This window comes from Lepidochelys olivacea (assembly GCF_965140295.1).
Source record: "Lepidochelys olivacea isolate rLepOli2 genome assembly, chromosome: 3".
Taxonomy (NCBI): Eukaryota; Metazoa; Chordata; order Testudines; family Cheloniidae; genus Lepidochelys; species Lepidochelys olivacea.
The window spans coordinates 205,472,008-205,542,667 of NC_140413.1; the positions used below are offsets into that span (position 1 = coordinate 205,472,008).

General features: G+C 45.3%; 2 protein-coding genes across 3 annotated transcripts; both read left to right on the plus strand.

The window, feature by feature from the left end:
- Positions 1 to 27,464: 27,464 nt before the first annotated feature.
- PET117 (PET117 cytochrome c oxidase chaperone) lies at positions 27,465 to 38,169 on the plus strand (the record flags this gene model as incomplete). The annotated part of the gene is made up of 2 exons (XM_084622542.1): positions 27,465 to 27,682; positions 38,020 to 38,169. Exons 1-2 carry the CDS (start codon positions 27,527 to 27,529, stop codon positions 38,167 to 38,169), a joined length of 306 nt encoding a protein of 101 aa, XP_084478668.1. The 5' UTR covers positions 27,465 to 27,526.
- Positions 38,138 to 60,730, plus strand: KAT14 (lysine acetyltransferase 14). Of its 2 annotated transcripts, XM_084622540.1 has the most exons (11): positions 38,138 to 38,237; positions 38,488 to 38,749; positions 40,463 to 40,581; positions 43,088 to 43,209; positions 47,670 to 47,851; positions 48,409 to 48,828; positions 49,939 to 50,510; positions 51,534 to 51,670; positions 51,965 to 52,140; positions 57,021 to 57,211; positions 59,283 to 60,730. In XM_084622540.1, the coding sequence occupies exons 2-11, from the start codon at positions 38,494 to 38,496 to the stop codon at positions 59,454 to 59,456; spliced, it is 2,349 nt and encodes a 782-aa protein (XP_084478666.1). In that variant the 5' UTR covers positions 38,138 to 38,237; positions 38,488 to 38,493; the 3' UTR covers positions 59,457 to 60,730. The 2 variants fall into 2 exon arrangements, with proteins under 2 accessions (XP_084478666.1, XP_084478667.1); XM_084622541.1 differs by lacking the exon at positions 38,138 to 38,237 and having other exon boundaries at positions 38,492 to 38,749; positions 48,412 to 48,828.
- The last annotated feature ends 9,930 nt before the right edge of the window (positions 60,731 to 70,660 follow it).

The following is a 70,660-nucleotide window of genomic DNA, read 5'->3' on the forward strand; positions in this document are numbered from 1 at the left end:
TCTATGTGCGTATTGTTACTTATATGAGTAATCCTAGAGATTCCTCCAATGAGTAAAATTACACACAACTGTTCTTCATGACTGGGGCCTTTGGAGACAGATTGTAACGCCCTTTCGTTGGTGAACAATGAAGCCTGGTCTACACGTAAATATTAGATTGACCTGGCTATGTCGCTCAGGGTCTGAAAAATTTTGTGCCCTGTGTGACGTAGTTAGGGTCAACCTAACCTCCTGTGTGGACCAATCTAGGTCAACAGAAGACTTCTTCCATTGAACTAGCTAATACTTCTTGGAAAAGTGAATGAATAACAGCGACGGGAAACTCCCTTCCAGGTACGCAGAAAGCATCTACGCTACGGCACTACTGAGCCATAGCTGTGTCTTTGCCATAACCTGACTCCCACAAGCAATCCCATCACGGGGAGTAACTTGCTCACCAGGGTGAATAAGGATCTCACAGTCTGGCCCTTAACAAACTGAAATACAAACGACAGGATACAAGAACCGCTTTGTCCACCTGGAGATGCAGCCTTCTCTGAGGTGAACCACATCAGCTGTTTATCAGCACACAACACATGACCCAGCAATAGTCACTGAAGATATTTAACTTGCAATGATTCCAGAATCCAAAGGCTGGGCTTTCCAGCATGGGCCCAACTCCGCTGCCATTGATATTGAGGGTAAATTGACTTCAGTGGCAATAGAATTAAGCTGATGCTGAGCTCTTTTGAAAATCCCACCCAAATAGAATCAAAACATAAAAGGCTCTTTCTTGTATTGTACAAGCTTCTTGTGAGTGACGGTGAATCATATAGAAGTCCATTTTACCCTTAGCGCTTAGCTCCCACTAACAGCGCTGGGGATTACGGTATGTGCCTGCACTGGGGGAGAGGAGACCACAGATTGCCTTCAGGGATTCTTAACAATAATAAACTCATAACTTTAAAAAAATGAGCTGTAATTTCTCTGTTATGGCTGAGATTTCGCTTCAGGTCGAGAGGCATTTAACTGATTTTTGCAATGCTTTCAAGTCGAGGTTTCTTTTCTTTTAACCACTCCTTGTCGTTTAAGCCCAAAGGGTTAGCAAATTACGTTAATCATAAGCCTCACGAACCAATAACGTACTACTGATTATCACACATGGGTCTTTTAGATGTTCTTGTTTTTTTAAAATGTCTGATTGGAGGCTCCCATTTAGCAGCGTACTTAAGCCCTTTAAAGCTTAACTTTAAAAATTAGACGTGCTTAAATACTTACCTAAATCAGGGACTATATGATCTAAAACCTTCTCTTCTTCTATGTGTTTGTACATTCTGCAAAAGGTGTTTGGTAATGTCACTTCCTCATACTGTAAGGCAGGGGTGGGCAATAATTTTCGCTGGGGGCCCCTCCACGAATGTTGGTAAGTCGTCACGGGTCGCACATCTCTACTATATTAATGGAAGGGGTGTGGGTTCTGGGAGGGACTTTGGTGCAGGAGGGGGCTCGAGACTGGTGCAAGGGGTTGGAGTGCAGGAGGGGCAGGGTCTGTGAGGGAGTTTGGGTGCAGGAGGGGGTTCTGACCTGGCGCAGGGGTTCAGCTGCAGGACAGGATGCAAGGTGCAGGCTCTGGCCAGGAGGCGCTTACCACGGGCCGCTCCCGGCTGGCAGTGCAGCAGGGCTCAGGCAGGCTGCCTACATGCTGTGGCCCCACACCGCTCCTGGAAGTGGCTGCAGCTGGCTGCTGCTGGCATGTCTCTGTATGCTCCTTGGGGCGAGGGGGGCAGCGGGTCTTCGTGCCCCGCCCACGCCTGCAAGCACCACCCCTGCAGCTCCCATTGGCCATTTTTTGGCCAATGGGAGCTGTGAGGACAGTGCTGAGGGCATGGGCAGCACGCGGAGCCTCCTCCCCTCTCCCCCCACCAGGGGCACACAGAGACATGCCAGCAGCAGCTGGCCGCTTCCAGGAGCAGCATGGGTCCACGGTAGGCAGGCAGCCTGCCTGAGAGCCCTGCTGCGCCGCAGGACTTTTAGTGGCCCGGACTCGGAGATCACAAGGGGGCAGAGGAGGCTGGACAGAAATGGTAGTCATGGCAGGACAGAGAGAAACGTTCGGCCCACAGGTTGGATCTGGCCTTATTTTGCCCACCCCTGCTGTAAGGCGTTGATCCTGCAAACACTATCTTATCTTCACTAGGAAAAACGTGTTCTTAACATGAGCTAGCTGACATGGGGTACAATCCTAGTGAAGACAAGGCAGTTTTATTGTTTTCACACAAGTTAGCTGGTTGAATGAAAGACTATGCTGGGAGTAGGGAGTATTGTCTGCCCTAGGATTTTACCTTGAGTAAAGATCACATCTTTTTTCATAGGGTATGTCTACACAACAGTGAAGAGGCACAAAGGCAGCATGTGTAGTGTAGACATACCTGAACGAGCTGTGATCCAGCTAGCTCACTAAAAATAGCAGCGTAGCCATGGCAGCACAGACAGAGGCATGGGCTAGTGCAGGGGTGGGTAAACTACTGCCCGGGGGCCGCATCCGGCCCTCCAGACATTTTAATATGGCCCTTGAGCTACCAGTGGGGAGCAGGGTCCAGCGCTTGCCCCAGTGTGGTGCTCCAGCTGGGGAGTGGGGTCAGGGGCTTGGCCTACTCTGCACGGCTTTTGGAAGCAGTGACATGTCCCCCCTCTGGCTCCTATGCATAGGTGCAGCCAGGGGGTTCTGCACACTGCCCCAAGCGCTGCCCCCATAGCTCCCATTGGCCAAGAACTGGGGCCAATGGGAGCTGCGGGGCAGCACCTGTGGACAGGGGAGCGCGCAGAGCCGCCTGGCCATACCTCCGCATAGGTGCTAGAGGAGGGACATGCCGCTGCTTCTGGGAGCTGCTTGAGGTAAGTGCTGCCCGGAGCCTGCATCCCTGACCCCCTGCCCCAGCTCTGATCCCTCTCCCGCCCTCCAAACCCCTCAGTCCCAGCCTAGAGCACCCTCCTGCACTCCCAACTCCTCCTCCCCAGCCCCACCAGAGCCAGCACCCCCAGCCGGAGCCTTCATCCCCTTCTGCACCTCAACCCCCAATTTTGTGTGCATTCATGGCCCGCCATACAATTTCCATACCCAGATTTGGCCCTTGGGCCAAAAAGTTTCCCCACTCCTGGACTAGTGCCAAAGTACAATTCTGCCTTGGACGCTAGGTCAGGTATGCCTCCATGTGCTGTCCCGATTGCAATGTAGATACACCCAGAGTGAAGACCCAGCCCGTGGGCCCGTGCTTAACGTGATGCAAGAGTAAACCCAGTAAAGACAAGTGTATGGGTGTAAATGCATAGATATGATTACACTGGGAGAAAACCCTAATGTAGATCAATGAGAAGCACAGTTGGGAACGTAACTGAAATACTTCCTTGATGGATTGTATTGAACGGACAACCTACCTAAAATTCTCAATGACTGAGGGACAATCTGCACTCATTGATATATGAGCTTTCCACAACCAACTCTCTGTATAACCTTTCATGAGTGATGTAGCCAAATATTTGGATGCTAATATCTAAACTCTATTGTTAAATGTATTCACCTATATTCGGGTTATTAATAATGATGATAATGTACTATATGTATCTTATGATTTTTAAAACAAACTTTGTGTTTGTGGATAATTAAGCACGATGCTCAGATGTACAGACACTCTTTTCTTAACCTGTGTACTATATATATTTTTTAACATTAGCTTTAATAAAAATTTTAAACATGCTATGCTGTTGCAAAGTGGAGCTGATGACAATGCAACTTGATGTGGTAGTCATCACCTCTGCAAATTTTCTGAAGGCAGACCAGTCGTTACCTGGGTTCTCCCTTGCTGAAAGCACCCTAATGAATGTCACCAGGTAAGGAGAAAAAAATGTACTCCTTACCACACACACAAAAAGTCTTTTGAGGCCTCTGGCAAAGTGGATTATTTAAAAAGAGTCAATTTTTTTAAAAAAAGCAAGTTGACAGTATCTTTTTCGACCCATCTGTTGAATGTAAGTGGTTCATGGGGTATATACACTGTTAGACCCGTAAAGACTTAATAATTAACAATGCTATTGGGATAATAGCATGCAAAGCTTTTTATAGGATCTATTTTGAATTTCAGCCTTAGCTGGGTGGGGTAAAGTATCCACTGTGTTAAAGTAATGTTCTGGGTGTAACAAGTCAAATAAATGTACCATATGCCCTCCAGTATCTGAGCACAATGGGACACACCCATAAGTACTTTACTACTATAATGTATTTCATTATGTTCAGGCAGTGTAGGAGAGAGAGAGAGAGAGAGAGAGAGAGAGAGAGACTGGATCTAGTGCTGAGGGGAGAAAGACACATCACACTACAACTTGCTGACATTGCTTTGCAATGATATGACAATCCACAGGAATATGAGTAACCATGCAATACCAGGGATGGATTCTCTGCAGCAAAATGTCAGCATGCCCCCAGCAATTATTTTGTGGCTTTTGCAAATTCCATTCAATCAGTCCTTGATTCTCCAGCTCTTATAGTCAGGTTGAGTTTAGACGAACTGAAATAGACAATAGGCAGGGACTGGATGGTGCAGGGAACTGAGTAACAGTTGAGCATACCTTACATTGCCAGCTGTATTTGAATTGGGAGGAGTTGTGCAAATTAGGGCATGCACCCACCTGTGGTGCAGAATCTAAGATTTCATTTTTAAAAATGCACATCTTCTGGTTGTGAAGAAAACCTTCAGAATGCAAACCAAGAGTAATAGAGGTGTCTGCCTGAGTCTGCAAAGAGCCTGAAACCACAAATCTGAGGGGTTTGAGCTACCCCATATCATCTAAGTGAAGAGTTGACTCCAATACCAGCATCTTGTTATGGACTGGGATGTGGGTGGCCTGGCCTAGTAGTCAGAGCAGGTGTCATGTCTAGTGGGCAGAGCAGGCACCCAGATGGGAAATGAAGCCAAGGGTCAGCACCAGAGTCAACTGCCAGTTACCAAAGCTAGGGGTCAAGCCAGAGTCAGAACCAGGAATTGAGGCTGAGGGTCAGAGCCGAGGTCAGATACCAAATGCCAGAGCCATGGGTCAAGTCAGGGTCAGAAGTTGGAGGCCAGGGTCAGAGCCAGGACTGGTAACTGCTGATTGGAGGTGAGGTGTAAGGGCAGGAACTGGCAGGGAGGCAAAGATCAAGCTTCAAGCCTGGAGAAGGAGCATGGTGGAAACAATAGCGAAGGGAGGGGTGAGGCAGGAGCCAGGGCACAGCAGGAAACAGGAACAGGCAGGCAAACAGGAAAGCACCTTGTTGCTCTGACAAACTTCCAGTGCCTCCTTTTGGCTTAAATAGAGTGGTTGGACCAGTGGGTGGAGCCAGGCAATCCTCCAATCAGGGCTCCTGTGGGTGGTGCTTTGGCTGAGGCTGTAGTCCTACTGGCTCCTGGACCATCACTTCAGCCTACCAGCCTTCAGCAGACAATGGGTGGAGGCCAGGATGCAGCAGCTGTCTGGCAAAGCCCAGGCCTGCGTTCAAGACCTAGGACATCACACATCTGAGCTAACCCCTCGTTGAAATGTCAACCACAGCCCTTCGGAAGGGAGAGGAGTGATTGTGTTATGCACCATCTGCCATGAGTGATGTCTCACTTTGGCACCACAAGTGGGTGGCGCTTGGGGGAAGCCCAGTGGGGGGCACGTCTGAGAACACCAACGAGTAGCCAAACCGGAGCAACCCAGCTCTGAACCTGTGGGTGCATCTGAAACACACCATGCACATTCTTCTACACCATCCCCAGCTGGCTGCTGAAGCCTGGTTTGCCAGAGCAGTGCAAAGCAGCGAGAAGTGAGGGCAGGACCTGGCCCAGTCCCTTAACGCTGGTGAAGGAAATGTGGAAAAACAGACCTGGGTGACTGAGGCTTCAGGAAATACCGTTCTATGCATGGTGCTGTGTGTGGAAGGTAGCTCATCTGTACCTACCCACGCTGCCCAAACCAACATGCCACCTACCGTGCATTCCTGGGAGCAGTCTTATTTGATCCATGCCCCAAGCTTTGTATCCACATCATTTGCCCACTGGAATGCAATATGCATTTGGAGTGGTTCTTTCCCTTTGCACCCTTACTGTTTAGATTTTAACTCCCCCTCACCCTCCATCACGTACCTGCAAAGTTAGAGGATTCCCAGCAGTGTCTATATTTGGTGTATGCCCAATGGACACAGCTATATTGCAGCCTTCTTTAGGGAGAGCTATAATGCAATTCTGAACCTAGCCTGAATTTGTGCCATATGCCCAGCCACCTAGCTCCAGGGATACTCTTTTACTGGGCAAGTTGTTTGAAAGAACGTTCCATGATTATCACATTTAGCTCTCTGTTTGGCTGTCTCTCTTTCCTGGGGTGAGATTCGAAGTAGAGGAAAGGGGAAAGCTGATATTCTCCAGTATAATGATACTTTAAAGACCTGACAATGTTCGTACGAGCCTGAAATGCAGTGAGGGTCTGATCCAAAACCCACTAAAGTCCGTGGGTGTCTTTCCACTGACATTAATGGGCTTTGGATCAGACTCATAACACATGAGAGTATAACGTGCATGAGCCCCATGCAATGGAAAATACAGACCTTAGGCCAGATTCTGATCTCATTCGCCTGGGAGAAATCTGAAGTAACCTCAGGGAAGCCAATGGAGTGACTCTCGATTTTTACCACTGTAACTGAGATCAGAATCTCGGATCCACAGGACCCAGTGATCTGCTTTCTTTGTATGTGGAACAAGATGGGAACACAGGTGCTGGAACTAGGGATGCCGGGGGAGCTGTTGCATCCCTTGGCTTGAAGTTGTAATAACAACCCAAATACATGGTATCCGCCTTTAGCACCCGCACTATGAAAATTGTTCCAATACCATTGGATGGGAGATAAAAACAGCTCCATATACCGGGAAATGGCTCCCGTGATTATGGTAGAAACACTAAACTAAGCACGTCTCCTTTTGCACTTCCAAGGCACCCCAGAACCCTGAAGTACAGTATTTCTGCTTGCATTGCCTCCTCCATCACCCTGCATTCATCCAAGCCTCTAACGTCACCGTTCCCTTTGTCTCCTACACGTGGCTGCTCCAGACTTTGTGCCTTGTTTCTCAACCCTTCCCCGCACCCCATTACACATAGAACAGCCTCCTGATCAATGCACCTTCCCATTCTCCTCCTTCAATTTCTGCCAAACCACCCACCCGCTTTCACCAAAACCCCTGGGTTTCTAATGGACAGTCTGGTTGTGTCCCACCATGGCCTTCTTGTGGCCCCACATCCCAAACTCCCTGGTTTTCAGACCCCTCCCCCAAATTACCAGCCCCTGCACTCCACTGATAGCAAAGTCCTCCCATGCACCCTCGGAGACAGACAGAAAATACGCAGCGTACGAACCTTGCGCAGACGATCAAGTCAAGAAAAGGGGCAGACAAGTTGTCAGTGAACACGAATGATGTTGCTAGCTTGTGGCCCCTGCAGTTTCGTATGGGCGGTGCTTCTGAAGAACCTGGAAGGCTAAAAAAACTGAGAAATATCCCAAAGTTTCCCGACTCCTCACTCGGACACTGTACAGTCAGTAGCAGATTGTCTGTACAAAGTACTGGCTGCTTCATAGACTTTGTTAGGGGACCTAGATTGCTCAAGGGGGTAGATCTGTTCCAAGCCACCGGTTCAAATCTGTCTGTGGCTGAAGTTAGTATAAAAATGACGTTGGGGTGGTCTGTATGAGGGGAGTTGCTTGTTGGCGTTATATAAACGCCTATGTCCTGCTCTGAGCGCGGGGGACTGGACTAGACAACCTCTCAAGGTCCCTTTAAAAGGCAGCAGGTTTAAAACAAACAAAAGGAAGTATTTCTTCACACAACACCCAGTCAACCTATGGAACTCCTTGCCGGAGGATGTTGTGAAGGCCAAGACCATAACAGGGTTCAAAGAAGAACTAGATAAATTCATGGAAGATCGGTCCATCAATGGCTATTAGCCAGGATGGGCAGGAATGGTGTCCCTAGCTTCTGTTTGTCAGAAGCTGGGAATGGGCGACAGGGGATGGATCACTTGATGGTTACCTGTTCTGCTCATTCCCTCTGGGGCACCTGGCATTGGCCACTGTCGGAAGACAGGATACTGGGCTGGATGGACCTTTGGTCTGACCCAGTAGGGCCATTCTAATATTCTTATGTTCTTCCAGTCCTATGATTCCATGTTGCAACTGACATCTTCCTTGGTTGGCTCAGAAGAAAGGGCAGGCACAGAATCAGCAAGGAAAGTGACTGATCCCCTTACGCCAGGTTTGAAAAATGTTGGCAGGGAGGGTTCTGCTATTGCTGTGCTTCTTCTGTGGCGAAATAAAAACATCTGTCTCCAGTCGGGACACCTTCTATTCTAGTTTGTTCTACATAGGTTTTTAAACCACACGCATCACCATAGTATCTGTGCACCTTCCAGTAGTGCATTAAGCCACATGACTACACATCTGTCATGTGTTGTTTGTTCTCTCATCCTCTTCCCTGAGGGGGAAGCCTGTGCAGCAGAATGTCTTGTTTTGGTAGTGTGTGTCTCTCTTTTTAATATTCCCGTTGCTCAGTGTTTGTGTTAGAGAAGGTCTGATCAAAGAAATGCACCTTGTGCTTGAAGCAGAAGGTGGTGAAGTTTGTGATAGTCCTTAAGTTCCTGAGAGAGTTCTTCCCCAGTGTCAGACCCCCGTCCCCAGAAAAAGTTCTGTCTCCCATACAGACGAGTGCCACTCTTCTTGTTGGGAATTCCATGGTCCCAGAAGAACAGAATTATTGATTAAGGTCTTCATCCCGGAAGTTTAGACAATCTTTTACTGGCCCTGTGCTCAGGTTGTGCAGCCCTTTGAAGATAAGTACTGAGGCCTTGACCGTGATTCGATAGTCTGTGGGAAGCCAGTGTGCAGAGTGGAAGGCAAGTCTGATATATTCCTGGTAGCCTGTGCTGGTGAGGAGATGCACTGCAGAGTTCTGTACGAGCTGGAATTTAAGCACACTGAAGGCTTCAAGCCCAGATATACTACATTGCTGTAGTCTAGCCAAGAGGTGACGGAGCCATGAATAATAGAGGACTGGTCTTTGTCCACGAGGATGGGATGGAGTCTCCTAGCCAAGCAGAGATGGCAGAAAGCGCTACTCACAGATGCTGCTATGTATTATCTCAACATCAGTGAGGAACCCAAGAGTACTCATAGACTATAGACTGAATTGACCAGTTGTGGGTGTGCGTCTTCAACCAACGGAGACCTCTCCTTGGTTTAACCTCTTCAAAATCCTTCCCTTTGTCCACCAGCATCACCTCTGTCTTCATTGGGTTCATCCATAAGCTGATCTCATGTCAGCGCTGGGCCATCCTGGGTAAAACTGTGTATTTTCTGCACATTGCTGGCCCTTGAATCCATGGCGTCTGACCAGCTCACCTCATGGTGAGTGAGCAAGTAGATGCTGAGAAGGACCAGAGAATTGAACATTGTGGAATTCCACAAGTGGGGGCTCTAGTGGTAGAGGTGCTATTTCCCATCACTACTTGTTGAGCGTGTCCTTCCAGGAAGGACTCAAACCATTTTAGCGCATTGCCCTTGACCCCTGCCACCTCTCTCAGGTGAGACAGAAGAATCTCATAGTCAACAGTGTCAAATGCTGCAGAGAGGTCCAGCAGAATGAGAATGAGGTTTATCTTTAATCATTGACAGGAAGATATCGTCCATCAGTCCCCCAAAGTGGTTTCTATTCTGCGTCCTGGGCCTGGCCTGAATCCAGACTGTGCTGGGCCTAGCATGTTGGCTTCAGTTAGCTGAGCTTCTGGTTGGCCTCTGGCTAGCTTCTCTATGACCTTGCTCAGGAATGGGAGGTTTGACACTGGGCAGTAGTTGGCTAGGACTGAAGTGTCCAGGGTGGGTTTCTTTGAGTTGGCCGCACTATTGCGTGTTTGAAGGATGAAGGGAAGATTTGCTCTCTGAATGAGGTGTTGGCTATGTTGGCATGGGTTGTTCATGGCTCTCTTTCACAAGCCAGGAAGGGCATGAGATGGATTCACAAGTCTTGGGTCAAGACTCCTTTAGGGTGTCCAGAACTTCTTGAGGAGTGGATGTACTGAACTCTGGGAATGCAGGTGGGGTATTGAGGGTTGGGTGCAGATTGAGGGTTGGGTGAAGCAGATCCAGGCTCTTTGAGAAGGCTTCCCAAATCCATGTGATCTTTTCAGCAAAGTAGAGTGATAGTTCTTCGCAGCACTTCATGCTTGGCTTTGATGCAGGTTCTAGGCATTCGGGATTGAAGAAGCAGTTTACCACCGTGTATCGCAACTTGTGGTGGGATGTAGCAGTCTCAAAGCAAGCTGATAGGAAGGTTCTCTTGTCCTGTAATACAGCCTCAGCATAGGCGTTGAGGCATTAATTAAATTTCATCCTGTCTGAATCAGCCTTTGTTTTTCATCATCGAAAAGTTTCTGCCCCTCTCTTGTCATTTAGCACAGGATGGCAGAAAACTAAGAAGACCTCCATGGGAGATGGGGAGGACGGAGCTGTTTGGGAGCAAGCGTATCAAGGGTTGAGGCCAGTGTAAATAGTAATGATTCACCAGGTCCTCAACTCCTTGTCCTAAGGGTGGGATACTGCTGTGATTTAGCAGGCGATGGAATTGGTTGGAGTCCATGAATCTTCATGGCTGAAGAAGGATCATTGGTCTTTCTTGGTGCCTGGATAACAGAAGGTCTCTGACCACTGCTCTAAGGATGTGATGGCCTGTCCAAGAAAGTGGCTGGGTTGCGATGTCCTCTATTTTAATGTCTAGGCCAAAGATCAGGTACAGGGAGTGAACGGCTATGTTGGTTAGACCTTGCATAAACGACAAGGCCGGAGCCCATGGGAGTTGGGCACCTAAAAATAAAATGACGACAGGGCATAAAAACTGGCCTGTTCTGGTTAATTCATCAGCAAAGAGTAGAAAGATGATCATTGGAAACCTTCAGGCTGCAAAGACCCTCCTGCTGTTGAAGACCCTGTTGTGTGTTGTATTCTGTCTCTTAGGCCGCTTTGAAAATCCAGGTTCTATTCACTCCATTTTTAAAAGGAGCCTAGCTTCGCCTTTTTATCACTGTAGTTTAAGTTACATTTTCACATGAGCCATCCAGTATTAACGGAACAAACCAGCCAAGTGAAAAGAAAAGAAATCATGCTGCACCTGTTCTTTTTGTGTCTGTTTCATTTTAAATGCGGCATCAAAGCTCTCAATTGCAGTTTAGCTTGTCAAACAGTGTGAAATTGCTCCCGTTGAGTGGGTGTGAAGCAAGTTTGCCTTGCTGTATATTATCACATTTGGATAGCTTTCTCCGCCTGATGAATTATTGTGTATTCCAGCAGAGATTACAATTGCACATTGTTCTTCCACAATTCAGCTCCCCAGGCTATTGGAATACATTACTGGATCCTTTCTCTTTTTATTTAGCAGCAGGGAAAGAGGGGGGACGGGGCGGGGGGAAGGTTGTTTGCACCAACCAATGAAAAGTTTGGCCTTTTCTTTGAGATTAGCTGCGATTTAGCCATCAGTGGCCAGTAACCAGTGTAGCTGCACCAGGGCAAATGCCAAATGTAGACAAGGAGAGCCATGATTCGTATTGGCTAAGTTTACTCCAGTATTAGGAGGGGATAGATTCTCTCTCTCTAGGGTGACCATATTTCCCAAAGGGAAAATGGGACACTACGTAGGGCTAGCCTGAGCACCTCCCCACCCCTGTGTGGGGCTGGCCCGAGCCGCTCGCCTAAGCCCCCTGCCTGCACGGGGTCACCCGAGCCCTGCCCGTCCCCCCTTCCCCCGTGAGAGGCTGGGACTGGCACCGCTGCTCGCCGGAGCCCTGCCACCCCCCCCCCGCGCAAGGCTGGCATTGCCGCTTGCCCCCCTGCACATTCCCTGCACCCCACGTTTTCAACAAAGGTGGGCATTTGTCTCGTTTGCTCTGGCCAACCGATCAAGTTGGCCAGAGCAAATGGGACAAATACCCACTTTTGCGAAAAAAGTTGGGACAGCCAGGACATGGCTTAAAAAGGGGGTGTATGGTCACCTTCTCTCTCTCTCTCTCGGGGTGCCTTAATCCCCCTCCCCCGCAACCCCCAAAATGTAGGGATTGCATGAATAAATACAGGAAATTCTGAGCTTGGAACTCACCCCCAGACTCACCCATACATGTGTGTTCACACTCACTCACGCCCAGACTGTCTCATACACGTGTTCACACTCATTCATGCCCACTCTCTCACACACATCTCTGCTCACTCTTACCCACCCCCAGACTCACTCACACCCATGTGCTCACAGTCATGCACGCAGACTCACATAATCAAGTGCTCTCACACACACAAACACACACACACCACTGCCCCGTTCTGAAGTTCTGGCTCCAACCCTGGGAGATGGTGGCTAGGGCTCCATCTGGTCCAGAGTGGTGGGTGCTGGGGCCCTCATGGCACCAGGGTCCCTCCCTGCTGAGAGCTGGGGTGTGGGTTGGGGAGGGGTCCCTGCTTGCTGTGCTCCCTCCCACTGCTCCCAGCACTGCACAGGGAAGACTTGCTGCCTCCTGGGGGTTTTGGTTGCTCCTCAAGGAGGCCGTTGATGGAATCCTTCCTTCCATGTTTCATGGAGCCACAGGGGCTGCTGGAGGGAGGCCAAGTGCCCAGACAGACCCCTCTGATGAGCCCAAGGGGGCGGGACCTGCCAGTCCACCCATTATCAATATGGCTGCTCCTGGCCATAATCGCATTGGACAAATTGCTCACAAAAGGCAGCGTATCAACAGAGATACTGGACACTCTTTGAAGGGATGAGTATGCAACACACTTGTCTGCATCATAGCAACATAAACCCAGTGCCCTGGCTGACTTTACTCTGCATGGACACGTCTTCCTTAAAGCGGATTATAACCCTTTACTTTTAACCCCACACACCAAGTATTTCTGTACTGTTTGCATTTTGGTCTCCTAGCGATGCCTGTTACCGTGGGACATTCGATGCAATTTAAAGGCCACCAGTTTACAATGGACAAAAGAAAAGGCATTTTCACAAGGCACACAGCCTGTGGAACCCACGGCCGCAATAGATGATTGAAACCAATAACTTAGCGGGATTCAGAATGAGAGCAGATGTTTATATGGACAATGAGAACATCCAGCGTTATAACAGGAAGCATTTTAAAAAACAGAGCAAGAACATGGCGGGGATATAAATACGCATGCTTCAAGGCATAATTCAGCCTTTAACTAATAAGGGTCAGGAGGAAATTTTCCTTAGTGGCAGATTACTCCATAACTGCCTTTTACATCCCTTTCTGCAGATCTGATCCAGTGTAGCCGTTCCTAAAAATAATTAAAACACTTTCTATAGTTCAAACATCTCTATTAAGCTGTACAAAGGGGAGGGAGGGCTGTATTTTAGGATAGCTGCATTTTCAGCTCCCCTGCGAACAATATATCTGTGTTAGCAATCCCCTTTAAGCATAAACCTTGAGTTATAGAAACTTCCTGTACTAGGAGTACAAATGGCAACTATTACACTGTGCTGGGACTTCCTCATACATGTCATACAATCAGTTGTAATAAAATCAGTTGTACGCAAACACGAACATTGAATCTCCTTGTAGTTTAAAATGAACATTGTTCTCTTTACATCGGACTGTCTGCCAGGTTGTGCTTGGTGTATAGTCCCCACCCAGGACCTGCTGGTCATTTTCTCCAATAGCATTCGTATTGAGAGGCTCATGGGCATGGTCTACACTGGACTTTGTGTCCTGAAGTTTCCCGTCATTGCTGTCACTGGCCCGTTTCCCCAGGCGGTACCAGTGGTAGGGTGTTAGTGTAGACAGGACCGTGCTGGCAGCTTCTGGTGTTTTAAGCCCCCTGTCTCCCAGATCTGCCCTGAGCATTAGATGACAAAGTGGCTACAACCCTGGCACCTGGTTTATGCCAGCACTCCCATTGGTGGACCTGCACTGGTGGTGGTAGCAGCAAGGGGAAACATTAGGGGGGAAAGCTAAGGTGGATGCCCCAGGCTGCTTGGAAATGGCTCTGACTGATGATTCACCCGCCCTGTGACAGATCGTGATCCTTGGTTTGCTCACTATTTGGAAAAGACCTGGGTATAGGTCTGCTATGCAAATGCCTAAAGCAATGCAAGTGTCAAGTGCGGTACTTGGGACCTCTATTTGAAGCTCTTTGGCAGAAGCATCTGTGAAGCATAAGGCTTTTATTTGCTAATTGCCCATTCCTTCCAGTGGGCCTGATTCTTTTCTGTCTTGCTCCTTGCCTGTCATTTATTCCCATGTAAAGTGAGTGCCTTGTAAAATGCTGCTAAATCAGAATGAGAGCATTTTACACTTTGCATTCAGTCTGCACAGGGATAAACAGCTATGCAAGGGGCAAGTGTATAGGGCCAGATCCACAGGTGATGTGAATTGATATCACTCCCTTAAAGTCAATGGATGGAGCAATAGACAAGCATAGACAAGCGGAGGCTCTGGCCCTATGGTTTTGTACCACTGTGCCTAGTACAATGCCTCCATGCCCAACCAGTCCTGTGGTCTTTGAGCCCTGGCACAACATAATACATCAGGAATTCCCAGAGAGGGTAAAGCATATTAAGTGTTTTAACTGCTTCTGTTAGCAGGGAGGCGAGTATTTGGGCATTAATTCGCCATAGCTATTAATTGATATTAGAGCAGAGCATAATTGGAACAGGGCTATAAACTTTTAAACTTTGTAATGTTGTGAACAGTCCAGAGTAAAGGCATCAGACTTGATCCAGCAGCAGAACAGAACTGAACAACCACGGATCTTTCGCAGGCCATGGCTTTAGACTAGGATTTTATCGTGGGCTAGATTATGCATGTTGGTAAGCCCCATGCTCTATTGATTTTAATGAGACTACTTGCCAAGTAAGGTACTACTGGACATGAATAAAGCTATCAGATTTCAGCCTAATCTAGGTCCTTATACCACAACGGTCTATCATCACCTGTATCTGGTATGTGCAGCCCTGCCCCAAGGGGAATATAACAGGAAAATAGGAGAAATGAAACAGAAATGGAACCTGGATTTTGTTTGCATTGATTGGACAAATTTATTTTACCACAAAAAACAGGTGGAACAAGAAAGCACATAGTTTGTATTAGAGAAAGCATGCTTGTCATCTAACATCCTACCGCCCTTGCATTCAGTAATTCTGGGAAAGTCTCTCTCAGCCTGGGGGTGATATGCTGAGTGCCACTTGTACACTGATACTATTAAATCGTTTCAATAGTGATTGGAGGCCTGAACTGAGATCTGGATTTTGTGGCACTAGGAGTTGTACTCCCACATCAGACACGCCCTGCACCCAACAGCTTACAAGGGAGGAGAGGGGAAACAATCACACAGCTGCTCAGGGGCAGACCCAGGAATTGAACTCAGATCTCTTAGCACAGCAGTGGCTTTGCCAGCTGGACCATTGGTGCCGGTCATTAGACATGCCCTATTCTAGCTAACATACAGGTAGTCTGTATCCACAAAAACAACGAGAAGTCCGGTGGCACCAACAGATTTATTTGGGCATAAGCTTTCGTGGGTAAAAAACCCACTTCTTCAGATGCAGTCCATGAGTTTTTTACCCACGAAAGCTTATGCCCAAATAAATCTGTTAGTCTTTAAGGTGCCACTGGTCTCCTCGTTGTTCTTATTGGCTTCTTTGTGCTGGCCCAGCTCCTGTTTTCAGCCAGGTGAATACTCTCCCCTGATATGATCGGTTTCCCTTCTGTGCCCATATTGCTTAGTGCAGATGGTGTTGGGGAGAAATGTCCCCTGTATATTAAGGGTCATATATGCACCAATGTCCCCTATATATTAAGGATTGTATTAAGGCTCCAAGATGTGGAACTGAGTCGGGTGGGGCAGCAGTGCCCTGCAAGAGCAAGTGGTACCTAGGGGTACACAGCTTGCATAACAGAGAGCCAAGCATAACAGCCCAGACCCTCCAAGGTAGTTAGGTGCCTAAGTCCCAAAGAAATCACTAGGAGTTTGGTGCCTAAATGCTTCTGAGGATCTGCCCTGAGGGGAGTGCATTCACCAGCAGCCCCTCACCTGTACTGCTTCCCGCACAGCCCTTCTGCTACTGCCCAGAAGAGTGAGGCCATGGCTCTAATCATCCTCCCTGATATGTTCCCTCTGCTGCCAGCAGCACTAGTATCCCTCCGTCCTTGCCTGGCATTTTGTGGGAGGGGATTTCACTGCTCTCCCCCCTGCCCTCCCAGTGCACCTACACTGAGGGGCCATAAGTTGGTGCCCAGAATTCCATCCTGGGGAACTCTCAGCTCAGCATGCAAACCACACAGAGAATTCCCTTTGTCATGCAAGCTGCTGCCTAGTTCTTTCTGGATTACTTCACTACCATTTTGGCACAGGGGCCTTTATCACCGTTGTGTTTTACAATGTTTGCAGATACAACACGCCTCTAAATGTATTGCCCAGACTAAATTCCCAGCATTACAGCTGCTGTATTTGCCTCTCTCTTTCTACCTATGGAAAAGGTTGTGGGAAATAAAACGTCTATGTACAGTAATTATAAAGCTCTCTGTCTGTATACCCACCTCCTCCTATTGGACTACAAGACTTTGGCCCCTAACTGAGTTATAACCTCCTAGAATTCATTATAGCCGCAGAGGCTTTGGAAATGTGTTGGGTGATCCTCACAGGGGTCAGAGGTTTGGTTCAAGTCAGCAAACTGCCCCAAAATGTAGATTTCTGTCCATCATGTATATGAACCCCTTGTCTCTACAAAACGGGGTTGGGAAACTTTACAAGAACAGAGTTCCTTGCTGGCTTTCTAGTGTTTCCTGCTTCTGGCCTGAACCAGGAAGGGCAAAGGCAAATTAAAAGTAACTTTTTTACAAGGTGAATAAAATAGAAAATAAAAGTGTGGCATTGTGCTCTCAACCGAAAAACCTGGGTTCTGTTCTCAGCCCCGCTACCGGCCTGCTGGATGACCTTGGGTGAGTCATTTTGCCTGTGTAGGCCTCAGTTTCCCCATGTGTAAAATGGGAATAATGATACTGACCGCCTTTGCAAAATGTCTTGTGATCTACTGATGAAAAGTGCTGTATAACAGCCAGGTACTATGATTATTAGCTTCTGTCAGAAAAGTGTATTTCTCTGCTTTGTTTTAGCCTTAGAAATATCAGAAATGTCAAGTTTGCTTTTCCCTAGCTTTGCTGGAGAACTCATTGGGAGGCACAGGGATAGCAGAGTGCAGCCTGGAGCTCTTAAGTGAAAGAGTGAGTAATGAATCAGTAGTAAAGAATCTTCTCTTAAAGTGTTTCTTTGGTTAACAAGGTGCTAACAAAAATAACCCAAAACAAACACAAACAATTAAAGTCTGAATAAACCTGCCCTGCTCCAGTTAATCATGTTTTACTTGTATGATGTCTCTGCTGTCATAATCTGTTCTCCAGGTGTGCACAGTGTCTTCCAGGAAAAAGAAAAAAGATATGACCTCAAGTTTTTAAGATTCATAAAAGACATCTGGGGGAGAAAATGCAAGTTGAAGTATCAGTTACTCTGTCTGTAATTATAAAAATAAAGAATAATAAAGCTTTATGTAAGGCATTGCATTCCAAAGCACCTCACAGATTGAACACAGTGCACTGCTGGAACACGGCCGGGTGGAATGAAGAGTGGCAGACGCCAGCCCATAGCGTACAGCACAAGAGTTTGGGGAGGGAAAATGTTGGCTAAGGACTCCAGGGCAAATTCCCACTCCTAGAAGAAGTGCCCTCATTGGCTTTGTAGCCACACATTGCAGACAGGCCTTTGGTTTTGAAGGCCTCTTCTAGTAGACCCACCTTCGGTGAATTGCACAATACTTAATATATGTATATATGCACCTCCAAACAAGCAAATAGAGTTAGCAATTCATTATCAGCCTGCACATGGCACAAACATCAGGTAAGATCAAGGGCTCATGTTGTTCTGGGGCTCTCTGACCTCAGCAAGAACCTTTGAAAATCCCGTAAGAAGTGCTTGACTAAGCATCCTAATGATTTTTTTTTTTTCATTTGGCCAAAGACCCTTTTCTCTGAAGACCTGGTTAAAAAAAAGCTGTCCATTCAGCATCTGACCTCAGACATGCTACAGAGGACAACTGTACATGGGTCAGGCCTGTCTGCACTGGGGGAAAAGGGTCTGCTGTCCTATCCCATGTCAATAAGCACCTCCCAACACCTCTGTGAGGTAGGGTAGTGCTATTATCCCTTTTGTACACAGGGGGAATTGAGGCACATAAACACTAAGTGACATGGCAAAGGTCACAGGGGGATTCTGTAGCAGAGGAGAGAATTAAACCCATTTCTCCTGAATCACTCACAATCCACTGCCTTAACAACGCCGTCCTTTCTCCCGTACCCCACTCTGTTATATGAGAGATCTGGGCTGTCTACACTACAGCCACTGCAGCTGTGAAGCTGTAGGGCCATAGTGTAGCTGCTTCCTACATCAACAGAAGGGGGGTTTCCATCAGAGTAGTTAATTCACTTCTCCGAGAGGTGGTAGCTAGGACCTAGCTCTGTCTACATTGGGGGTGAGGTCAATCTAACTACATTTTACACAATGTGAAATTTTTGACAGCCCTGAGCAATATAGCTAGGTCAATCTAATTTTCAATGTAGACTGGGCCCCACTAATGTACTGTGATCTCCTGAAGTAGACAGCCTTCATCCTACCACTTGGATATCTGATTTTCTTCACTGCAGAACTTAGATCCCGTGCAACACCTCTGAGGCAGTCCTGGACCAATAAGATCCATGTTGGCTGTGCAATACCCTGCAAGACCTATTTGCTCATATGTTTCTGCATTCTCACTAAACCATCCTGATTTGGATTTTAGCCCTTTGCACTGCTAATATTAGAGCCTCCGCTGGTGTAAACCAATGGAGCTCCCCAGATGTCAATGGAGCAATGCTGATTGACACCAGCTGAGGATCTGGCCTGGCTCCCTCCCATGTAATATCATTTCCTGCTACCAGACAGATGATTATTAATACTTCTATAAATTAGTAAACATACCAAAGTGGACAAAACAGTTATGCCAAATTCAGATGTTATCGGCCAAGCCAATTTTGCACTCTGGTTTAATCATGTTTGCTCAATATACAGATATGAGAAGATTATAACTGAGAACAATGATTGGCTTTATACATTTCATGATGTTTGGTTTCCCATTCAGATCATGGCTGGGTTTCAGACACACTGCAGCATTCAATTGGTGGCAAAACAGTACAGCTGAAACTGCAAAACTGTTTGCAGTATAACCCTCCTCTTTCACAGGCTCACAACTTCCAAAACATAATCTTTTTAAAAAAATCTCCTTTTGAACTGATAGTTTCCTAGCTTGTGTTTGGGATCAACTACACCATTCAATCCAAAGAGATGTAAATAAAATCATACAGTATTTTGTTTATGCCAACACCACTTTGTTTTACAGGAAAGAAAGCGACATAAAGCAACAAAGATACATTAAAAAGTAAGATGCCCATTCCTCCTTCAGAATATTGGTACAAAATTGATTATATTATAGGCAGGGCCAGTAGTGCCACCAATTAAGGTTGCCTAACCCTTCCCACTGTAAGACCCTGTTTTCTGTTGCTTATAACTTTCCCAAACTTTAATAATTTGGGCTGATTTTTTCTGTGTTAGGTGTCTGCTTCAGGCTGATTGTTTTTGGAAAATTTCAGCCAAAATGGTTCAGTTGTTTCCAAAAACAAGGCCCAGGGGAAAAAAGTTGTTTTGCCCATGTTAAATGCCGGTGATCTTTTCTTTGAGAATCCACAGCACCTCAGTGTTTTCTTTGGAGCAGGGACTGGAAATTTGGCGGAAGAGTGACCTTTGTGTCAGTTTCAAAGGGTGACTGGCCCTTTTAAGGGGAGATGAGCTCACTCACACTTGTGCCATAATTAATTAGCTGCTTCCCAGCCAGAGGAGGTGGAGCTAAGGGAGTCAGGTGATAGCTTAAGGGATGCCTGGGCATTACAAAAAGGGCTTGTGAGGGCAAGAAAGAGATCAGTCTGTGAGGTGTGAAGCTATGGGGAGTAGGTATGCTGTTGTGGATAACTCTGGGCTAGGATAGGCAGAGTGCTGTGTACTTCAGGGCAAACAGTCTAGGAGCCCAGTGCTCTGTACTGGGGCAAGGGAGGGTGTAAGGGACAGAGTCCAGGAGGGGCTGAGAATGGTGCTCCAGATGAACCAGCCTGGGGTCTGAGTGCTGAACTCCAGAGCCAAGAGGGACTCTCAAAGATAGCCTACAAAGGAGTTGTGAAGGGAGTGGGGGCTAAAATGAAGCCCTTGACAGCCAGAAGAGCTCTTTTTTTCCACTGGAATTTCTTAGCTGGACTTTTGGTAGCCTGGATGGGATTACATTTGTTTACTGGGCTGGCCATGGCTCTAGTAGAGACTGGTGGGTGGAAAGCTGAGACCTATCCTGGGGGTAGGGGGAAATGAAACTGAGACAGAGTGCCACAATTGGCCAGCAGGAGGTGCTATTGGGCAGTCATGATCCCATGATAGTCAGGTATGCACCTTTTGCTGTCCCTGTGAAACTCTGGCTGAATCATAAGCTCTTGAAAAACTGCAGTCCACACATGCTCAGTCTGGATAGAGTTTTGCAGCTACATCCCCTATAACTCCATCCAGGAGCAGGATGTTCCCTGCAATTGCCACTCTGGGTTGGTGCGGGCCAGGAGCTGGTATGGAGAACAGGAAGTCTCTTTTCTTAGCACTCAGTGCCTCCCCTGCTGATGCCCAGGCAGTGAGGAAGAAGCTGACTGACCTGAATGCAGAGGAAAGAAGAGATGGACTGGGTAGGTACAGAAGGACTGGGAGGGCTTGTAGGTACTCCACCTCCCCAAGAGGAGGTAGCTACTTCAACAGGAGAATTGTCCCTAGCATGGTCTTCACTCGGGGTTAGGTCAGTTTAACTGCACCACAGGGATGTGGACTTTGCACACCACTAAGCAACATAGTTATACCAATCTGATTTCCCAGTGTGGAGCAGCCCTGAGCCCAGGAGCTAGGGGGTACTATGGATGCTAAGGGCTGGTCTACACCAAAAAGCGATATCGGCATAGCTACCTCTTTCAGGGGGGTGAAAAATTCATGCTCTGAGATGTGTAGTTAAGCTGACCTAACCTTCAGTACAGATGCTGTTAGGTCCATGGAAGAACTTGTCTGTTGATCTAGCTACCGCCTTCCAGGGAGGTGGATTGCCTACAGCAACAGGAGAACCCTTCCTGTCACTGTAGTGAGTATCAATGCTTGAGCTGTGCTGCTGTAGTGTTTTAGGTGTACACCTATCCTAAGATTGGACAAGGACCCTGGGAGCCAGTAAGGATGGAGAACTTTGGTGGAAGGTAGACTGGATGCTGCGGGGCAGACAGACAGGTTGAACAAGAAGCTGGGAAGTGGGGGAACTAGGAGTGGCTGGGCAAGTGGACTGGGAAATTGGACAGGGGGAAACCAGGACAGGCTGGGGTTGGGACAGAAGGGGTCAGGCTTTTAGGAAATGGGCAGAAGAGTCTGCCCACGAGGCAACACTCGTCTCTAGAGCCTAGAATGGAACCCAAGGTTCCTGTGGCTGAAGATTTCTCTGCTGTCAGCAAATATCTATGAAAGTGTCTTCCCCCTGCAGCACTGGTCCACACAGAGGATGACAACCTACTACTGTTATCGGTTACTCCATTAGTCCAAGAGGCAGAGATCTGTGCGGTGGATCTCAAGGTTTCAAACCTGCTGCTGACTCTTGTGGGAGTCTATGTATTGCCGCATGATGGAATGTCTGATTTTTCAGTTTGCTTTAAAAAAAACCCCAAAATCCTAGGAAATTGCATGCACATACACAAAAATGCATTAAAAGAACAGGAAGCTTGCCAAGCCCAGCACTCAAAAGTCAGGACACCCCAGAGATAAAGATGTCAGTGAGTTTCCTATATTTTTTAAATGCCAGACTTCTCAACCTGAACAATGCAGCTGTGTGTGTAATGTATTATTTGTAGTGCAGTAGCACCTGGAGACCCCCCCCATGGAGATCAGAACTTCCTTAGTCGTGGTGCTGTGACAGTCCCTGCTTTCAAGAGCTAATGGACAAGGCAGATGGGGAAGTGACTTGCCCAAGGTCACATCACACCACAGGCAGAGTGCAGGTCTCCTGTCTACTAACTAGCCCATGTGGCCTTGCCTCCCCGATCTATCATTTTACACCAGAGTCTTGTGTCCCACCTAAAACACGAGCTAGAGTGAACAGGAAGAAATCAGAGGGAAATATAACTTCATAACCTTCCATGGGAATGGCTCATAGGTTTTTTTTTTCCCTTTTCCATTTTTTTCTGTTTTTCTCTTCCCCTCCTCCACCTCTCCCACTTTCTTTTCTTCTCTCCCTTCTATTCTTTCTCTCCAGCAATTGTTTTCTTCACTGTATTTTATTGCTAAGGAGCAGCAGAAAGGTTGGAGTAAAGGGAGAGACTAAAATGTACTCTTTTGCCCTACTAGGGTGTGGTTATCTTTTGAGAGCTGCATTTAATGCTCTCTGTGCAAAAGTTATTTCCTCTACAGCCTGATTAGTGCTTTTCATTATGAAGGATCCCAAAGCACTTTATGATGTAAAGTCCATCAATGGCTATTAGCCAGGATGGACAGGGATGGAGCCCCTAGCCTGTTTACCAGAAGCTGGGAATAGGTGACAGGGGATGATTACCTGTTCTGTTCATTCCCTCTGGGGCACCTGGTATTGGCCACAGTCAGAAGAGAGGTTTCAGAGTAACAGCCGTGGTAGTCTGTCTTCGCAAAAAGAAAAGGAGTACTTGTGGCACCTTAGAGACTAACCAATTTATTTGAGCATGAGCTTTCGTGAGCTACAGCTAACTTCATCGGAGCTGTAGCTCACGAAAGCTCATGCTCAAATAAATAGGATAGTCTCTAAGGTGCCACAAGTCCTCCTTTGCTTTTTGGTCAGAAGACAGGACACTGGATTAGATAGACCTTTGGTCTGACCCAATATGGCCATTCTTATGTACTCAGTGGGGCAGGCCCTCAGCTGTGGCAAAGGGCATAGCACTATGGAAGTGAAAGGGTCTATATAACTGACTACAGCTGAGGATCTGCCCCTGCTTGTATATGCAATAGTGGGTGTGGGGAGGAGCTGTTCTGGTTTATGGCTTGATCTACCACAGTAAGTGCTGCATGCAGAAGTAGGTTTCACAAGATTGAACCATTAATGGTTACCACCTGATGTGCTGCCACATAGGAGGATGCCACATTGCTGATGGAGTACAAAATAACACCCCCAAAACTGGCAAGGACTTGGCAGCTTAGCCAATCTAGCTCCCCTGCATTCTCCAGCAGTTTGCACGGTGTGGACTCTGGTTGTTCTAGGCAAGAATACAAATACAGACCTGGGAGTTTTCCCATAATGAAGCAGTCTGCCTTGAATTCAGGAAGGTCTTTTTTTGTTTGTTTTGACAAGGTGGGTGAGGTAATATCTTTTATTGGACCAACTTTGTCACAACTAAATACCAGGTATAACAGATTATTTAGCATAAGTAGTTAACACATTTCAAGGGACCATTCAAAGTGAAGTGGACTGTTAACACTCCTCCAATCACAGGGGAAGAAGGGAAGTGTGTGTGGGAGGGTTGTTAGTGGGTTACAGATTGCTGTAATACAGTGGCTCCAACCTTTCAGGAGTCTGATTTCTCTTGCATACCCCCATGTTTCACCTCACTTAAAAACTTCTTGCTTACAAAATCAGAAATAAAAATACAAAGGTGTCACACCTACTATTACTGAAAAATTGCTGACTTTCTCATTTTTACCATATAATTATAAAATAGATCAACTGGAATATTTAATATTGTACTTACATTTCAGTGTATAGTATATAGAGTAGTATAAACAAGTCATTGTATGAAATTTTAGTTTGTACTGACTTCACTAGTATTTTTTATGTAGCCTGTTGTAAAACTATGCAAATATCTAGATGATGTATCCCCTGGAAGACCTTTGAGTATCCCCAGGGATGCGTGTACTCCTGGTTGAGAACCACTAGTATAATAAGCCATAAATCCAGTGTCTCTATTCAGTCCATGATTCTTAGTATCTAGTAAAGTTATGAATTTTAGCACCCAGGCTTGTCTTTTGAATGTGTTGTGCAGGGTTCCTTTCAGGATGAGGACTGAGAGATCAGCCTTGGAGTGATCGCTTTGTAAAAAGTGCTTGCTCACAAGTGATATGGTGTTTTATCTTTTATAATTTCTCTGTGTGAGTTCATTTGAGAGTGATTGTCTGCATTTCTCCCATATAGTTGTTGGGGCATTTAGTGCACTGGATGAGGTACACCACATGTTGTGATAGGCATGTGCAAGACCCATAGATCTTGAAAAGTGTCCTAACCACACAGCACTGGAGTTGTTGGCCAGCTTCTACTGACCTTCCTTCCTTGAACTACGGGCAACAAGTAAATCAAACTTCTTTTGTTGGTGATTTTAACAGTGGCAAATGGAGCTTTACTCAACAAATTGTGTCTGAGTTTCTGCTCTGATACAATCTGCAGAACACCAGAGGGAAACAGTTCGGCCATTAATATGATTTTTTGGGGGGGGAATTATCCACTTAAAATACCCAACTTGAGGTATTTCTTAGCATTTTTAAAGGGATGCCCTCTGGCAATCTAGTCAGTTTCAAAGGGATCTACAGTAGTCTTGTGGCTTCCCCATCCTGAGGGCTTATCTACACTTGAAACGCTACAGTTGCATCACTGTAGTGCAGGGGTCGGCAACCCTTCAGAAAGTGGTGTGCCGAGTCTTCATTTATTCACTCTAACTTAAGGTTTCGTGGGCCAGTAATAAATTTTAACTTTTTTAGAAAGTCTCTTTCTATAAGTCTAAAATATATAACTAAACTATTGTTGTATATAAAGTAAATACAGTTTTTAAAATGTTGAAGAAGCTTCATTTAAAATTAAATTAAAACGCAGAGCCCCCCGGACCGGTGGCCAGGACCCGGGCAGTGTGAGTGCCACTGAAAATCAGCTCGCCTGCCGCCTTTGGCACATATGCCACAGGTTGCCTACCCCTGCTGTAGTGCTTCAGTGAAGACTCTACCTTTGTTGACGAGAGGGGTTCTCCAATCAGTGTAGTTCACCCACGTCTCTGAAAGGCAGTAGAATTCTTCCATCAACTTAAGGCTGTCTACAGCAGGGGGAGAAAGAGATGGTTAAGTAAGCTTAACTACATCATTCAAGGCTGTGGATTTTTTCAGGTCCCTCAGCCTCATAGCTTAACTTCTTAGGCTATGTCAACACTACAGACCTTACAGCAGCACAGCTGTACCACAATAAGGTCTTCCGTGTAGCCGTTCTATGCTGACAGGAGAGAGCTCTCAGTTGGCATAATTAAACCACCCCCAACGACTGGTGGTAGCTGGGTTGGCTGACATAGCGCTGTCCACACCAGCTCCTTAGCAAGTCTCCCCTGCCGCATGCCCAGCCCCATCTGCTTGGCCCCACTGCAGCCATGATGACACCAGTCCCACCTGGCAAGGACCTGCACTGCCCCCAGAGACCACCACCGCCACCCTGGAGCCTGGCTCCCTCCCAATTTAACATCAACAGCAGGCTGCTCCATCGCCCTGCGGGGAGGAATTTGTTGCTGTTCCTATGTGCCTTGCATGGAGAGATGCTTTGCTGGGGTTGTTGGTGCTGCTGGAAAAACCCCGATCCTTGCACCTCCTTTACTTCTCACCTTGCACTGCACACCTGCCCAGAGAGGGATGCTTGGTCTCTGGGGAAACCTGAGATTCCATACCAAGGATTGCAGTTATTGCCCTGCTGCAAGAGAGCCCTTCAGGGAGGGGGGGCCACAGGGATTGGTTCTCCCCCACCACTAACACTGCTGCATCTTGATCAGATGTTACCTGCCTGTTTAACTACCGGCATGCAGGCAGGTGTACCCCTTAGTGATGCCAGCTTGTGGCAAGCTCAGGCACCTGGAGTCACCTGCCCATTACAGCAGCCACGACCCAGGCTTCCATGTAGTCTCATGCTGAGGGAGCAATTGAAGCAGTGCAACCTCCTCACGAAGATGCAAATGGGGATCATGCAGGGCTAAGTTATACCCGTGCAAGCCCTGTTTTGAACCAGTGCAGCACATCTTTGTGCTAGGTTTAGAGTGTTGTAGGTCCAGCCGTGCAAATGTCTCCTGTGCAGACAGGGCTTAAAAGAACAGACTCCAAAAGGAAGGATTGGAAGGAGGAGAGTGAAGTTATGCAATTCACGGGATCAGGGAGGAGATTCCAGTCAGGGGGGCAATATGAGAAAAGGCCCAATCACTTATGAAGGGAGCAGAGGAGGGGTGTAACAAGGGGGGCTTAGATGGAAGCAGAAGGCACAGGGAGTGGAGGGGAAATTAAAACAAGGAGTAGCAGAGTTGACTCTTCAGATGTGGTTTGTGTGTTTTGCATGAATATCAGCACAAATAACAAACTGCACTTATCTGGTACTGTTCCTCCTTTGTAAGTGAAGCTACTACAGGGGTAGGTGGCCAAGCATGGTACCCCCTTGAGACAATGCACATCGGAGCACAGGAAGGTGTTGATGAGATGCACTTGGCTTTGAGGTGATGTTGGTGGCAGCCTGAGGACTTAAGAACCCTCCCCCACAAGTCCCCTTCCTACAGATAGATGCAGCACTCCCTGAAGAGGCCCATGGTGGTCCAAGCACTGAGCTCCCACAAGCTAGGGAGCTGGTGTGGGAGCAGAAGAGGTGGCCAGTGCCACGTGTAGACAGGCAGCCGGGGGATGACAGGAAGGCCTAAGGTGGGGAGAAGGTAGCAGCAGGCACTCTGCCCAAGGCAAAGGAGCTGGAGCGAGCTGTGGGGTGTCTCTGCACCACAGCAGGCCCATTCCATATCACGGGGCTGTAACATCACTGGCGGAAGGTGGGGATCACTCTCCCCTCATCCCCGGGTTCGGGGGGGCTGAGGCTCACAGAGGGGAAGAGGCCAACAGCAGAGCTGAGGAGTGCTGGGGAGGACAGCTATGGGGTGGGGGTGAGGGCTGACAGCTCCTCTGAATGTACCAGTGCAATGGCCTTGCACCCGCCCTGCAGCCCCCTCCCCCTCCATGCATAGGGGCAACGGCCCAGCATCCCCAGCACAGCGACAGCCCCCTCCCCTCGTACCAGGGCAATGGCCCAGCACCGGGAGTTCAGCCCCCTCCAGCATCCCCTGCGCAGCGAGACACTGCAGCCCCTGCCCAGGGCAAACAGCAAGACTCCCTCCCCTGCTGAGCTCCAGCCCTGCCCCAATCCCTATCTCGGGTTTCGATTATTTTGGGCTGGGGCTAGGTGGAGCGGAGCGATCGCTGCTCTCCGCGTTCTATTTATTGCGCGAGCGAGCGCGCGCGCGGCCCGCGCAGAGAGTCCCGCCCCCCGGCAGCCGCGGGCTGGCCCGCACGCGCATGCCCCGGCCGCTCGAGCTGTGCGGCTCGCGCTCCGCAACGGCCGCGGAGGGGGAGGGGATGTCGACGGCCTCCAAGGTGGCGCTGGGCATCTCCGTGCTGCTCTCGGCCGGGACGGTGGCCGCCGTGCACATCCAGCAGAGGCGCGTCAAGGAGGTGAGTGAGCGTCACCTGCCGCCGCCCTGGCTGAGGGGCCGGGGACTGGGGGGAGAGGGGCCGCCCCGCCCTATGTAGGCGCTAGCGGCCGCCCGTCACCTGCTCCTCCGCAGCCCCGCCCCCGGCCTTCGACCCCGTCCCTCACTCAGAGCCCCGCCCCTTCGCGTCCGGCCCCGCCCCGCCCGCGCGGCCCGCCCTCACTCAGCCCCACCCCCCACGAGGTTCTGGCCACGCCCCTCAGTGAGAGCGACTCCCCCCTCCTCCTGTCCTGCCCCATCACTCAGAGCACTGCGCCTCGCTCATAGCCACGCCCCTTACATTTGGCCCCGCCCACGCAAGGTTCTGGCCCTGAGCCTCCAGTAGAGTGACCCCCCTCCTGTCCCGTCCATCACTGAGTCCTGCCCCCTCATAGTCCAAGCTCCACCCAGCGCGCCGCTCTTCTGCCCAGTGCCCTCCAAAGGTGTCATTGAGTGCCTGCCCCGCAAGCCTCCCCCCCCCCCCGCACGTGTCCAGCTGGGCTGTTTCCATAGGGTGCCCAGAATGCTGGGCTCACAAGTTCGACTCTCGCGGGGCCCCGGGTAGCGGTCTCCGACTCTCCTCGCTAGTGCGCTCATGCTCTGTGGCATCCCCTCCCTCCACGGCGCGCCGAGAGTGTCTGTACCTGATCACGCTCCACGCCATCCCCTTCCTTCGAGGCGTGCTGAGAAGAGCGTCTGTACGAGCTCGTGTTCCATGGCATCTCCTTCCTCCCAGCTGTGCCGAGAGCGTCTGAACCCACTCGTGACTCACGCATTTCCCCTCCTCTGAGCTATGCTGAGAGAGTCTGTATGTGGGACCTCCTCGTCCGCCTCCTCCTGGAATGGCCAAGATGGCCATTGGAAGCTGAAAAGTGGGGTGCTCTGTTTTTGTGGGGCCTATTTCTGTTCCCTTGTTTGATCACGTCCATTTGCAGAGTTCTTCTGGGCAGTGTCCACTGAGTCCTTAGATGCCTTTGAGATGCAATGGGTGCTGTCCAGGGTTCTCTGCTTGGGGTCCCATTCTGGTTCCTTGAGTTTCAAACTTTGACCTCACTTCCGTTCCTGTTTTTTCATTTGTTGCCCTATTTACTCACTTGTGGCCTGGGCTTAGCAGTTCCTCGCCGTGAGGGCCTTTGGTTTTGGGCGGGCCTAGACCTGTCTGTCACATATCCAAATAATACCCTTTCTCCCAGTCTTGCCTGTTCCCCCGCCTCTTCCCTTCTGGAGTCCTGCCCATTCCTGTGGCTTCCCCTTAACTGCATCCACCCCCTTCTGTGCCCAGCCCTTCTTCTGTCATGGCCCTCCTCTTTTAGTTCATATCAAAATTAGGCTAGTAAGTTTGACTGTTTGGTTAGTATATGTCCAGTAAATTTTCCAAGCACCTATCACATTCTCAATCTCATCTCCTAGAAGGGCTGTAGATAGGCACTTGGGTATTAAATCGATATGGGGGTAGACTTCTGTCTTGTTTAAGGGTGCACGTTGGTTGCTGATCTGGGTGAAGTTATGGGAGGTGGTTGAGGAAAGGAGTTGATGGGGCATTGACTGCCTTAACTGCTTGTTCCTTTGCATTTCACGGTTTGCACTGATGGATATGCAGTCTAGCAATCCAATCTCATAGCTGACAAAGATTTTGCATGGGCTTTAAACTTGAGAAGATTTTTGCCTTGTACATGCATATCTGAAAGCTGCTGGTGAACCTCAACCCTGAAGGTAGTTTCCTACAAGCTATGAAATGTCACTTGAGAAGATGCCGAGTCCTTGTATGGAAGAACCTGACTAAAAGTGTTCTAATTCTGAATGAAATACTTTCTTGTAGGTGGGACTGGGAGCACCACCTATAGTTAGGGTTGTCCAACAGTTCCCATTATAGGATCCCCTTTTCAGTTCCTTATCACTTTGCCAAACTGTAATTGTTCAGACTGAAATTTTCAATGCTGGTTGTATGTCTTGGTCTGGTGTTTTTTGTTTTGTTTTGTTTTTTGGGTTTTTTTTGAGCTAAAATCATTCAGCCATTTTCAAGGACAACAATGGGGAAAATGCACTGTTTTGTCCATGTTAAAATAATTCTTTCAAACAGTTTGTTGAGAAGTACAAGCACCTCCTTGCTTTGGAGCAAAGAGTTGGCCTTTGGCCTTTGTATCATGGATGTGCCTTTCTTCTGTTCTGTGAAAAACTGGCCAAATTATAAGCCTTTGAAATATTTCATTTCGCACATGCTCGGTAGAGAGTTGGTGGCGTTTAGTAGCTAATTTAATTGAAGATTCAGTCTGCGTTGAGTATGCTCCATCCTGGGGCTGTAGATTAGAAGCTGAGCAGAACTTTCGCTGCAATTGCTGCTCCCTACTGCTTTGTGCTGGGGTGGGGTCGGGCACCAGAACTGAGAACAGGGCGACTGTCTTGTGCTCTCATTCCTCACACTGCTTCATCACCAAACAGTGTGGAGGAGGAAGTTGCCTGACTTGTATGCAGAAGGTACAAGAGCCTGACCAGGAATGGGGTTGTTGAGGGAATTGGATTGAGACAAGGAACCTGGTGGCTGTGCAAAGAAACTGGGATTGGGATGAAACTAGGACTTGAATGGGAAACCCAGAAGGGAAGATGGACTGGGTAGGGCATTAGACTGGGACTGGATGGGGGAGACAGGACTGGGACAGGAGTCACACATGGGGAGCAAAGGTGTTCATTAAGTCAGCACTATCCATTCTGTGCACAGGGATGCTGTGAGGAAAAATAGCATGTGATCATGTAATTAAAGGCTGTATCATATTGCATCCACACAAGGGGCTGAATTAAGGTGGTACATCTGGCATTTCCTCTCTCTTGAGTGCTTAACTATGCAAACTTAGTGTTCTTCTAATGTAATTTGCACATGTATGTGTATGTAAAAGGGGAACTGTGTAGTGGATAAATTCATGTGGTCAGTCCCTCAAGATGGCTCATATATTTTTTAAGATTACAAAAAGTATGGGGATTTAGCCTGACTCCAAACAGTCCTGTCCCCATCTTTCTCTGTATCATTTCCAATGCCCCCTCCCTTTCTATAATTTCCATAGCCCCAGGCCACAATTCCTCCTTTAGACTTTCTCTGTTGACATAAAGCTTCTCTCCCTAGTCCCATCCCTTAGAACTATGAAGATTCCTGTAGGTTCAGAAGTGTTTCTGCTACTACCTTCAACTTCGGCTCCATTCACAGAATAGTATTGAGTGTCTTTGGTCAGGCACGTTCAAGATTGCCACTGTACTTCTGACTGGAAATCCCAGAGGATGAATAATTGAAACAGTTGTCCAGCTGCCTAGCAGATGTACTGTATTGCCAGATCTGATGGACTGAGTGAAACCCTCTAAAGGTGGAGGGTACAGAGGAGCTTGTTGGTTAGCTGGGAAAATCTGTCTCGTGGGGCACAGTCAGCATTAGCATTTTGTTGGGTGGCCTGTGAAACAATGTTATGTCCCCATCCCTTTCCACCCAAATTGTAATCTGTTCCTCCATCCATCATGATCACACTACTTTAGGCACACACAGCTGGCCTAGAAATTTTAGGGAGGGTTAGTGAGATGATTCTTTGGGATATACCCCAAACTTAACTGAATTTTACATGAAATGATTGTGTGCACTGGGCAATATTTAGCATTCCCCAGAGCCCTGATGCAGAAGTGGGTTCCAGCTGCTTGATCCTTTCAACCCTAGTGTCAAGGTTCCTCCCCCACTCTGAACTCTAGGGTACAGATGTGGGGACCTGCATGAAAAACCTCCTAAGCTTATCTTTATCAGCTTAGGTCAAAACTTCCCCAAGGTACAAAATATTACACCTTGGACAGGCCGCTACCACCACCAAACTAATACTGGTTACTGGGGAAGAGCTGTTTGGACGCGTCCTTCCCCCCAAAATACTTCCCAAAACCTTGCACCCCACTTCCTGGACAAGGTTTGGTAAAAAGCCTCACCAATTTGTCTAGGTGACTACAGACCCAGACCCTTGGATCTTAAGAACAATGAACAATCCTCCCAACACTTGCACCCCCCCTTTCCTGGGAAATGTTGGATAAAAAGCCTCACCAATTTGCATAGGTGACCACAAACCCAAACCCTTGGATCTGAGAACAATGAAAAAGCATTCAGTGTTTTACAAGAAGACTTTTAATAAAAAATAGAAGTAAATAGACATAAAGAAATCCCCCCTGTAAAATCAGGATGGTATATATCTTACAGGGTAATTAGATTCAAAAACATAGAGAACCCCTCTAGGCAAAACCTTAAGTTACAAAAAAGATACACAGACAGAAATAGTTATTCTATTCAGCACAATTCTTTTCTCAGCCATTTAAAGAAATCATAATCTAACACATACCTAGCTAGATTACTTACTAAAAGTTCTAAGACTCCATTCCTGTTCTGTCCCCGGCCAAGACGACTACAGACAGACACAGACCCTTTGTTTCTCTCCCTCCTCCCAGCTTTTGAAAGTATCTTGTCTCCTCATTGGTCATTTTGGTCAGGTGCCAGCGAGGTTACCTTTAGCTCCTTAACCCTTTACAGGTGAGAGGAGCTTTCCCCTGGCCAGGAGGGATTTCAAAGGGGTTTACCCTTCCCTTTATATTTATGACACCTAGTGATCAACTTAAATTGGTTCACATTTTCAAGGCTCTGTTGACAAGCAGTAGGGCCAAAAACTTATCATTCTTAAATGAAAGGTGAGATTCTCCATTACATTTCAGTTACCCCAGATGCAGGGACTGATGACCACAGGCTTTATGGGGACCTAAAGATTACAAGGAGAGCAGAGTCCCTGGTTAGGGCTATGGGGGAAAGCAGAGACATGAAATGAAAAAGATGGTGTGGAGTGGGATGGAGGTGTGGATGGATACAGCCTTCAAAGGTTCACACAGATTCCCTAAAAAGAAAAGGAGTACTTGTGGCACCTTAGAGACTAACCAATTTATTAGAGCATAAGCTTTCGTGAGCTACAGCTCACTTCCTCAGATGCGAGCTGTAGCTCACGAAAGCTTATGCTCTAATAAATTGGTTAGTCTCTAAGGTGCCACAAGTACTCCTTTTCTTTTTGTGAATACAGACTAACACGGCTGTTACTCTGAAACAGATTCCCTAGTTTCTTAGCTATAACTAAGGCCTGGTCTGTACTTAAAAGTTAGATCAGCATAGCTCTGGTACTCAAGGGTCTGAAGAATGCTTCCGTCGACCTAGCTCCTGTTGTTTGGGGAGGTGGTGTCCTGCAGCAATGGAAAAACACCTCCTGTCGCTGTAGAAAGCATCTACGCTATGATGCTACAGCGGCACTGTTACAACACTGTAACTGTGCTGTTGTAGTGTCCATAGTGTAGACATGGCTGAAACCTTGTACATCTGTGTACTCTTCCCCCGGCTCTCCTGCCCTGTATAAGCAAAAATGGCCTGTCTAATCCAGGGCCTGATAATCAGCATTTACTAATGCTTTGTTTATGCTCAAAAGTGCACCAGTTTATCTAAATTGTTTTAAAAATTAATTTAGTTAAACCCAAGGCAGACCCCCGAATGTGGACACTTAAATCAGTTCCTGTCTGCTTTATGTTGATTTAATTTAAGAAATTTTTGGCCTTAATGAACTAATTCGAGATAAGCCAACTGAATTTAAACTTGCACAGGTTTAACTAAATTGATGTAAAAAATAAACTGGTGCAACTTCTGTGTATAGACCAGACCCAAGTCAGTTTGTATGTATTCTGATTGTGCTACTGATGGATGGTAGCTCTCTGTCATTTGGGACAAAATATAAAGGTTTTTTGCAAAACCTGTATATACCTGTAGCTGTGTAGCACTAAAGTGAATGAAAACACATCCTGGTAGGTTACAAGATTGCTGTATTTTATTGGATAAAGAGACATGCTTGATGCCTGCATTGATCAAAATCTCTACCTCTTTTCTGTATTTTCATTAACTAATACTACCTAACTAGTCTGTCAGGATAGTAGTAATTTTATAACCTGAATTAAATTGACTGAAACTGATGGGAAAGAACCTCTGCCATCAAATTCATTTCCAGAGAGATTGATATTTTTGGGTGAAATACTTTTTGTCTTTGACTCCATATTTTTGAAAATAAGATTAAAATATTTCTTGCACAAAATATTTTTTCTTGATGATTTTGATGGAACAAATTATTTCCCTTGAAATGTGTACTTGGATTCTGGGTGAGAAATAAAGGCTCTTTCTGTTAGAATTGGTCACAATATTCACAGGTAGTTTATTTGATCATTTTTGGGTCAATTTTTTCAAATAAATGATTTGCCAATGCATTTTTAGCTCTATTCAGCCAGCCCAACCTCGTATCAGACGATATTAATCAAATAAAGTATTCATCTTTTTTGTCATTTGGCTATTAATTTATTCATAAATTATTTTTGCAGCATTCAGCCAGTCAGCTGTGGTGCCTGTGAATACATTTGTGTCCTGATGATCATAGAATCATAGCACTGGAAGGGACCTCGAGAGGTCATCTAGTCCAGTCCCCTGCACTCAAGGCAGGACTAAATATGATCTAGACCATCCCTGACAGGTGTTTGTCCAACCTGCTCTTAAAAATCACAAATGATGGAGATTCTACCACCTCCCTAGGCAATTTATTCCAGTGCTTAACCACTCTGACAGGAAGATTTTCCTAATATCCAACATACACCGCCCTTGCTGCAATTTAAGCCCATTGCTTCTTGTCCTATCCTCAGAGGTTAAGAAAAACAATTTTTCTTCCTCCTCCTTGTAACAACCTTTTATGTACTTGAAAACTGTTATGTCCCTTCAGTCTTCTCTTCTCCAGACTAAACAAACCCAGTTTTTTCAATCTTTCCTCATAGGTGATGTTTTCTAGACCTTCAATCATTTTTGTTGCTCTTCTCTGGACTTTCTCCAGTTTGTCCACATCTTTCCTGAAATGTGGCATCCAGAACTGGACACAATACTCCAGTTGAGGCCTAATCAGCGTGGAGTAGAGCAGAATAATTACTTCTTGTGTCTTGCTTACAATACTCCTGCTCATACATCCCAGAATGATGTTTGCTTTTTTTGCAACAGTGTTACACTGTTGATTCATATTTAGCTTGTGATCCACTATGACCCCCAGATCCCTTTCCGCAGTACTCCTTCCTAGGTAGCCATTTCCCATTTTGTATGTGTGCAACTGATTGTTCCTTCCTAAATGGAGTACTTTGCATTTGTCCTTATTGAATTTCATCCTATTTACTTCAGACCATTTCTCCAGTTGGTCCAGATCATTTTGAATTTTAATCCTATCTTCCAAAGCACTTACAACCCCTCCCAGCTTCGTATCGTCCGCAAACTTTATAAATGTACTCTCTTTGCCATTATCTAAATAATTGATGAAGATATTGAACACAACCAGACCCAGAACTGATCCCTGCGGGACCCCACTCGTTATGCCCTTCCAGCATGACTGTGAACCACTGATAACTACTCTCTGGGAACGTTTTTCCAACCAGTTATTTACCCACCTTATAGTAGCTCCATCTAGGTTGTATTTGCCTAGTTTGTTTATGAGAAGGTCATGCGAGTTGGTATCAAAAGCATTATTAAAGATGTACTGTTTCTACTGCTTCCTCCCATCCACAAGGCTTGTTACCCTGTCAAAGAAAGCTATCAGGTTGGTTTGACATGATTTGTTCTTGACAAATCCATGCTGATTGTTATTTATTACCTTATTATCTTCTAGGTGTTTGCAAATTGATTGCTTAATTATTTGCTCCATTATCTTTCTGGGTACAGAAGTTAAGATGACTGGTCTATAATTCCCTGCGTTGACCTTATTTCCCTTTTTATAGATGGGCACTCTATTAGCTCTTTTCCAATCTTATGGAATCTCTCCAGTCTTCCATGACTTCTCAAAGATAATCACTAATGGCTCAGATATCTCTTCAGTCAGCTCTTTGAGTAGTCTAGGATGCATTTCATCAGACCCTGGTGATTTGAAGACATCTAACTTGTCTAAGTAATTTTTGACTTGTTCTTTACCTATTTTAGACTCTGACCCTACCTCATTTTCACTGGCATTCACTATTTTAGACGTCCCATCTCCACCAACCTTCTTGGCGAAAACCGAAACAAAGAAGTCATTAAGCACGTTCTGCCATTTTCTGTTATTGTCTTTCCCCCTTCATTGAGTAAGAGGCCTACTCTGTCCTTGGTCTTCCTCTTGCTTCTAATGTATTTGTAGAATGTTTTCTTGTTTTTATGTCCCTAGCTAGTTTGATCTCAGTTTGTGCCTTGGCTTTTCTAATTTCGTCCCTACATACTTGTGTTATTGGTTTATATTCATCCTTTGTAGTTTGACCGAGTTTCCACTTTTTATAGGACTCTTTTTTGACTTTTAGATCATTGAAGATCTCCTGGTTAAGCTAGGGTGGTCTCTTGCCATACTTCCTATCTTTCCTGTACAGTGGGATCATTTGCTCCTGTACCCTTAATAATGTCTCTTTGAAAAACTGCCAACTGTCTTCAATTGTTTTTCCCCTTAGACTTGCATCCCATAGGATTTTACCTACCAATTCCCTGAGTTTACTAAAGTCTGCCTTCTTGAAATCCATTGTCTTTATTGTGCTGTTCTTCCTCCTACCATTCCTTAGAGTCATGAACTCTATCATTTCATGATCACTTTCACCCAAGTTGCCTTCCACTTTCAAATTCTCAACCAGTTCTTCCCTATTTGTCAAAATCAAATCTAGAACAGCTTCTCCTCTTGTAGCTTTCTCCACCTTTTTAAATAAAAAATTGTCTCCAAAACATTCTAAGAACCTGTTGGATAATCTGTGCCCTGCTGTGTTATTTTCCCAACAGATGTCTGAGTAGTTGAAGTCCCCCATCACTACTAAGTCCTGTGCTTTGGATGATTTTGTTCATTGTTAAAAAAAACCCTCATCCATGATGCAAAGCTTAACTTTACATATATCAATTAGTAAATTAGGCGGGCATATAAGCCTTTCAAGGATCAAGATCATACATAGGTAGTAAAAAAATATGGCCCTGATCCTGAAGTTGGATCCATGTGGACAGAACCCTGTGTTTGTTACAGTATTGGCTTCAATGCAACCATTTCATGTGTTTTCCTAATCAAATATCATATTTTAATATCTTCTGTTAAATGTGCCACCATCAGCTTGAAATCTACTAGGAGTTATAAACAGTTTCAGGTACTACTCCTGCCACATAGTTCCTTTGCCAACTTTTATGATTTTGCAGATGTATTTTCTTGTTTTCAGTATGCCTTTCTTTCCCCTATTGTTACGCAAAATACCCACATAAACAAAAAAGGAAATTGGCAAAGGCCCAGATTCAGCAGTTGGATCCACTTGCAGAGATCCAGTTTCAGGATCAAGGTCTGACTTACTATACAGGGGAAACAGTTAAATTAACTATATACAAAATACTGTGAGCTCTGTGTGGGTGGACCCCTATGTGTGCATTGGAATCCCCACTGAAATTTGCAGGCTCTGCATGGGTGCAGAGGTCTGTCCCTGGGATTAGGACCAAAATGCTGTCAAGTGCACAAAATAAAAAAGTGGAAAAACTGTTTTTCTTTCAGTTATAGTAATCCTATTAAATTTTCATTAAAAAAAATGTAGCCTCCATGTTGTGTATACCAATGTCTATTTAACTTTAATGAACATTTTGAAGAAAATATGTGATTCTTCAAATACGTCCTACCTTTTCAAGAGCCCACAATAAACGTGCTGTGGGACCTCCAGTGGATCTCCAGCAAAACCAGGGAAGACTTTACATACCAGATATTTTTAAGTTAAAAAAAAACAAGCTGAAATAAACTTTTTCAGCCAGCTTTTATACATAATAAAGAAGCAGAAAAGTTCTTCTTAACATTCTTTTCAGGTCACCTTAGAAATTCTTCTCAAGCAGAGGAACACAGGTTGAGAAATTTGGGGCAGATTAGTTGAGTTCTGGTAAGGATGGGGGAGAAGTCAATCTTCTATGGAGAGATTGCTGTCTCTCCATAATTTTGTGGAGCTTATCAATATACAATATTTACAGTTGTCCAACGCTTTATCATTATATTAAGATCATACAGCTAAGCCAACAAATACAGTATTCCTGGCATACAACCAGTAGTTTATCAACATCCACACATCAGATCTCAGCTCTTGTAATTGTAGACTCCAAAAGTAGCTCAGGTTGCTAACAGAGAATTAAAGGTTTGTAACAGTTATACGCTTGGCAGAGGGTGACAGAGGTTGGAATGCAAATGGGCATTAGTCCTATGCAACCCAGGACACACTATAATGAACCGTCTCTTGTATTTTCAGAGGCTGCACGAAGGAGTAATCAGAGACCTTGAGAGACAAAGCCGTAAACTGGAAAACATTCGTCTTTTACAAGAACAGATTACTCTGACCAAGCAACTTGAAGCAGAAAGAGACAAGATATTAATGGAAAAGGGGTCCCCACAATCCTAGACCTAGAACTGAAGTATTAGAGTTTGGACTGAGGAACACAGCAAGGATTTGTATTTGACTATTCCCAGGTGTTTGAGTAAACAGAAGTCATTTCTGAAAGTCCATCTCTTTTAGATACATTTTAATCAAGTCCAGGAAATTATATACATTAAGAAGTGCAAACACAAAGTTTTTTCTCTAGCTTCTGTATTTTCACTTGTGCAGAACTATTGTGTAGGAGGCTTCATACCTGGCTGGCTCACCTTATATGGATAGTATTTTAAATGCTGGGAGGGAGAGCCCCATGTAATGTAAAAAAAATCTTCCTCTACTTGCCAGGAAGGGATGGATAATAACGTTCACATGAGTGGGCTGATGAGTCGTCATGATGACGAAGCTACAAGGACATCAACTTCAGAAGGGCTGGAGGAGGGTGAGGTGGAAGGGGAGACTCTCCTGATTGTTGAATCTGAGGATCAGGCTTCAGTGGATTTATCCCATGATCAGAGTGGAGACTCCTTGAACAGTGATGAGGGGGATGCATCCTGGATGGAGGAGATGTCCTATTACTGTGAGAAGTGTCAGAAGTGGATACCAGCAAGTAAGGGTCAAGATTTTCCTCTGTTATCTTTGTCACTTTCCTTTTCTGGGTTTACTGGTTCTTTTCCTCCCAGAAAATAATGCATGTTCTTTTCCTGAATGTATGGGAGGCAGGGATGCCTAGTGGATAGAGAACTGGTCTGTGGCTCAGGAGATCTGGGTTATATTTCCAGCTCTGCCACTGGCCTACTGTGTGACCTTGGGCATGTCAGTTCCCCTCTCTGTGCCTCAGTTTCCCCATCTGTAAAACAGGGATATTGACAATTCCTTTGTAAAGGTCTACCAATGAAAAGTGCTACATAAGAGGTAACTATTATTTTCCTGATTGGTTTGTCATTTCAGCGGGATGTATGAATAAATTTCAGCCTTCTGTATATAGGAATGGTTCCGTGGTCTCCTGAACTTAAATTAGTATTCACAGAACAATATAAAACCAGTAGCAGCAGTCCTGGGAAGAAGGTATTTTGTGCTAAATAGCTAAAATGATCTTTCCAATATCTCCATTTAACATTATATAAACTCTTTTAGCTTTCTTCATATTCTAGTACAGCAGTTTTTCCTTTCCAAAATCAAGATCTACCTGAACACTGTTCATTTTGTGGCAGGAAGTACTGAATTCTTCTGGCTTGCTGCACACCTGTCAGTTAGTTCAACTGCCCAGTTTGCCAAAAGCTGTAGCGTGAAATCCTTTCTCCAGTGAAGTCATTGGGAATTTTGCCATTGACTTTACTAGAGCCAGAATTTCACATTTGGTGTTCAGTAGAAAGAAAAGGAGTACTTGTGGCACCTTAGAGACTAACCAATTTATTTGAGCATAAGCTTTCGTGAGCTACAGCTCACTTCATCGGATGCATACTGTGGAAAGTGTAGAAGATCTACGAAAGCTTATGCTCAAATAAATTTGTTAGTCTCTAAGGTGCCACAAGTACTCATTTTCTTTTTGCGAATACAGACTAACACGGCTGTTACTCTGAAAGGTGTTCAGTAGGAAGAAGTTAAAGGGACACAGTCAACGTGAAATCTAGTCTGTTTAGGTACTACATCTGATCCTGTGTCCTTTTGCCAGTTATTGTGGTTTGACAATCAGTTTTTTATGTATACTTTTTTTTTCTGTCTTCTGTTGCTGTTTGAAAGACCCAAACAAGGGAAATTGATCACTAGAATGATTAGTGAAAGTGACTAGACACAAAGTGCTGTCAAATGCACAATGTAAACAAGCTGAAAAAAATGGAAATATATTTTTTCTAATCTCTTTCAGTTAGTGTTTCAATTACAGTCGGAGAAAGGTACTGAGTGTGTCAGTACCTTTCCCAGACCTGAGAAGAGCTCTGTGTGGCTCAAAAGCTTGTCTTTCTCATCAACAGAAGTTGGTCCAATAAAAGATAATATCTCCCACACTTTGTCTCTCTAATATCCTGGGACTGACTCGTCTCCAATAACATTGCATGTATTAAAATCTTTGCCTTTTTACGTGTATTCAAGTATTAGGTAGGAAAGCCCCTCTTTAATGTGTGGTTTTTTTGCTGTTGATCCCTTGTTGACTTCTGTATCTGTAAATTAAGCATCACACTGAGTTTCTATACTTCTGTTATGGAATTATCAGGGTTGCTGATCTCTTGCTCAGCGGATAAACACTGTTCTGAATCCAAATTTACTTTGCTCCATTTTTCCTATAAAAGGACTGAGGCATATCCCTTTTGCTTGTTTGTTTTAGGTCAGCTGAGAGAACAACTCAGCTACCTCAAGGGAGATAACTTTTTCAGGTTTACTTGCTCTGATTGCTCAGAAGATGGAAAGGAGATGTTTGAACGGCTGAGACTAACCTGGCAGCAAGTAAGTAAAAGCATTCACTCAGGCATAAAACCAACAAGACCTTCAAAAGTTGCTGTGTGTACAATGTGCATAACACCTAGAAGTTCGGAGTTAGTCACAGGTGGTGAAGAAATTTACCTGTGAGTTTTTTGTGGATTGCTATGTACCTGCTTATCAGAAAGTGGGACTTCTGTGAGTAAATTGAAAAGATTGTCTTAATGTGTTGTAAAAAAGCCAAGTTCCCCATTTTTCATCAATATTGTGCATTGCTCAATACAACTGAACACAATTTTAGAAAAGAAAAGAGAATGTGATTTAGCTGCTGTGCATTTAACAATTTTTTGGCATATGGGCATTGTTGGAAAAGTAATACAGCAAAACACTCAGCTGGAATAGGACTGAGTCTGACTGAGGTACATTATCTGAGTGTAACAGTTAGAATGTTTGTCTTACCTTTCCATTAGGGAAACGGAAGAGAAGGATTTAGCCAACTTAGACATGCTGGCCCAAATCCATGTTTGCATCACAGAATGGTGAATCTGATCCAGCCGTGGCGACTGCTGCAGTTCAGCGTTCTTTATTTCAGATACAGGATCCCAGCCAATATGTACAGTGCTGTGGTGCTGAGGCATATGTTTGTGCCCTCTGAGCAGTAGCGATGCTTTGTCTCAGCATGGATCATTAGAAATGTCCACTTCACTGTCCGTTGCTGCTGCTCATGGGCCCAGCGTTTTGTGTGTGCACATCTTCTAAATGAAGTTAGGAATAATACTCGATGCCCCAGAGTACGAGAGCTGCTTTGTGCTACTCCAGCTGGCACTAAGCAGACTCATAGCTGGCAGATCCAGCCACTTGAAGATTTGTCCTCCTTCGGGTGGCTTAGAGCTTCTGTAGTAACTTCTATGTCACCCTCTTCTAGCAACCAGCATGGGTGTATGGCCTGGTGAAAGGGGCTACAGTCAGGGCATCTTGAGACCCCCGTGATCATCAGCAATCCCTGGATCCAGAAAAGCCTCTAGGGATCATTGGCAGCAGGTGGAAGATAGACCAGCCTGACAGCTGAATTTATGTCAGGGATTTGGGCTGGTGCCAGGAAATCATAGGATCTTGGGATGCACAGGTGCCCCCCCCTCACCTCTCCTGCTCTAATCGTGCACTGAGCTCAGCTTGGCCAGTCTGGAGATTCTGGTCCAATAAATGCTACTAGCATTAGACTACATCGGTTTCTAGAATAGCAGAAGGAGAGTGACAAAGGGGAGAGAGAAAAAGTCAGAGGTAACAAGGAAGAAAGACAAGAGAAAACAAAGAAAATGCACCTTCTCAGAGGCAGTTTAGACAAGAAGCAATGCCTCCAGGATAGCCAAGTCTGGTATTGGGAAGTGGCAGAATCACCTTAGCTCGCATATGAAAAAACCCAGATTCCTTGATCTTAAGGTGAGATTCCTTGGATTCCTTGAGCTTAAGGTGAGAAGGGACTATTGTGACCATCTAATTTCACCTGTTGAAAGGAGCAGCGTTTTTAAAATTCTGACCTGTGTTTTGTCATTGGTGGGACACACTCCCACCTAGCTGTTTCTGCAGTGACCCTGGTTCAGTGTGTAAAGTTCTAGAGCAGCAGTTAACAAACATGGAAAGGATTTTGGGAAAAAACCTAAAGACTGTATGTATTCTCCCGTTAGCATTAGTAGTACTTGGTTAGGAGACCATCTCCTGCCAAAGTAGGTTCCAGAGCCCTAAGAAAGAAGAGAATAAGTCTCTATAGGAGACAGCCTCCACGGGAGTTGAGTGGTTGACAGCAGGAGCTCCAAACTCATCTGCACCATTAATATTTGTATTCCAGGCTGAAGTGGTTCAGTGTAATTGATAGTTTGTCCTCTTAGATTTATTCACAAACAGACAGATTTCCAAAACTGTGCTTTAATTTAGGCTCTTAGTGAGTCAATTGAGTTTGTTTGTGATGTATGTAAATGTGCTCTAAAAGGACTGTGTTCAATAAAGACAAAGCAAAAGCAGAGTGATCCATGGGATGCAATGTATTTTTATAGATTGCTCTGCTTTTACTGGATTCTAAGTGGAAAGAAGACATTAAGCAAATAAAAACACCTGAAGAGTCTGTCCTTGTGCACACATTTCTATAAGATTAGCAAACTGGGGCATTTGGTACCCATCCTTTCTGGAGAGAAAAGACGTCTTGTCCCCAGTCTGGATCCTCACCCCCTGATATAGCTCTTTTATGCCACTCAAGCTGTGCAAAGGGGCTATAAAGCAGCATCACCAGATAGCTGAGGATTCCCCTGGCATGAGAGAGTCCCTGGGTGAATAAAGCAGGTGAGTGTGACAAACAATAGGAAGGAAGAAAGGATAAGTACAATTAACAAGATCATGGATTACATAGATTGGCTGTGTGGTTGTGAATCAATTGGAAGCTTTACATAAATAGGTCAAATCAGCAAAGAGTGGAGGGGGTGTTTCCCCGCCAGACAAAATGTTAATGGACTATTTGAATCCATTCCCTTTTGTGTTCCAGGTTGTCATGCTGGCGATGTACAACCTGTCTCTGGAAGGAACTGGCCGTCAAGGATACTTCAGATGGAAAGAAGATATTTGTGCTTTTATTGAGAAACACTGGACTTTCCTATTAGGGAACAGGTAAAGCCAATATTTCCCTGAAACTTGGAATGGAGATCACAGAGGGAAGAAATTGTGTTACTCAGGAAACAGGAATTCCAGACTATTCAGAGATTTCTCTCTCTATTCAATTCAGGGCGGACAAGAAGGAAGAAAGTGGAGGGTTTGATCTGCAGAGCTCAAACAGGGGTACAAAGCGATTTCTCAGGAATAAACCTGTTACATAGTGAAAGAGAGTTAGTGTTGTACAGAACTGGACACAGAGCTTTGTACTTTTGTGGGAATTTCCCAGCTTCCGTTCAGCGTAACCCTCCAAAATCATAACCCTAAAATCTCACTTAATTGCTGAACACATAGGGCCTGATTCTAATTTCATTTACGCAGGTGTAAATAAGGGAGGATGCCATCAAAATGAATAGAATGACACTGACATAAAATAGATGTGGGATCAGAACCCACAGAGAAAGAAACTAATTTTTCCTATTTCATCCTATTTTGGATCTTTTCTTAATGAAATCTCTTGTTTGCTAGTCACTACAAAATATTGTGACACTGTGGTGTTTTTCACAGTATATGTAAGGCCCTACCAAATTCCTGGTCAGCAGCTTCCTCTCTCCAGCTGCCCAGCTCTGAAGGCAGTGTCGCCAGCAGCAGCGCAGACGTAAGGGTAGCAGTACTGCGATCCTCTCCGCCCCCCCCCGCCAAATAACCTTGCAACCCCCTTCCCCCAACTCAGTTTTTGGATTAGGACCCCTACAATTACAACACCATGAAATTTCATATTTAAATTGCTGAAATCATGAAATTTATGATTTTTAAAATCTTTTGACTGTGAAATTGACCAAAATGGACTATGAATTTGGTAGGGCCCTAAGTATATGTTTTAGCTATAAATTCGGGGGGTTAAATAAAAGTGGCTTACTTTACATTTTTAACCATTCTGGGATAGCCTAAAAATTTCAGGGATGTACACCAAAGTTTGCTTATACCATGTGTGACCTTTGGATGCGTGTGATAAGGAGAGAGTCAATATAAGATTTTCCTTCAGCAGCAGGGATCATTCTATTTTCTATTTGATTTAATGGTGTCAGGAAAGTAGCTAACAGAATAAAAGGTCCTGTTCAAAGCTGATAACCCTTTTCTCTCTCAGCACAGTAGTTTGACATTGTTAGGCACGCAGAGCATGGAATGTGTTTTTCTAAGTATGCCCTGCAACTCACTGAATCTGTTCTGATTCTGATGAAAAGAGACACGCATATGCCAGTGGGGACACAAGGGAGACAAAACAAGCCTCTGGAGTTATAGTTTGGATTGACAGAATGGACATAAGTATCTGGCCTTTCAGTCTAATTGGAAGGTATTTCTTTGCGTTATTGTTTCTGTTTAAAACACAGGTACCTGATTTCTGTGTTACCCTGACCACCACCATTGAAGGTACCAATAAAACAGGATTCAAATGAGGCAGCTGTCCCACCAGGCTCTGCTTCTAGAGGTTTTAGGACTGACTTCTTTGCAGGCAGCAGCATCATGATAGGGAGACAGCTGATGGCTCATTCTCCCTCTCTGTGAGATCCATCACTTCCTGTGTGTGCTACTCGATTCTGAGACAGGTTGCATGCACTCTTCTCCTTTCCTTGTTACACCTAGCCTCCAGCAGGAATGCTTCCTGTCCTCCATGCATGCACCCCTGTGGGAGAATGGAGGATGGTTCCACTTGCTTGGAGGAGAGAAACCAGAACAGCCTCCTGCAAAATGACTTCTGCCCTGCATGTTGTCCCAGAACTTGGTGGTGCAGCTGCTTCATTTGAATCTAATCACAGGTGAGGCTGAACCCAGAACTCTCTTAAATGGCTGGCTTGCCTTGTGGCAGCCTACAAAAAAACTCAACACCGTCTGACCTGCTGTCACAGGTTGAGGTGGCCATTTAAAGGGAGTCCTGGGTTCAGTCTCACATGTGACTAGGTTACTTCTCAGTCCACTAGATCATGTGATGAGAGCATGTGACTCAAAACCAGGCCTGCTGGGAAATGCAAAGGCAGCCTGAGAGAGCACTCAGAGAGAGTTCAGGGAGTCTGCTGGAAGAGGGCAGGTTGGTAACAACTCTCCAGTGCTCCCAGGCAGAAGGCCTGAGAGAGAGAGACCTGCAGGGAGCAAGAGCCTATTGAGGAACAAGTCTTAGCTGAGGGACTTGCAGGAGCGGGTTGCTGCTGGGAGAGAAGCCACAGCTTGGAGGGCTGGAAAGGATTGTGAGCCTGAGGAGAAGAGCTGTAGCATGTTCAGGACTAAGTACCACGTATGAAAGATGGGAGCCAGCTAGGAAGGGCTGGATGGAAGATTTGTGTTGTTGTGAACTTTGTGTTCATCATGCCAGTTCCCCCAAAAAGGGGAGTTAGTGAGAAAATGCCCACAGGGTGAAGTTGGATTAACTGGGGAAGAAGGGGAAACCGAGGAAGTGACAGTGCCTCAAGCCCGAATGGGTAAGGCCTGCTACACAGGCAAAGAGCACATACTCTTCACAAGTGCAGAAACAAAAGCAAAAAGGCAGTTTAAAAAAAATCCCACCAGCGGTAATACCCAGTGGAAGCAAAGCAAAGGAAGGAGAAGTTCTGCTCCTTTCCTCCTCCTTGTTCTTTGTCCCCACCATGTCTCATTGCTTCCCCCTTGCCTGACTCCTGTTTCAAAATACTACAGAGGTGGCTGCTGTTCCCCAAGAGCAGAGGGGGGCGAGGGCAGGTTCGGGAGAGAGCATCCCCACTACCTTTCCTCAAACAGCACCATTGTGCAGCCCCCTCACACACCCCCAGCCCTCTGCCCTGACTCTGAACCCCCCACACCCCCCAGTCCTCTGCCCTGACCCCTGCACCTCCTTCACACACCCCCAGCCCCCTGCCCTGACCCTGAATCCTCCTCACACACACTCAGCCCCCTGCCCTGACTCCGGCACCCCTACACATACCCAGCCCCCTGCCCTGACTTCTGCACCCTCCTCACACACTCCCTGCCCAGACTCTTGCACCCCCCACACATACCCAGCCCCCCCCCACCCCATGCCCTGACTCTTGCACCCCCCACATCCACATCCCCACCCCACCCTCAGCACCAAACGGGAGCTCCTGCACACATACCCCCACGTTCCCACCTGCACCCCTCGCACCAAATGGGAGCTGCCCAGGTAAGTGCTCCACACCCAAACCTCGTGCCCCAACCCTGAGCCTCCTCCCTCATTCTAGCTCCTGGCCAGACCCTGCACCCCAACCCCTAGCCTGCTTCTTCACCCCCAGCTCTGTTCTCAGTGCACTCCCACCCTCATCTCAGTGCAGAGAGAGGAAGAGAATGGGCCAGAACCAGGGAGAAGGTAGGTACCTACTCTATGTGAACAGGACTGGGACCCAAGACCGGCAGCGGGCTGAGCGGGGCCGGCAGCTGGGACCCTGGCTGGCAGGAGCCGGCGGACAGAACCCCAGACCAGCAGCGGGCTGAGCCGCTCAGCCCACTGCTGATCTGGGGTCCCAGCCGCTGGTCCCGATCAGCCCGCTGCCGGTCTGGGGTTGTGGCTGCCGGCCCCTTGCCAGCCTGGGTCCCGGCCGCAGGCCCTGCTCAGCCCGCTGCCGGCCTAGGTGAACGGAACCCCAGATGGGCAGTGGGCTGAGCGGGCCGGCGGTGTAAGATCAGCATTTTAATTTAATTTTAAATGAAGCTTCTTCAACATTTTGAAAACCTTTTTACATACAACAATAATTTAGTTATATAATATACAGACTTATAGAGAGAGACCTTCTAAAAAACGTTAAAATGTAATATTGGCACACGAAACCTTAAATTAAAGTGAATCAATGAAGACTTGGCACACCGCTTCTAAAAGGTTGCCGACCCCTCATGTAAAATGACACCTTCTTACTCAGATCTTTCCCTTCTCTCTCTCTCCCCCTTCCAATACCCCTCTCCCTTATGTGTCTTGAGTCCTATCTACTGACTTTAACAACAGAGTAAGTTTTTATTCTTCTTAGCACTGTTAAGTTAGCACAGCTACTGGAGAGTAAGCTGGATTCTGTTCTGGCTCTTTTATTGTCAATAGAACTGTTGATTAAGACCCAACTACAGAATCTTTATGGTTGGTGATGTGAAAGCCGGAATAAACAAAGCACCAGCAGTTAGGAAAACCATCTCTTTACTTGTAAACTCCGCATATTTGATATTGCGAGTCCCTGAGAGAGCATCAAAATGGAATCGCTTTTCAGAGCAGAGTCTAGTTGATAAGTCATAGCTGGGTCTTGGAACTTGGTGTCCCAGATTCCAGCTGGAAATCACCCAGTGGAAATCAGAAAGAGTGGCACTGCTGAAATGCTTCAAGTCTGGAGGCCAAGTGAACTACTACATCAGAGTAAATGGCACAAGCATTCACCCTAGTCTTTTTGGCAAAGGAGAATAAAGTCTAATTAAAATGTTCTTGGTGTCTCTCATTTTTCCCTCTCTTGATTTAGGAAGAAGACTTCAACTTGGTGGAGCACTGTTGCTGGTTGTCTTTCTGTAGGGAGCCCCTTGTTTTTCCGCTCAGGGGCACAGGAATTTGGAGAACCAGGATGGTGGAAACTTGTTCACAATAAGCCTCCTACGATGAAACCCGAAGCAGAGAAGCTCTCTGCATCTGCACTGAAAGCAAAAGGTAACTGTCATGATGACAACACACAGAATGGAATGGCACAGCTGTGGATGGGGTGGGTGGGGTTACAGGGCCTGATTCTGCTCTCATTTGCACTAGTTTTACACTGGTGTAAATCCACTGACTTCAGAGGAGTTTCTCCAGATTTATACCAGTGTGAGAAGAGACCCATAGTTTTTTACACCCTCTTTGTAGCGTACATACACGTATTGTCATTTAAATGATCCAAGTGCTTTTGTATTTTGTATTGCTTTCCTGTCTCTGTAATTACCACAATTTCTCTACTCCCTGTTACCTTGATGTTCTTCTCTTTTTAAAGCATCTTTTGTCAGTTTAGTCACAAGGAGTGAAATTCACTCCTGTGCAAAGGGCCAATATCGGACTTCAGTGGTGCCTAACCTTTATGCTCGATGCTCTACACAGGGGAGAATTTCAACCATGGCTTGAAGGCCCTTCTTAAAAGACTACCATCAAAACTTGCTCATGTGGATACAAATGATGAGTAAAGGGGCATCAAAAGCTCAGTGCCTTTTAGAATAAATAAACTATTTATTCTCTAGCAGCTTCAAAACCACCTCTGGATCCCATCATTACAGTGGAGGGGCTGAGGAAGCGGGTGAGCCGCAATCCTGTAGAGTCAGCCATGGAGCTGAAGGAGAAGAGGTCTCGCACTCAAGAAGCCAAGGACATTAGGAGAGCCCAGAAGGAGGCAGCCGGCTTCCTGGACCGAAGCACCTCCTCCACTCCCGTCAAATTCACCAGCCGAGGCCGTCGCCCTGACATGGTCCTTGAGAAGGGAGAGGTGATTGACTTCTCATCTTTGAGCTCCTCAGATCGAACTCCTCTGACAAGCCCGTCTCCTTCCCCATCTCTGGACTTCTCTGCTCCTGGGACGCCAGCTTCCCATTCAGCTACTCCCAGCCTGCTCTCAGAAGCAGATCTCATCCCGGATGTAATGCCGCCACAGGCCTTGTTTCATGGTAAGAGATGCCATGTGTTGTGTTTAATAGGAAGTGACAAGCAGTTTCTAACAATAGTGTTGACATAGTTACCTTGACAAAAGAATACCCTGTTTGCTTTACTTCAAGGCATGATGGAAAATAACTGGCAAAGTGCAGTTTTCTTCCTAATTACATGACAATCTAAATTAGATTTTCACAGACAGATGTAGTCAGAGATTCTAAGGCAGGAAGGGACCACTTGGTCATCTAGTGTGACATCTTTTATAACACAGGGCAGACAATTTCACCCAGTAATTCCTGCATAAAACAATATGACAGGTAATAGTGTTGCAATGTCAGGTCAAGGCAAAATTAGAGAGCTCTCTTAAAGGAAAGAGTCTTTCACATCAGTAAAGTATTGAGGTTTTTGTTTGTTTGTTTTCTAGTGCTTTCATTTGTCTGAGTACAGACATGTAACATTCCCTAATCAAAGAGATGAATTCTGGGTCAGATTGTGAGATGCTTACTGAAGCTGAATAGTACTTTATACCATGAGTAGTTCATTGAAATGAATAGGGGGAACACATGGAATAAGCACTACTCACTGTAAGTAAGGATATCACTTCAGCTTTGCTCCATTAACTTAAGTGGAACTTGTCCAGCTTACACCAGCTGAACATCTGGCCAGTAATCTGTAAGGCTTCAGCTCAGCTCTGCCATTTTATTGCATCAGTTTTCATGCTCTTAAGGAATTTTTAAGGAAGGCATTAAGTAAAGAACAATTTTAAAAAGTGTTCCTTTAAAATAGAAAAAAAAAATGAGTCTACATTTTGAAGGGACTATTGGTTTCGGTTGCCCCTGTTTGAAGGGGCCAAACTGTGAGACACTTTAAAGAGACCTTAAATGGCAGGTGCTCAGCACTTCCTGAAATCAGGCTCCTTTAAGATTTCTCAAGTTGGGCATCCAAAATCACTAGTTACTTTTGAAAATGGAGGCCCAGGAGTGTCTGACAGGCAGGCTATTACAGGTAAACGCCACGTTATATTTCCTTCACACTTACAGCCACAAACCCCCTGGGGTGATGATGTTCTTGCTATGCTGGGTTTGCATTTGTGTGTGTCTATTGAGTTATTTTGGTCTTCTGTACAGATGATGAAGAAATGGAAGGAGATGGAGTCATAGATCCAGGAATAGAGTACATTCCCCCTCCTAGTGGGCCAATGGGTGCTGGGCCTATGATAGTGAGCCGAAAGAAAGTGAAAACGCCTGAGCAGATCAAGCAAGAGGTGGAGAGTGAAGAAGAGAAAGCAGAGAGGATGGAAGTTGACAGCGAAGACCCTGAAGATTCAAATGCATCCCTACAGGCCAGGGGGCGAGACAAGAGGAAGCCACAGGTGGAGAAGGACAATAAGCCCAAAGCTCCCAAGTACACATCTGTAAGCATCTATGAGGAAAAGCTACTTCTGAAGAGGCTGGAGGCCTGTCCCAATGCCGTGAGCATGACCCCAGAGGCCCGGAGGTTGAGGCGCAAGCTGATAGTCCGGCAGGCCAAGAGGGAAAGGGGACTGCCACTCTTTGACTTGGACCAGGTTGTGAATGCTGCTCTGCTCTTGGTTGATGGGATCTATGGAGCCAAAGAAAGAGGCATTTCCAGGCTGCCAGCAGGGCATGCAACATACAGAACGACTAGCCAGGATTTCAGGATCCTGGACAGGTACCAGGTGAGTGCTTTCAATTCCAAGTTAGTTCCTGGGGCCAGCTGTATCCGGGTTTCTGTTACATGTAGTAGACATCAAACTGAGGAAATCTGGCTCCCAAAGTAAAAAGGATTACAAGAATGAGCTTCATTTTTTAAAGGACTTGTATCCACACCAGTGCACTTCCCAGCTCCATTCTACAGTTGGATAATACTCTATACCAGGGGTGGCCAACCTGAGCCTGAGGAGGAGCCACAATTTACCAATGTGCATTGCCAAAGAGCCACAGTAATAGGTCAGCAGTCCCCCATCAGCTCCCGCACCCTGCTCCCAGCGCCTCCCGCCCACCAGCAGCCCGGCTGATCAGCACCACCCCCTCCCTCCCTGCACCTCCCAGTCAGCTATTTTGTGGCGTGCAGGAGGCTCTGCGGGGGAGGGGAGAGGAGCAAGGGCATGGCAGGCTGAGGGAAGGGGGGGAAGGGGTGGAGTGGGGGCAGGGCCTGTGGCAGAGCCGGGGGTTGAGCGGTGAGCACCCCCTGGCACATTGGAAAGTTGGCGCCTGTAGCTCCAGCCCCGGAGTCGGTGCCTGGACAAGGAGCCGCATGTTAACGTCTGAAGAGCCGCATGGGGCTCCGGAGCCATAGGCTGGTCACCCCTGCTCTATAAAATACAAACACGTGTAGATGCCACCGTTGCTCAGTTCCAGTTGCTCATGCTCCTTCTACACTCAAACACTTTGGTGATGGAGCCTGTGTAAGTACCTTGACAAATTGCATTACTTTCTTACCATCCAGGACCATGGGCACTCCCAAGATGACAGTGGGTGATGGGTGCACTCAGAACCTTGCAGGATCAGGCTCTGAAATTTGGGGGAGCTGTGGAGTCACTATGGGCAGGAGCACTGGACTGTAGGTGCCAGACTCCCTGGTCGGACAGGTGGAAACCCCGCCTGTGAGAAGTCTTTTCCCCTCTGTAGCTTTGGGTTCCAAACATAAGGCTGTTGGCAGCTCCCCTGACATGACCATTTATTTTTGTCCTGCCATGTAGACTACGCTGCCTGCAATGAAGGGATATAGGCACCAGACAACAAAATTTCTGTACCGACTGGTAGGCTCAGAAGACTTGGTGACAGACCACAGCATCGTCAGTCCCTACACGTCTCGCGTTCTGAAACCTTACATCAGGTACAGACTCCTAGAGTCTGAATCTCACTTCTGTCATTCTCTCCTCCCATTCTTAGGGGCAGACTGGTGCAGGGTGCTCAGGATTGCAAAAGCATCCTGGCTTCTGGTGAATAGCTTGTATTTTTGCCTGGTTGGGCACAAGTTTCCACAGGAATGAATGGAACACAACGTCCTCTTGTAGCACTTGTAGTATATCAGAGGAATATTTCCTGTGCAGCAAACATTTAGTAGCAGTGGCAGTTATTGTTACCAGCTTGTCTTTCACATTGTTGATTGTTTTTGTGGTACTGGCAGGCGTGACCATGAGACCAAGCCTCCTAAACTGCAGCTGCTGGCAGAAATCTGTGCCCATCCACACAAGAACGATCCTGACTGGAAGGCTGAGCCTGAAGCACCCATTGATTACTGCTACGTTCGCCCGAACCACATCCCCACGATCAACTCCATGTGCCATGAATTCTTCTGGCCTGGTAGGATTCCCTCAGTACGGTTTTCTAGGAAAGAAAAGGTTTTGTTTCAAAAATTATTTTTGGAGCAGGTCTGTTTCCTCAGTGGTTATTTGTTTGCCTCAGTTATTCTAGAAATATTTATTTAAGAGGAATTCTGTCAGATGGTCTGTGGTGGAAAGACGTCAGCCTCTACATTTCTGAGATCAAACCGTACTGGGCAATTGGGCCTTGAGTCAGCAAAGCACTTAAGCATGTACTGTGCTTGGAGCGTGTGAGCTAAGAGGACTACTTGCATGCCTAAAGTTAAGCACCCGCTTAAGTGTTTTGCTGAATCAGGGCCTTATCATAGTAAACAGAGGTTTTACCAGACACTGTTCCTAACTGGCGTGAGAAGAAAGTTTCTTCCCAGTAAGCACAAGGCCGCAACGCACTGGACTGGAACTCAGGCAATCTGGGTAGGATTCCTGCCTCTGCCACATGCTCCCTATGTGACCATGGGCAAGGTCCTTAATCTCTCTGGGCCACAGTTTCCCTTTGGTAAAATAGGGATTATAGTATTTATTTGTCTGTGTTGCTTTTTATTTATTTTTTTTTATTGTAAGCTCCTTGGAGCAGGATCCGTCTCTTACTATATGCATGTCACTATGCAGCCCTGATCTTGGGTGTGGTTCCTAGGCAGTAGAGACTTAGTAATGATGATCTGCTATGTGGTTCAGCATCTCTAACACTGCAAACTAAGTTTTTCATAACACACAAGCAAGCAGTCCACACCTATATTTTAAAATCAATATTTGCACTACACTTGGTCGATTATTATTATTAGATATTATTTGTATTGCAATAGCACCATTAAGCCCTAAATCAGTAGTCGATAAATTGGCATGTCTGTCTTTACACATGCAACTTTGGAAAGCATGAGACACCCTCTGGTTCTAACAGAAACTGAACACCTTTATCACAACTCTCCCCCACATCCCTCCAAATCCCTCAATCCCCCATCCACTCAGTGCCTATCCTTATGGCACAGACAGGAATTTGTGATAAGCACCAAGGCCCAAATACAAAGTTATTTAGGCTCCTAGTGGAAATACATCTATCTAGTTTTAATCTAGCTAGCTCATGTATCAGAGCACTGAAGATGCGACAGAGTGGGCTAGCCCTGTGAGTAATTACCCAGGGTTTTGGTCAGCTGCCCTGGCTTCCCTGCTCTGGTACCTGAGCTAATGAGATTAAAGATAGCTTGGGTATGTGTAGCCAAACTGCAGTCACACCGGGTGTCAGTTAAAGGTGAGATTTTCTACTGAAATAGTTATACCAGTACCACCCTTAGTGTGAATACAATTATACTGGTATAAAGGTGTCTGATACTGATACAAGAACCTCCACAAATAAGTCTTGTCTACATGTGGAAATTATACCGGTATAAGGAAGGGTGTGAATTTAAAGTGCTCTAATTATACCAGTGTGACTCCCTATGTGGACTATAAGGTGGATAGAAAGCTGGCTAGATCATCAGGTTCAATGGGTAGTGATCAATGGCTCCATGTCTAGTTGGCAGCCGGCATCAAGCAGAGTGCCCCAAGGGTCGGTCCCGGGGCCAGTTTTGTTGTATATCTTCATTAATGATCTGGAGGATGGCGTGGATTGCACTTTCAGCAAGTTTGCAGATGACACGAAATTGGGAGGAGTTGTAGGGATACGTTTGCTGGAGGGTAGTGATAGGAAACAGAGGGACCTAGACAAATTAGAGGATTGGGCCAAAAGAAATCTGAGGTTCAACAAGGACAAGTACAGAGTCCTGCATTTAGGAAGGAAGAATCCCATGCCCCGCTACAGACTAGGGTCTGAATAGCTCGGCAGCAGTTCTGTAGAAAAGGACCTAGGGGTTACAGTGGACGAGAAGCTGGATATGAGTCAACAGTATGCCCTTGTTGCCAAGAAGGCCAATGGCATTTTGGGATGTATAAGTAGGGGCATTGCCAGTAGATCAAGGGACGTGATCGTTCCCCTCTATTCGACATTGGTGAGGCCTCATCTGGAGTACTGTGTCCAGTTTTGGGCCCCGCACTACAAGAGGGATGTGGAAAAATTGGAAAGAGTCCAGCGGAGGGCAACAAAAATGATTAGGGGGCTGGAGCACATGATTTATGAGGCGAGGCTGCGGGAACTGGGATTATTTAGTCTGCAGAAGAGAAGAATGAGGAGGGATTTGATAGCTGCTTTCAACTATCTGAAAGGGGGTCCAAAGAGGATGGATCTAAACTGTTCTCAGTGGTAGTGGATGACAGAACAAGGAGTAATGGTCTCAAGTTGCAGTGGGGGAGATTTAGGTTGGATATTAGGAAAAACTTTTTCACTAGGAGGGTGGTGAAGCACTGGAATGGGTTACCTAGGGAGGTGGTGGAATCACCTTCTTTAGATGTTTTTAAGGTCAGGCTTGTCAAAGCCCTGGCTGGAATGATTTAGTTGGGGAGTGGTCCTGTTTTGAGCAGGGGCTTGGACTAGATGCCCTCCTGAGGTCCCTTCCAACCCTGATATTCTATGATTCTGTGTGGAGTTGTAGTTATGGCATAAGAGTGGCTTTTTTCTGGTTTAGCTTATGTAGCTTTGGAAGCAGTTTAAACAGCCTAAAAAAGTTACTCATTCTGGAATGTGTGTGTCTAAACAGGAGAGTTATACCAACCAGTATAAGGTACAGTGCTTTAACCATACTGGTATAATTATACTAGCATAAGGGAAACACCTCCCATGTAGATGAGCCCTAAACTGTACTTATATAAAGCCAGTATACACGCCATGTTGGGGCTGTACTGCTTTATAACCAGTAGTCAAAGCCATACAACTTTGTGTACAGACAAGCTCTGAGTCATTTCACAGTAGACTGCAGCCCTGAGATAATTAACACTTCTCCTTATCACTGATTCCTCTCCACCCAACTCTTTCTCAGGCAAGAGATTGGTTAATTCCACTGTTTGCTCCCAGTATTCCATGAAGTTTTAAATCTCAAGAATAATTTGTGTTACAGAAAAACAATATGCTGTTACTCCACCTTTGCAAATACATCCGTTGTTGGCATTTTTGTGATGGTTTTAATGAGCATATGAGGAAACATGAAGGGTCTGATTCTTCCCTGCCTTGCATCTTGCTTAGGCAATTCCATCTGTGGAAAATGGGTGTAAAATATTACCAAATTAGAATGGTAATGGCTTACATGTACTGGGCACTACCTTTGCCCAGGTGTAATGGAGAATCTGGCCCTTATATTTATTATTAATTATTTCTGTTACCGTAGTGCTTAGGAGCCCCAGGCGTGGCCCAGTACCCCATTGCACTAAGGACTGTACAGACACCGATCAAGTGTACTGTTCTACTCTGAAAAATGACTTAAAGGATAAGTCTATTGCCACTTAATTAAAGGTAGTTCAGACCTTTGTAAAGGCTTAGAGAATTAAAATCTTTTGTTTACAGGCTAGGAGGGATCAGCAGAGGGTAAACCAAAAACATGTGAGGAGTGTCCAAACTAGCTTTTACAAAGGCTATGTCTTCACTGCAAAAAAAAAAAGAAAAAAAAAAAGGGGTGGGGTGGGGGGGATTGGGTTTTTTACACCGAGATAATAAAATCCTACTAGAGATAAGGCAATATAGTTTTCCCCTTGAGGTAGCTAGCTGAAGTAAACCCCAGGTGGGGATTGTAGGTCTGATTAACTGGCTATGCTAAGATAAAAACTACAATGCCTTGTATCCACTAAGATTGTGCATCAAAAAAACTAACTTAAGTTAGTTATCTTGCCATAAAACCATAACTTTTTTTTCCCCCCAATGAAGACATAACCAAAGATACTCACTTCCTCTATTTAACTGATGCAAAAAATCTCTAGTGAATCTAAGCTCCATAAATCAGATTTAAATCTGGGCAGGATCATTTTAATTTCTGTGCTTCATTTCAAAATCTATGAACCCTTTCTTGCATCTGTAAAAAGTCCAGTGTTACTCTATCTTCCTTCTTCATGAAAAGAGGTCTCATCTGCAGAAGAGAGGAGGTGGCTTTCTTACACATGGCTTCTTGGGGTTCCACGTTGATTGTACCTCCCTGGCTCTAGACCGGATCTGACCAGTGTACAAATACAAATACAGTTTTTCAGTCTGCAGCCCTGGAATCTCAACCTGAGATCTGAAATTCTTTTGGAGTCACATATTGCCAGCAATACACTCCTGTTGATGAGCAAGCTGTAATAGAATCCATTACACTGTCCCATAGCTTTATTGGCTATGCAGGGCAGAAGTACTATCAGAAGTAAAGAACAGTACAAACACGTTTAGGACCCAGTCCAGCTATCATTTACACATGTAACTTTATTCATGTGTGTGTTTGGAATTGGGCCCTTTATGAATTCAGTAGCTGTGGCTCTGAATACACACAGGAAGATCATCAGTTGGGTAACAAGATGCCATTTTTACCATCACTTTTTAGAGCAGAACCACATTTTAAGTTAGTTTTTTGTCTTTATTTTCATACCATTTGGGTGTGAATCAGTGTTGTTAATTTCTTAGCACCGGCTGCTGTAGAGTCCATTTTTAAGGATTTTTTTTCTTCTGTACATGGGCTAAATGCTGCTCCCATTGACTTCAACAGTAGTTTAATTGACTTCAATTGACTTCTTTTCTGGCCTTACAGGCTGATAGCATCTTTCTATGCATAAGAGTTTGAAAATGACAACAAAAAGTAGTAGTTGAGCAGATTCTCCTGAAAAACCTGCTTTTTAACACTCTTTAAGCTGTTAATTTCCCTTAAATTCCATCATGCCCTGACTGTATAATATTGTATGAACTGTTTTGTATTGAATTAACATTTCCCTTTGGTTTGCAGTGCTTTATAGCTGTGCTCTTCTCACACCCTGTAGGAATTGATTTGTCAGAATGCCTGCAGTATCCAGACTTCAGTGTTGTTGTCCTTTACAAAAAAGTCATCATTGCCTTTGGCTTCATGGTGCCAGACGTGAAATACAATGAAGCTTACATCTCTTTTCTGTTTGTTCATCCTGAGTGGAGAAGAGCAGGGATTGCAACCTTTATGATCTACCATCTTATTCAGGTAGCTGCAAGATTCTTCTCCTTGATAAGGAGCCAGCATTGTCCCCATCTTTATGTGTGGATGCAAACAGTGCTGAGTCAATACCGCTTGTTTTTATCCTCTCTCTCTCCCCTTCCCATCCTTTGTTACCTTGTTTGTGTACTTACATGGGTGACGTGCTACCATGTGTGAATTTTTATTGTGAAAATCATTATACTCAAACAGAATTTTTTTATGGATTTAAAAGGACATTTTCAAATAGGGTAGGCTATGCGTGATTGGATGGCCTAGGAGATTAGCCAAGTGATACAGGCCTTGTCTGTATTTGGGTTTGGCTCTGATTCATCCATCAGCAGCCAGTAACTGTGCAGCAGCAACATTGCAAACCGCAAGCGTAGAGAAGAAAAGTTGCGATCTGCACTGGATGAGCTAATCCCAGTTTCAAGCAGGGGAAGGCTCAATCAGTACCAGTATAGCTTTCCTTACCTGTAACTCAGCTACACCAGTCACTGGCCACCGATGACTAGATCACAAGCAGAGTTAATGCCATAGACTCTGACATGTAGGGTGCTTGTTCAAATGTATCTCGGTTTAGGTAAAGAACAAATGTTTGTCACTTGGATCAAACGTGAGGAATGCCCACATTTTACAAACGTGTTAACTGCCTCGAGTTCACTGGCATCAGTGAACTCAAGGTACAAAAGTCTAGTGAGGACACATCCTTAGAAGAGATGCCAAAATTCAAAGGGGCATGAAAACTGAATTAGGTCTCCTCTGTGGCAGAGTTTCAGCCCATTGATGGGCCATTGTGGAAAATTACCACTACTGTTTGCAGGATCTAAAATAAACAGTTGACCAAATTCTGCTCCCAGTTACACTGAGATAAAACCAAAGTAATGCCATCAAGTTCAATAGAGCTAACCAGGATTTGCACTGGTGTCCCACAAACAGTGGGGGTCACACAAACCGACTCCAGTGATAACGAGAGATTGCCACTTCACATTAAGCTTCTGTTTGACTACCACTGATCTGCTGTGTATTTGGGTCTATGGTGGGAGGCAGGTTATATTCAGTTTGAGATGAACTGCTGGCAGTAGCATAATCTACAAATAGACTAGATTCCATCCTCTGATGCAAACAGCGCACTGAATTGTGTGAATGCAATTCCAAAAGTTACACATTTCACTGGGGTCAAGGCTGAATATTTCTAATGTTCTGGTTCTAACTTTTCTTTTTCAAAAATGTCCCTAATTTTGATTGCTTTATTCTGGCCTCATACAGGTGGGAGTCTTATTACTAGCCTCTGAAAACAAGAATTAATTTTTCTTGCACACCAAGATCAAATGCTCTGTCATTAAAATTCCTTAATGGCTGTATCCTACTCCTTCCTTGTACTTACCGTTTGGATGTAATGGATGCAAAATGCTTTCAGAGCATGGCATGAAAGGAGTGCTAAAAGTCAGAAGAATTATTATATTAAACATATTGGAGAGTTTTTATGAATAATCTGATTGCTAAATAACAAAGAATCTCCAAGTTAATGTCAGAATTGCCACTTACTATCTGAACACAGATATTTAGCTGGGCTTCTCAGGCTGTGAGCCCAGGGGCTCAAGGATGGGAGTGGATCAGGCTGGCATCTACTGGAATTCCAGTGTGACACACCTGGAGGTAACCTAGTGGTGCCAGTGTGATTCTAGCAAGTCTAGGTGTATTTGATGACAGAAATGTGTCCAGCCCCAGAAGCAGAATGCCTACTCTTTTGGATGTTTTTTTCTTCCGGTCACTGTTAGTAAGTGTTTGAGATTATTTTTAATTAACAATTACACTGAGAAGGAGATAGGAAAATTGACAAATTAAAGTCTAGTTTCTGTTCCTGCCCTCAAACTGCTGATTACTCAATCACAAAGGTTTTTGATAAACAGTCGTTCATCTGATTTCAGCTGTTGCTATGTGTTGTAATTTCTCTGTTTCAAGGCCTCTGCTTTCCCCACATTTCTCTAAGTAGTTAAATTCTAGAATTTGAGTTTCTTCACCTCCTCCTTTTCCCTGGAGGCGCTCTCATTGTCTGGCTGTGTTTTTTCTTTGGCAGACCTGCATGGGCAAAGATGTTACTCTTCACGTCTCTGCAAGCAACTCCGCTATGCTGCTGTATCAAAAATTTGGATTTAAGACTGAAGAATACATTTTGGATTTTTACGACAAATATTACCCCTTAGATAGCAAGGAGTGCAAGCATGCATTCTTTCTGAGATTGCGACGATAATATATCACGGATACACAGCTCCGTGGAAAACCTGACAGGCTGTATTAAGAGTTGCCATGGATTTCAGCTCAGGAGGTTGGCTGTTAGTGTTCAGTGATGCCATTATCGCTAACATCAGCAATGATATACTGTATGCTTAATTTGCAATCTGAGATTGATTTATGGCCTCCATGGGGGTGTCGAGCAACAGGCCTGAGAGTATGAACTGGGACACAATGGAAGGGGAATTTCCTGCCCTCTTTTTGGAGAGCCCTTTGACAAACAATTAGACTTCAAAGGGGCTGGAGGACATTAAATTTCTCAAACCTAACAGTGTGTTGCAGTGGTTGTGTGTTCAGTATGAAGTTTGTGCAGTGCACAGTATTCTGTAGCAGGAACAGGATGTCAGGTGTGTTCGTAGCTAGGTGAGGTTAGCTACAAGAGCTGCTAAGTCAGCTCTTTGAAATCCATCTATCAGTTGTTGAAGCTATAAAGCATCCCTCCAACCATGGGCCCAGCCTTGCTGGCTCCAGCACCCCACCCCCTTATGCCATAGGCAGTCTGGTTTGAGGAATCTTAGCACAAGAGGAGAGGCAGTTGTGAGATTTGAAATCTGATCCTTGCTTTATGGCATTAACCTATTGTAACTAGTGGAAACAGGGGGCAAAGATGAGGCAGTAACTTTTCTCCAAAGAGCCCAGTCTGTGATTGCAAGGCTCTAAACGTTACCGGGTAAGCCAAGAAAAGTGTTAAGGCAACAAAAAGAAGCAAACACAGGGCTTGCCTCACACGGAGGACTAGTCCTTTTCCTACATAGTTTAGCAGCTCCTACTCCCCTTTTACTGCAGGTGAACGGTAGCTTGCCGGATTGTTTTACAGTTTAGCAGGTTGTAGATATGGCAGTCTGTGCATCTGGAACATGAGCCACACCTCCGTAGTCTTAATGTCAGAGCCACATAGCTGCAGAGAACAGATGTGTTTTTTTAAATCCACCTTGTATACATTTTAGGTGCCTAAGTGTGGTCTGCATTCTAATCTGGGCAGAGAGACCGACACTCTGTCTGTTTCTGTACAGCCAAGGTAAGCCCTCCCTGAGACACATATGTAATTGGTACTAGAAAAAACTCATGACTTTTGAAACCATCTGAGAACTATCTGCCCTGCCATCTGTGCACATTTCCAAATATTTTATGACTGTGTGTGAAAATCCTTGATGTTACTGATATTAAGAGTTAGCTGTTTCCGGAAAGTTCTGTCCTCGAGTGAAATTAAAGACCTTCTCTTGGACAAGCCCAGCTGCAGTCATATGGTGTGTTCATTTATTTTTCCCACCATTCACTTCTATCGTCTTTTTTGATGTCGGGGGCTCCTTATACTCGCCTCTATTGCGCAACTGCATAAGGGCCATAGAGGATCTTGCCTTAACAGGCCCTTTCCACACACTCCAGAAGACAACATAAAAAGTGTTTGATTATGATGAAATCAAGCAGTTATTTTAAATAATCCATAGAAATGAAACTGTTTTTTGGATTTTAAGACAAAATATGCAGTGAGATTTTCAAGACACCCTTAACTTTGTATGTGCACAACTGTGCCCCATCCAAGAGAGGAAGGATGGGCCAGTGATTAGGGCACTAGCCTAGGACTTGAAGATCCAGCTTCAATTCCCTGCTCTACCAGACTCCTAGTGTGACCGTGAGCAAGTCACCTAGCCTCTCTATGCCTCAGTTTCCCATCTGTAAAATGGGGGGAATGGCACTTCCATACCTCACAGGGGTGGTGTTAAGCAAAATATATTCATGATTGTGAAGTGCTCTGACACAATGCCAATAGAGGACAAATAAGTTAAATAGATTCCTCTGCAGTTTTATGGGCAAGTGAGATATAGGCACAAGTGACAATACAGAGATGGCTACATTCTCTGACTTGTAAATATTGCTTGTCCATTGCTTTGTCCAGCCAGTTAGCTGTCTAAATTCTGCGCCTGGTTCCTACAGTTTACTGTACTCCCAGAACTGTGGGGTTAAAATGAGATACCTGATTACCATGATTAATATACTCTGCAGTGTGCTATTGTGCTGTCGATGCATACACAAAATCCCTTTCTATCTTTCTATCCCTTTCTAAGTGCTATCTTGTTGAGGTCCCTTTAGAAATGTGGTTCTCATCTATTCATCATAATGTTCTTCTGGTGTGAAAGCAGGATGCCACCAGAACTGGCAGTAAAATCGCTCTCGCAGGCAGTCTAGCAAGACATCACTGGCACTGAATGGCCATGGAAATGAAAGCACCCTTGAGCCCCATGAAAGTCCTTCCGAGTTGAATCTGAAGTACGTGGGTGGGGCTATGCTTCTCGTGTTGTACCTGTCCAGGGTGGGTTTGGATTGATGGCTCTATAGGATATGGAGTTTGTTTTCACTTGTGACTCAAACTGCTATAGTGTCTCAAAATTCAGCTGCTTCTATTTTATCAGCTAACCAGGCAGAATGCAGAAAAGCTCATTAAACTGATGTTTCCTTTAGAGATGATGGGCTGGGCCGTCCCCACTATGAGAGATCAGGGTCAGGTCCTTAGGCTGGTAGCATTGAGGAGGCAGCATGTCCAGTCCTGGGGAAGCACTTCCTTCTCTATGGTGCAGTTTTGATGGGTTCCAAGGGAGCTGTGCACAGCCTTTCCCCATTAGACAGTCATCACACCATGAGGCATTTGAGGGGGTGGAAGTCCAATGAGGGAATTTTTTGTCCTCAGAGGACCCACCTGAAGAGGTAGAAAGGCAGTTTTACGTCCCAGAATATTAACTGTTTGTCTTCCCAATCACCATCTATGATTGTACTATGGGGTGACTCCAGTCTCCTTTCCTCTCACGTGTTGAATCTATCTTAGGCCTTGTCTACACTATAAAGTTTTGTCCATAAAAGTTATGTTGCCTTAATTAAAGCCACTGTTGCATGTCCACCCTAGCTCCTTGTGGCGGCAGAGCACATCCACACTAACAACTCTTGCATCAGACCCAGAGAGCATTGCACTGTGGTACCTATCCCACCGTGCAACTGGCCGCAGGGTGCTTTGGGAAGGGTTTGCCATGCCTCATTGGGCAGGTACAGTATCACATGGGGCAGGTTTCTCAATCCCATCCTTGTCAGCCACTTTTCAACTGAAGTGTGATGGGGGAGGGAGAGGAGAGCAGTGTGTCTGGGGTACGGGAGACAGGCGGACTGACCGACCTACCATGCGGCAAGGTGAGGGGGACACCCTCCCGAGTCATCCCCCAGCTCTGCTTGGCACAGCAGCCTCTCCCGAAACAACCCGCTCTGCCTGTCTGCGTACCTATGGTTCTGGGATTCCTGCTGAGTTCTCCCACAGCCCCATCCTGAGCAGCTCCGTGCTGAGGAATGTCAAAGCAGCCCAGCAGTCCCCTCTCCCATCCTCCTCCACCCCCGCTCCCTGCAGCAGCAGTCTGCCTGCCCCTGTGTTCCCAGTGCAGGGCAGAACAGCAGCATTCCCCGCTAATGATTTGCTCTTTGTTCCCCCAAGGGAGCAGCAGGCTCAGCTATCAGATCCTTTCCAGAGTTTTGAAGGAGAGGGTCGCATGCCTGCAGGGCAGCAAAGATCAAAACAGTGAGCAGAGCGGTCACGGCAAGCATTGTGGGATACTGGTGGAAGCCAGTTATGTCAACAATACAAACAGCAGTGTCTACACTGATGCTTTGTTGCTTTAATTTTGCTATAAAAAGCTCTATGCCTCTCATGGAGGTAGTTTTATTTTTGTAGGGAAAACAGCAGATTTTTGACCGCTAAAGTAGCTTTGTAGTGTGTACACCTCCCCTGTTTTGTTGGCAAAAGGCAGCTTTTGCTGACAAAACTTTGTTGTGTAGAAAAGGCCTTACGTAAATGGAAAAGGGACCCAGAACTCTGAACTTCCAAATGGCTCTTTGCCGTTCAAGGCCACTAATATGAAAACAAGCGCACACACAAATCTCCATGGGGCAGCTGGCTTTCTCTGGAATAGCTAGAGCCCTCTGGTAGAGTGTAAGTAGAGCATGCTATTCACTACTGAGCTTTCCTTTCCTTTGTGCCTCAGCCATTTGACTACCAAGCAATCTTATCACTGATTAAAAAAACAACACCCCATCAACTTGAATTATGTTGCAGCTCCACTGAGCTGTACAGTGACTGTGCAATTCCAATTGCTAAACCAGCACCTTGGCACAGCCAAATTCAGCTGAGCAATCTTACCTTTGTGACTAATAACTGAATTTCACCTTCCTCCTACGGGACAAAAATCCATCTAAGTGGCCTTACCTGTGTAGGTTAATGTTACGTGATAGGGAAGCTGCCTGTGCCAGCAATGCCCCTCTGCTATGTACATTGGTCAAACTGGACAGTCTCTAAGTAAAAGAGTAAATGGACACAAATCAGACGTCAAGAATTATAACATTCAAAAATCAGTCAGAGAACACTTCAATCTCTCTGGTCACTCGATTACAGACCTAAAAGTTGCAATTCTTCAACAAAAAAAACTTCAAAAACAGACTCCAAGGAGAGACTGCTGAATTGGAATTAATTTGCAAACTGGATACAATTAACTTAGGCTTGAGTAGAGACTGGGAGTGGATGTGTCATTACACAAAGTAAAACATTTCCCCTTGTTTATTCCGCCCCCCACTGTTTCTCAGACGTTCTTGTCAACTGCTGGAAATGGCCCACCTTGATTATCACTACAAAAGGTTCCCCCTTCCTCCTGCTGGTAATAGCTCACCTTAAGTGAACACTCTTCTTACAGTGTGTATGGTAACACCCATTGTTTCATGTTCTCGATCTATATAAATCTCCCCACTGTATTTTCCACTGAATGCATCTGACGAAGTGAGCTGTAGCTCACGAAAGCTTATGCTCAAATAAATTGGTTAGTCTCTAAGGTGCCACAAGTCCTCCTTTTCTTTTTGCGAATACAGACTAACACAGCTGCTACTCTGAAACCCGAATTTCATTGGGGTCATCTTGCATCTAGATCTGCAACATAAGATGAGCAGGATAGGCAAAAGAGATTGTTTTATAATTATCTGAGCACTAAATAATTTGGGCAAAATCATGCTTGGCACTTCACCTTGACAGAGGAATCTAATTACTCTTCGGACAAACAAGGCTGGGAACTGGCAAAGTCTGGTACAGATACTGCAGTGGTTCTCAAACTCCCATATTGGTGACCCCTTTCACATAGCAAGCCCCTGAGTACAACCTCCCCTTATAAATTAAAAACACTTTTCAATATATTTAACACCATTATAAATGCTGGAGGCAAAGTGGGGTTTGGGGTAGAGGCTGACAGCTTGCGACCTCCTATGTAATAACCTCAGAACCCCCAGTTTGAGAACCCCTGATATAATGCTACAATCTCTTGTGTCAGAGTAACAGCTGTGTTAGTCTGTATTCGCAAAAAGAAAAGGAGAACTTGTGGCACCTTAGAGACTAACCAATTTATTTGAGCATAAGCTTTCGTGAGCATCCACAGTATGCATCCGATGAAGCGAGCTGTAGCTCACGAAAGCTTATGCTCAAATAAATTGGTTAGTCTCTAAGGTGTCTCAATCTCTTGTGTGTACGTGTACTTTACACAACTACAAACATACATGGTGGAGCGTTCTGACTGTTTGCAGACTAACAGGATAAATTGCCATCACCCATCTCACGTGCACCATGGTCACTCATCCCTCTCCACCAAGACTAAGAATATTCCAGACCAATGAGCTGCTCCTAATAGCTGTCATTTAAAAAAATATCAACCTGACACAAAAAATGTTTCCTCCTTTCCCCACAAAACTGGATTTGTACCTGTTTTTGTTCAGCTGTAGGAAGCACTGAATGGCCTAAGGACAAAAACAGAGCATCACAAACAACATGTAAAGTAACATGCTGTTGGATGCCCTACTACAAAGAGCTGGGGCAAAGAAGGATGACTGTCCAAACCCATTACTCAGGCAGTTAGGGGACCTGTCCATATCGCACAAAAGCAGCATGCTGAACTGGTTACAGAGACAACCATATGGCAGCCAAGGCCTGTGACAGGAGCAAAACACCATGAGCACTTGAGGGCTACACAGAACGTTAGCCATGTTCTGTGCTGTCACAAAAATCATGTTTAGAGCCAGCCATACCATTAACTGGCTACAAATTCCATGAGATGTTATTGTATAGATAAGGCCTTAGGACTTGAGCCACAAAATTCTTATTCACTAATCCGTACTCATGGGAGAAAGGGCTTGCATGATTTGACCTGTACAGTGCACCTATCATTGTGTAATCAGAGCCAGATTTTCAAAACCAATTACGTGATTTTGCCACACAAATATCATTGAGTTATGTGGCTAAATGCCCCAGTCAGCTTTGAACATTTCAACCTTGGTGTAAAACACTAAGTTAATGTATAGTTAAGGTTCCACAAAGAAGCACTCCAAAGTCAGGAAATGAGAAAGTTAAGGTTTAACACGCAACTTTCATTCTATCATTTTGCATGCAAGCATTTATAATGGGATTTTTAGTCATGTGAGCACACAGGATTTCAAATACCATTTTCCTTACAGCCTTACATACACTCACAAATCTAAAAGGCTAATTTGATCATACACACAAGTAGCACGATTAACCCTAACATTTGTATTTTCCAACTTTTGGCTGCATTTTGAGTTACATAGGAAGTGCTTTGCAACTTGACCTGCAGCAATGGCTGCTGGTACAAGCACTATGTCTTGTTGTATTGAATAAAAGTAATTAATTAGCTTTCCCCATGGAGATAAGCATATAATTGTGCGAAGTGCTGTAAAAAGTTCTTCAACCCAGCTGTTTTAAACTCTTCTTTTTCTTCTTGTTACATTCATTCAAAAATGTTGGTCAAAAATGTTAAACTTTGCCCTAAATATGCTTTTAATAGTCTGTGTTATTTCTGGGTTTGATATTATTTCTATTGCAGTAGCATTTAGAGGCCCCAGCTGAGACTGCAGTCCCATTATGCTGGGCTCTGTCAAAACACTTAGGACTTGTCTGTACATAGGTGTTGCACCAGTTTAATTAAAAATGTGATGTTAAATCAACTTAGTTAAACCAGTGCAAAAGTCCTTGTGGACACTCTTATTTTGGTATGGCTTCAGTCAATTACTTATTGACTGAAGCTAACCAAAATAAGACTGGTTTCAGAGTAACAGCCGTGTTAGTCTGTATTTGCAAAAAGAAAAGGAGTACTTGGGGCACCTTAGAGACTAACCAATTTATTGGTTATCCAAAGTGACCACTCTCCTTACAATGTGTATGAAAATCAAGGTGGGCCATTTCCAGCACAAATCCAGGTTTTCTCACCCCCCCCCCCAACACACACACACTCTCTCTCTCTCTCTCACTCTCACTCTCTCGCTGGTAATAGCAGTAATTGTAATAGCTGGTAATAGTAATTGTAAGGATAGTGGTCAGTTTGGATGAGCTATTACCAGCAGGAGAGTGAGTTTGTGGGGGAGGGTGAGAAAACCTGGATTTGTGCTGGAAATGGCCCACCTTGATTTTCATACACATTGTAGGGAGAGTGGTCACTTTGGATAAGCTATTAGTGAGTCTCTGTGTGTGGTTTTTGGAAAAAAAGGGGGGGGGGTGAGAAAACCTGGATTTGTGCTGGAAATGGCCCACCTTGATTATCATACACATTGTAAAGAGAGTGGTCGCTTTGGATGGGCTATTACCAGCAGGAGAGTGAGTTGGGGGGGGGGGGGCAGAGGGTGAGAAAACCTGGATTTGTGCTGGAAATGGCCCAACTTGATTATCATACACATGGTAAGGAGAGTGATCACTTTAGATAAGCTATTACCAGCAGGAGAGTGGGGTGGGAGGAGGTATTGTTTCATGGTCTCTGTGTATATAATAAGAAAAGGAGGACTTGTGGCACCTTAGAGACTAACCAATTTATTAGAGCATAAGCTTTCGTGAGCTACAGCTCACTTCCTCAGATGCATATCGTGGAAACTGCAGCAGGCTTTATATATACACAGAGAATATGAAACAATACCTACTCCCACCCCACTGTCCTGCTGGTAATAGCTTATCTAAAGTGATCATCAGGTGGGCCATTTCGGATTTGTGCTGGAAATGGCCCACCTGATGATCACTTTAGATAAGCTATTACCAGCAGGACAGTGGGGTGGGAGTAGGTATTGTTTCATATTCTCTGTGTATATATAAAGCCTGCTGCAGTTTCCACGATATGCATCTGAGGAAGTGAGCTGTAGCTCACGAAAGCTTATGCTCTAATAAATTGGTTAGTCTCTAAGGTGCCACAAGTCCTCCTTTTCTTTTTGTGAATACAGACTAACACGGCTGTTACTCTGAAACCTGTGTATATAATGTCTTCTGCAGTTTCCACAGTATGCATCCGATGAAGTGAGCTGTAGCTCACGAAAGCTTATGCTCAAATAAATTGGTTAGTCTCTAAGGTGCCACAAGTCCTCCTTTTCTTTTTGCAAAATAAGACAGGTTTCAGAGTAGCAGCCCTGTTAGTCTGTATTCGCAAAAAGAAAAGGAGGACTTGTGGCACCTTAGCAACTAACCAATTTATTTGAGCATAAGCTTTCATGAGCTACAGCTCACTTTTATAGTTGCACATGCAATTGTTTTCACATAGAAGTCACATTTAGAAGTTGTACTGGTTTAACTAATGGAGTTCACTGCTCCACCTACCAGATAACACTGCCTCGATAGGATTTGTCCTACATTTTTTTAATGCCTATTTTTCTTTATAATATTTTCTGTGATATATAATGTATTCATAAGAACAATGTTTACAGGAACTCATCTATTCCTAACTGAGTAAGCCAGATTCTCACCTAGTAACAAAACAATGTTCCCAGCCAGTTTATTGCCTAGCCTAGAGGTAAATACAGTTGGCAGGAGACTTCTTCATCTCCCCTGAGAATACAGTTACAGATTGTTAATGTCTAGTTTGTAAGGGATGTTAAAAGAAACATGTTCAAGTTTTGTACTGTCCTCAGATCATTGCATCTATTTGAAGTGGACAGGAAAAAAACACCTCTTTAGGAGACTTTTAAGTTACACAGTTCTATTCAGACCCTTATAGTGTGATCACAGTAATCGTTCTCAATTATTGTGGGTTCTTTCTACTGAAGTACTATAATCTAATAGGAGATCTTTTTATTCAGTTGTAAGGCATGGGATTTATCATGGTATTCCAAAAGAAACCTTTCCACATGTATTGAAACACACATGCTGTTGACTCAGATTACACTTATATCTTGATGACTGATAAGTATAAAATCTTGGATGGCCAATCAGAAAGTTCTGTGACTGAGCCCTGTTCATGATTTAAAAAAAAAACACTTTAAATACGAAGTTAAATGGTCACATTTTGGGCTTAATTGACAGTAGGCATCCCTGAATGCTGTCTTTGTGGCATGCACCCATACCCGTAGAGAGTATTCATGCCAGCAACAGAAATAGTCCTCAGAACAGGGGTATGTGGGGCTGTATCAATATCAACCAGGCCTCACAATGTGACCACTATACCCCACCAGGCTTCCCTTGTCCTTTCAAGAGAACTAAGAAACTTCAACGTTCTTGTGTTCCTGGCTGTTGCCCACTGAACTTCACCACGCTTTCATCATGAGTACACCAGCTCTTATATAATTTTTCCCATACCATCAAGAAGGGCCAACAATCCTAGCACCCCGCCATAATCCCACCTTAGAGAGCAGGCTTTCCTTTCAGTTTACAAGTAAAACAATGGATTTTTAACTGCCAGTCCTGCAGACTCAGCCTGGCATCTAAAACTCAAGGATATTTTTTTCTGGCTCATGTATTACCAACCATAAAAATTCTGCAATCAAAATTTAGCTAATTGTTCTACTGATGATGCACAAACAAAAATACAACCCAGCTTACTCTCTTGTCTCTGGAATGTTTACAGGAATAAAAAGCAGCACAAACTTATTGATAGTAAGGTCAGCAGCTTTGACTACAAATGGGACCATGTTTTTAAGTAAGACAGCACCACTTTTACAGAGTTGCTTTTAAGATTGGAGCTGCCCTTGAAGAACTTCTCCATCTTTGCTGTTTCTGAAGCTGGAAATCAAGTTTATATGGGAAAAATATGAGGCCTGCATAATCAGCACAAAAGCTGAAGGAGGAAAGACTCAGAGACCACCCTCAAAGGGCCTATGTCTTCACTGCAGAATTAGTTCAGGCTCTTACTTGGTGTTGCCTCTCTAACCCCTTTCCCTACCACACAGAAACTTCTCATACAAATTTAATTATACTTTCAGTCTGACACAGCTGGGGATGTGAATTAAAGGCCGGGTTCCACTTTCACTTGGGTTGGCAACCAGCCCACTTTGAAGTGAGGACACAGGTAAACCACTTTTATGCAGACAGTTCTCCAATGCCTTCCCACATGCCCCCCATGTTCTCAAAAGGACAGACAAGTTCTCACACAATTCACTGGGAAATAATAAAAGAGCAGCTGACCTTACTGCAGCACAAAGAACCATGGGCAGTCAGTCCCCAGCAGTTCTAGCCACACACATGGGTGAGCGTAGCACCAGTGAGGGTGCGGTATCTGGGGTATGGCTTTGAGGTGTGGCAACTCACGCATCGGCCAGGCTAAGCCAGCTGCTGATCACCTGGGCTAACTCTGCAGTGAAGAGCTGCTGAAGCTTTTCTTTATATATGAGGAAATATCCACAGTTACTGCAATGGGTTCTGTGCCAAGAGCACAACCTGCCCCAAATACCAGTGCATTATCCAAGTAATGGTATACCAGAGGACCCCCTCCTCCTCCGCAGCAGAATGGCCAGCTGATAAGTAGAATAATTCCAAACCTTGATTGTGCCATCATTCACTCATGACAAACAAAGCAGTTTCTTCCTTGTGATTGGCATCTGAGTTCAAAAACAGTGCAGCCTGCTTTAAAGTAGATCTATTTCCATTCACAGGAAATAATGTTGAGAATCTGAATTAGAGACATATTCTTTCTGACACAGGGATGAGGACAAAGCAGTTTTGATTTCTTTGCAGAAATATATATCAATTTTATTGAAACTTAAGGCCTACATTTGTAGCAGTAAGCTCTGATTTTCGATACATATTTTGAGACACCTATAGTCTGATTTTCAGAGGCGCAAAACATGCCCACAGCTCCATCTGAAGCCAGTGGTGTTACACCTCCAAAAATCCTG

Bases quoted from the DNA above. Each gene is read 5' to 3' on its own strand.
- KAT14 (XM_084622540.1), top strand. From the start codon at position 38,494: ATGGATAATAACGTTCACATGAGTGGGCTGATGAGTCGTCATGATGAC. The intron at 43,210-47,669 runs GTAAAGCCAATA...CTCTTGATTTAG, and splicing joins ACTTTCCTATTAGGGAACAG to GAAGAAGACTTCAACTTGGT. The intron at 48,829-49,938 runs GTAAGAGATGCC...TCTTCTGTACAG, and splicing joins GCCACAGGCCTTGTTTCATG to ATGATGAAGAAATGGAAGGA.